Source organism: Lepidochelys kempii, chromosome 3 (genome assembly GCF_965140285.1).
Source record: "Lepidochelys kempii isolate rLepKem1 chromosome 3, rLepKem1.hap1, whole genome shotgun sequence".
NCBI lineage: Eukaryota > Metazoa > Chordata > Testudines > Cheloniidae > Lepidochelys > Lepidochelys kempii.
Window position 1 is genome coordinate 132,047,563 of NC_136382.1, and position 72,089 is coordinate 132,119,651.

Below are 72,089 nucleotides of genomic sequence, written 5' to 3' on the forward strand. Positions count from 1 at the left end.
CATTTAAGACCTCACATGACATCAATTATGGCTATATACCATGAAAGCAATGTAGTGAGATTGTCAGGCTTTTTAGGAGTTGTTATTACAACAGTGAACCCTTGGCCAGTTGGCACCAGTGGGTGTCTGTCACAGTCTTCACAAACTAGGCTGATCAGACAGCACATGTGGGTGGGAAAAAAAATAAATCAGGCCAGTTTAGACCTCCCATCGACCTCAGTTGCAGATGAGTGCCAAGCTCTTCTGCACATCAGCTCTCAGTATCTCAAGCTGGGTACCCAGAACATTAGGGACACAACTACTGGCTACCAGAAGTTTGGTGTGAATTGTTTAACACTACACAGGAACTCAGTCAGAAACAGAATCCAATGCCCTAGGATGGCATTTAACTGCTTTATCATGAGACCTTTCTCACTGCAATTCGGTCTTGTTCCTTACGCTTAACTTATCTTTATTCAGATTAATTTTTACATTAGAAAATGGTGAATGATGCATTTATTTTTAAAAAGTGTTTTTAACTTAAATGAATTTAAAATTTTTATTTTAAATCAGATTTATCCACTTTGGCTCTAGCAAAAGTGAGTTGCCCTCGAGAGTTTGTTTAACAATTGCTGTCAAAACTTGCTTAACAATGAGTTAAACCAGCTCTGCACTATAACAGAGGTACAAGACATAAGACTACTCACTACAGACCACCTATACTCTTCAGAAAACGTTCTTTATTCAAGATTAGATACAAGCATCAAATATAATGGCATAGTGCAGCACCAAACTCAAAAGGTAGGACAGAGGGTTTTATAAAATACTTAAACCTTTACAAACTTTAACCATCTAAAACCTCCATGAACAATGAATTATAGACTTCAGATACCTGACATTGTGGTAGGAAAGCTTTGCTAAGCCACTTTGCTTTGGTAAGTCAATTAGGTCTGGTCTACACTATGAGTTTATGTCTGATGTAGCAGCATTAAATCAAATTAACCCTGCACCCGTCCACACAACAAAGCCATTTTTTTCCGACATAAAGGGCTCTTAAACTAATTTCTGTACCCCCCCCCCCCAAACAAGGGGATTAGCGCTGAAATCGACATCACAGTTTCAAATTAGGGTTAGTGTGGACGGAATTCGAAGGTATTGGCCTCCGGGAGCTATCCTACAGTGCGCCATTGTGAGCGCTCTGGACAGCACTCACCTCAGATGCACTGGCCAGGTGTACAGGAAAAGCCCCAGGAACTTCTGAATCTCATTTCCTGTTTGGCCAGGCGAGCTCATCAGCACAGGTGACCATGCAGTCCCAGAATTGAAAAAGAGCTCCAGCATGGACCGAACGGGAGGTACTGGATCTGATCACTGTATGGGGAGAGGAATCCGTGCTATCAGAACTACGTTCCAAAAGACGAAATGCCAAAACATTTCAAAAAATCTCTGAGACCATGAGGGACAGAAGCTACAGCAGGGATGCAACACAGTGCCGCGTGAAACTTAAGGAGCTCAGACAAGCATACCAGAAAACCAAAGAATCAAACGGACTCTCCGGGACAGAGCCCCAGACATGCCGCTTCTATGCTGAGCTGCATGCAATTCTGTGGGGGGGCTGCCACTGCTACCCCACCCCTGTCCGTGGACTCTGATGATGGGGTACTCTCCGCCATGTGTGAGGATTTTGTGGATGGGGAAGATGAGGAGGACGAGCTTGAGGAGAGAGCACAGCACACCGTTCTCCCCACAAGCCAGGATCTTTTTATCACCCTGACTGAAATACTCTCCCAACCCAACAAAGTCAGAGAAGGGACCTCTGGTGAGTATACATTTTTAAATATAATACATGTTATAAAAGCAAGCGTTTTTTAATGATTAAGTAGCCCTGAGGACTTAGGATGCATTCGTGGCCAGTACAGCTACTGGAAAAGTCTGTTAACATGTCTGGGGATGGAGCGGAAATCCTCCAGGGACATCTCCATGAAGCTCTCCTGGAGGTACTTTAAAAGCCTTTGCAGAAGGTTTCTGGGGAGAGCAGCCTTATTCCATCCTCCATGTTAGGACACTTTACCACGCCATGCTAGTAGCAAGTAAACTGGTATCATTGCATGACAAAGCCTGGCAGCGTACGGTCCCGGTGTTTGCTGGCATTCAAGTAACATCTGTTCTTTATCTCTCTGTGTTATCCTCAGGAGAGTGGTATCATTCATGGTAACCTGGTTGAAATAGGGGAATTTAATTAAAGGGACATTCAGAGGTGCCCGTTCCTACTTGGCTGTTTGCCTGTGGCTGAAAAGAAATTCTCCCCGCAGTTAGCGTGAATGCCCCCTCTCCCCCACCGCGTGGCTGAGCTGTTCGCGTTTGGCTAGCAGGGATCTCCCCTAATATCAGCCATGTGGTGGGGGGAGTGGTAAAGCAATCATCCTAAAGAATTGGATGGGGGGGGTTAGTTTGGTTTCTGCTGCTGCATGTTAACAGGAAAACCGCAGCACTAAATGACCAACTCAACGTGCTTTGCTTGGTATGGGAGAGGAGGGCGCTGCTGTTTTGAAGGTTGCAGAAGCCAAAAGACTATGGCTTACGATGGCCGCCTGCAAGCAGAATTGTGTTGCCCAGCCCTGCGTGTGTGATCTCTAACACCAAAGCTGCAGGCACTCAATATAAGATGCAAAATGCGACCTTGTACCAAAATCATATGTGCTAGGTAATATGAATAGTGTTGTTCACTGTGAAAGAGTACAGCCATTGTTCTGTAAAATGTATCTTTTAAAATACTTCACTCCCTTTTTTAATTCCAGCAGCTGCAAATGTTTCAAGCCTCCCTCCTCCATCCCTATCTCAGATAAGGCAGCAAAAAACCGCACACACGATGAAATGTTCTCTGAGCTCATGCAGTCGTCCAGCACTGACAGAGCTCAGCAGAATGTGTGGAGGGACACAATAGCAAAGGAAAGTGGCCAAAGAATGTGAGGAGAGGTGACGGCCGGAAGATCAGAGGAGGCATGAGGCAATGCTGGGGCTACTGCAGGATCAAAGGGACATGCTCCAGCATCTGGTGGAGGTTCATGAATGGCACCAGGATCACAGACTGCCGCTGCAGCCCCTGTTTAACTACCCTCCCTCCTCCCCAAGTTCCATAGGCTCCGCACCCAGATGCCCAAGAACATTGGGGGGAAGGGAGGGAGGCTCCGGGCACCCAAACACTCCACCCCAATAGACAGCCCAAGCAACAAACAGCAGGCTGTCATTCAAGAAGTTTTAACGTGGCCTTTTCCTTCCCTCCTCCCCTACCCCACCGGGGCTACCTTGTGAGTTATCTCCCTCTTTTTATAATCAATTAATAAAGAATACATGTTTTTTAAAATGATAGTGACTTTATTTCCTTTGCAAGCAAGCTGTGATCGAAGGGGGGAAGGAGGGGGTGGCTTATAGGGAATTTGGAGGAAACCAAGGGGGCAGGTTTTCATCAAGGAGAAAAACAGAAATGTCACACACTACCCTGGCCAATCATGAAACTCGTTTTCAAAGCTTCTCTGATGCACAGCCCTTCCTGCTGTGCTCTTCTAACCGTCCTGGTGTCTGGCTGTGTGTGTTCAGTGGCCAAGCGATTTGCATCAACCTCCCACCCCGCCATAAATGTCTCCCCCTTACTCTCAGAGAGATTGCGGAGCACACAGCAAGCAGCAATAACAATGGGAATATTGGTTTCGCTGAGGTCTAAGTGAGTTAGTAAACTGCGCCAGCGACCCTTTAAGCATCCAAATGCACACTGTACCACCGTTCTGCACTTGCTCAGCCTATAGGTGAACAGCTCCCTACTACGGTCCAGGGTGCCTGTGTACAGCTTCATGAGCCATGGTATTAAGGGGTAGGCTGGGTCCCCAGCCATCCCACGTTGATGTTGGTGAAACGTCCCTTGTGATCCACCAGTGCTTGCAGCACCATTGAAAAGTACCCCTTGCGGTTTATGTACTGGCTGCCCTGGTGCTCTGGTCCCAAGATAGGGATATGTATTCCTTCTATAGCCCCACCACAGTTAGGGAATCCCATTGCAGCAAAGCCATCTAGTATGACCTGCACATTTCCCAGAGTCACTACCTTTGACAGCAGCAGGTCAATGATTATACTGGCTACTTGCATCACAGCAATACCCACAGTAGATTTGCCCACTTCAAATTGATTACCGACTGACCAGTAACTGTCTGGCGTTGCAAGCTTCCACAGGGCTATTGCCACTCGCTTGTGAACTGTGAGGGCTGCTCTCATCTTGGTATTCTTGTGCTTCAGGACAGGGGAAAGCGAGTCACAAAGTTCCATAAAAGTGCCCTTACGCATGCGAAAGTTTTGGAGCCACTGGGAATCATCCCAAACCTGCAACACCATGTGGTTCCACCACTCGGTGCTTGTTTCCCAGGCCCAGAATTGGCTTTCCATGGCATGAGCCTGCCCCAGTAACACTATGATCTCCAAATTGCTGGGGACCATGCTTTTAGAGAAATCTGTGTTCATATCCTCATCACTGTGCTGCCGTCCCCTCCTCTCCTGGTTTTTCAGGTGCTGGTTCTGCATAAACTGCATGATAACATGCGAGGTGTTTACAATGGTCATAACTGCTGCGGTGAGCTGAATGGGCTCCATGCTTGCTGTGCTATGGTGTCTGCTTAGGCAATCCAGGGAAAAGGGCGTGAAACGATTGTCTGCCGTTGCTCTGACAGAGGGAGAGGTGACTGACAACATGGCTTACAGGGAATTAAAATCAACAAAGGGGGTGGCTTTGCATCAAGTAGAAACAGAATGGCCCCTGCAAGGATAGAACTCAAAACGCTGGGTTTAGCAGGCCATTGATTTCACGGAGGGAGGGAGGAGAAAATGAATAGAAAACAAATCTGGTCTATTTCTTGTTTTGATCCACTTAATCTATCTTTATACATCTTGCTGGCAGCAGACGGTGCAGTACGACTGCTGGCCATCATCAGCTTCTGGGTGCTCAGCCAAAGACGGTGAAGTATTACTGCTGACAGTTGTCGTCTGCTGGCTGCTCATTAGAAGACGGTGCAGTAGGACTGCTGGCAGGACTGAACTGTCATGAGATGAAACTTAAAAGGGAAATGACCTGGCTAAGTCACTCAGCCAGGAAGGGAAGGGGGGGACCTGAGGATATGTATCCAGAACCACCCCTGACAATGTTTTTGCCCCATCAGGCACTGGGATTTCTACCCAGAATTCAAATGGGCGGCAGAGACTGTGGGACAGCTACCCACAGTGCAAAGCTCTGGAAGTTGACAGTTGCCTCAGTACTGTGGATGCACACTGCCGCCTAAATGCACTTAGAGCATTTGTGTGGGGACACACAATCAACTGTATAAAAACGCTTTCTAGAAAACCAACTTCTATAAATTCAACCTAATTTCATAGTGTAGACATGGCCTTAGAGTAAGAACTTTACACATGGAATGAATGCGCTATGTTTAGGGAAGGTAAGGGGACTATTTAGGTAAACACTACGTTTGTCAATCTGCTTTGTTACATGTATGATTAAAATTTTAGAGCCAAACTTGAACTACTAGTTTCGGGATGTTCCTAGCACAACATTTGAGATCTTCAAGTCTATCACTGTGGAATAATAGATAATCTAACGTACACTCTGTGGAGAGCTACCCTCTGTAATGATTACATTTTTCCCAAAGCTTACTACATTAAGTTTTAAAACACCTTATTACTTTACCTCTAGTACCAATTGGTCATTAAAATGAAATATGCATTACAGTACAAATCTTAACATACAAGTCATGCACTTTAACCTTGTTAATGTGCACTGTCTGAATGCACTATTTTTAGAAACACTAAGATGTTAAGATCAAGTATATACACTAAGGCTTACTGTAATAAAGCTACTTATTCTACAATGAAGGGAATCTGGAAGCTTACAGAAAAAAATTGTGCTTAGCTTATTTTTAGTTCCAGAAAATTGACCAAACTATTCAAAAAGTACTCTCATATAAACAAAAGGCTTCTTTATCAGCTTTGTATGTGAACGGCAGGAGGGAGGAAGAGATACTGTTTTTAATCACTCCAAATCTAAAGCTGCACCAGTTATTTCTCAGACTGTTTGGAAAAAACAAAAAGATCACATTTGTAACACTGAAGAAAACTACATTGTAACAGAGAAAAGTAAAGAGCTGCAGAGAAGGAAAATGAATGAGGTTTATCACTCAAGGAGGAGAAAGTCACCTGAGACCACACTGCAAGTAGCACTGGGGTTAGAGAATCTTGGAATTAAGCAAACCTTCCTCTTATCAGCACCCTTAACTTGGTGAGTAATAGTAAAACTGGATGATTAAAGGCCCTACCCACTTTGATCACAGCAATAGTGGCAGGAGAGAGACCACGGCTTGTGCTACATCTCAGAACTAGGAAGGTCAGGCGGCCTTCCCCTTTCTTCACCATCTACCAAAAAGTTGAACAGGAGGTGTAAAGGTGAAAACCAGACACTCATTTCCCAGCATTCATTCCTGTTTTGGGAATGTGGAAAACAGGACACAAATTCTCCCAACTTAAAGAAGCTGGTATGAAGGCAACATATCCCATTGGACTACCTCCAGCGGAGTCTGGGATCAAAGGACAGGCAACTGCAGGATCTAAAACTAAAAGCTATCAGCAGCATCTTTCAAGTCTGATGTGCAAACTCCCTCTATTTTGAATCACCAGTTATATTCTCTCTCTTGTCTGGGAGGAGAAACAGAGGGGCTGTGGTAGAAAGCACTTCCAGATGATACGTGCTAGAAGACAACCCAGAAATTGGGATCAAGGCAGATATTTACATATTATGGTTCTTTGGAGTTATTTTAGGCTTTGAAATGCAGTATTAGGCAGTTTCCAAAAAATATATGCAAATATACCAGGAGAGGAACATTCCTTGGGAGCATTTCTGGTCAGCTAGGTAGACCAGAAATGGATGGTCAGACATCTATGCTATACAATACTCCTGGGGGAATTCTGCATCACTGTGCGCGTGTATGTTTTCATGTACCATGCACATTTTAAACATTTTTTGGTAGAAAATAGCTTCTGCTGAAAAGTTGCTGCAGTTTTGCCCACCAGAGGGCGCTGTGGCACTAGAGCACAGCAGCTGCTCCTGGCAAGCTCCAGCCAGGATAGGGAAGAGAAAGAGCCTGCCTTCTTCACAGTGCCTGTTGGACCAGGTCAGGAAATATGGGGAGATAGACAGCGTGGGGCTGCTGCGGGTCAGATCGGGGCTCCTAAGGGCTAGTGGGGGAGGACAGACTGGGGCAGGGGCTGAATGGGAGTGGAGGCACAGGGATATGGGGGAGGGAGATGCAGAGCTACAGGGGGGAAGTGGATGGAGCGTGGGGGCACAGAAACACATGGGGACAGGGCAGATGTGCCTGAAAGAATGGTAGAGGCTAGGGGTCACTCAAGGTCTGCATGGGGACACTCCCTAACAATCCCTCCCCGCCCCACCCAACCTGTTCCATACTTTCCCCACCCATACCCAACAACCCTTTAAGTTCACATCCAGGTTCCTCTCCAGCCATTTACTTCCCTCTCCCTCAGCTCTTCCATTACCCCTGATTCCCCCAAGCGTTTGCACTGCTTTTGAGGGGTATGGGAAATAGTTCTGTATTGTTGTTTAATTACTGAGTTCTGTATTAATATGCCCAGTAAGGCATCTATTTGTCAAAAAACATTTCCTGAATCTTTTTTGTAGTATGCATTGTTACAGACATACTTGCTGACAGGTATTTTGAAATAAATTACCAAAATAAAATATGTAGAATTTTGCAGAATTAAAAAATATTTTTTGGGTGCAGAATTCCCCCCAGGAATAATACAATAAGCGTCTTTTCTACATGCCATTTAAGTCTAATGCTGCATGCTGACCATTTTTATTGAGAAAGGAACATCATACAAAGCTACTTGGACTAATGGCCTGCAAGACTTCAAAGTTAGATTTTCCCTGTACAAAGCATGGTAAGATGATTCAATTTAATCCTTTTGCTTTTACATTCAGTTTAGATACAGACCCACACCCTTTTGGAAAAACATTTAAACTGCACCAAGCCCCAAGATGCACTATCTTTAAATGTAGGATTAGAATTCCATTGAGGGGCTCTAGTATCTACCTCAAGCACTCTAGCTGTGCTCATGTGCTGCCAATACCCTCTGGCACTATAATTCAGTTTCATTTTAATATTGAAACATTTATATTCTACCTGTGTTCTTTAACAAGTGAGGATTCAGGTATCCCTCAGTAATGCAGTTTTTGGCCCATGGAATTGTAATAGATGTCTGACAAATAATTTTTTGTGTTGCTAGGTTTCTTGGGCCAAATCCTGTTCAGTTACACCTGTATAACCTTAAGCTCAATGGAGTTATTCTGGACTTACATTCTTGAGAAACCCTTTGACCCCCCTCCTTATTACATTCCTTTCAGAAATGCCCCCACTCCATAGGTCCTTAAGTGGCAATACATAAGCTATATAGATTTCCCACCACTCCTGGAGAGTGATGTGGATATCTAGGCTTCCTGCTGTCATTGGACTCTCTCCCACCGCCTTAGTATAGCTCTAATGGAGCCACGACAACAGGATTTCCTGTGCTGGCTGTTTTGCCCCACAATAAAGAGCTCAGGAGGGAGGTTCCAACATCCTAAACAACTCTGCACTAAAGTTAATATGACAGGCTGAATACCTGATGGTTTCCAGGGGCAGAGAGAAAAATGCATGTAGCCCACCTATATTCCATTTCCTCATGTATATAAATCACCAACACTATGAAATACCCTCAGTGGGATCTGACAACAGGGAGGATGGTACCCTATTGCAGGCCAGAGGGGAGACTTGTATGAAGAGACCCTCCAATTAGAACCATCAAGCCCTATGTTTAAAATCCCATAATACCATATATAGTTTTTAGAATATTTAAAATAAATTTTAATGAAAATTCCACATTCAGCATAGTTGGTTGCACTTCCTAGATACCGTACATTTGAAACACTTGGCCGCACTGAACAGGTATGCATTCAGCAGCACCCATTACTTTTTATGGCCGATTGCTTTATTAGTAGCTAAAGCATTTTTAAGAAGTGCAGTCTAATGAGATTAAGCAATACCTTATAGAAACTGCTCTCATTACAGACACATGAAAGATCACCACAATGATTTCTCATGGACTCCTCACGCAGCATTAGAATCATTAAATAGAAGATGCACAGTTTTTCCAAACAAAAACAAACCCACTAACCTCATTGGCCCCCGCTTCTATACAACAGAAGTAGAAAAGGAAAAGAAAAGAACCAGAGAACACAGAAAAAAATTCCAAGATCCAAGGTCAGACAGCAGTCATTTCAGAGACTTAGCAGCAGCATTTTTAACCTACAAAGTAGGAAAAAATATAGTTGAGAGAAATTTATTTAAGAATGGTCAGAAAACAGGACAGATGCACTTCATTAAAACGTCCATTCCAAATCTGACAGATTAGTAAACGTAGGTAATGTCCTCACCGTACTTCAAGAATGATCATGTAAACACCCTGTAGAGTGTGGCAAACGTAGTGAAGAAGGAAAAATCAGTGACAGTGCCAGTGGCTTTGTATTTCAGGTCATAAACATAACCTAGTGTGCAATTAACACAAACACGACAAAGCCTAACTCAGTTAACAAGTTTTAGTTAATATGATTAAAAAAATAAAATATAATTGCTTTTAGTGCAACATTTATTATATCAAACATAAGTAGATCATGCTTTGGAAATTTACTGTTACATTATATACAGTATACAGCAATACTTTAAAGGTGAGTGACAAAAATATGTAACGGAAAATGGTTTACATACAGGTGAGTCTTAGTATTGTCCACTGAATTGTCAGGTTTGTTTTGCAGTCTGCTGTGTCATATGCACATTCTTGCCTACCACCATACAGAACTGTTTTTCCAGCAGTGGCTTTTCTGTTCACATACGTTAGTAAAGATGTTTTTAAAAAACTGCATAGCCTTCAAGCTTTGTCAGTTGTTGCTACAAACACCAATTGCATGGACATCTGAAAAATACAAAAGAACATATCATTGCTGTGAACATTTTATGAAAATTTAAGCTTTCTAAGTTTAGGGGGGAAAAAAAGGTTCAAATCCTGCAATTGGATCCATGCACATGCACCCTTGCGAAGCCCCATTGAAGTTCCTGGGACTTCAGATGGATGCATTCTTCAAGTCATTTGCAAACTCAGGATCCCTCAAGCTGCATCCTCCTTCTAGTTTTCCTTCATTTAAAGAGCACAAAGCCCTTTAAAGCCCTTTGATTGAGGGATTGCCAACTCACAGATTACACTAGGAATAGAAAGTTTCATTTTAGGATTTAAGGATGACAGTTGATTTAAGAAATCAATATTTGCAAATTTTTAAAACTTTGCTCTCTTTCTTAAGTTTCAACCTCCTCTGTTCAGATTTCTGCTAGCAACTTGAATGAAGAGGATGTGTACTACTCATACTATATCACACGCAGGCCAAAATGAATGCAGAGAAAATAATTCAGTTATTGCGTTTCAAAGACCAGTTTTATTTTTAATACATCTGCAGCTCAGAGCAACTGGGTGGCTCTCCTCAAAAACCATCTGTTTATTGCACCAAATGCAGCATGTATTGATTACCTGCCCTATGAGCAGGTGACATATGTGTGCATTCGGTGCAAGGAGCTCCTGGCTCTCCAAGATTGTGTACGGGCTTTGGAGATCAGGGTGGCTGAGCTGGAGGAGCTAAGGGAGACAGAGAGGTAACATAGATGAGACTTTCCAGGACACAGTAGAACGGTCCCACCCCCCGTCTGACAGCCTCTGTGTTATTGAGGAGGATGAAAGTCTCCAGGAAGGAGGACATCCAACTGAAGCAGAGGGAAATGATCCTGTAGTTGGGACCCTCCTTCCAGATGAGGATACCTCTCCAAGGGAGGGAACTCCAGTTATTAGGAAGAGACAGGTATTAGTAATGGCCGATTCTAATTGTTAGAAACAGATAGCTGGGTTTGCGATGACCAAGAGAACCACTTGGTGACTTGCCTGCCTGGTGCAAAGGTTGCGGATCTCTCATGACATCTAGATAGACTTATGTGTAGTGCTGGGGAGGAGCTGGTGGTCGTGGTACATGTAGGTACCAGTGACATGCGAAGGATGGGAGGGAGGTCCTGGAGGCCAAATTTAGGCTGCTAGGTAAGAAATTGAAGTCCAGGAGCTCCATGGTAGCAGTCTCTGAAATGCTTCCAGTTCCACACGCAGGGCCAGTTAGACAGGAAGAACTGCAGGGTCTCAATGTGTGGATGAGACAATGGTGTAGGTAGGAGGGGGAGGGGGGGTTAGATTTATTAGGAACTGGGTAAACTTTTGGGAAAGGGGGAGCCTATACAGGATGGATAGGTTCCACCTAAACCAAAATGGAACCAGATTACTGGCATTTAGTTTAAAATTAAAAAGGTCATTGAGCAGTTTTTAAAGGGATGGGGGAAAGCTGACAGGTGCGGAAGAGCACATGGTTCGGACACAGACATCCCTTAGCGGGAGGATATATAAATGAAGATTCTCTATGTCCTAGTAAGGAGGAGAGGATGGAAGATGATAAAATACAGGTAGGATCTGATGAGAAACAGTCAAATGAAAAAAGTCTCATTCAATTACATCACATAAGTGGCAGACACCTAAAAAGTGACAAGTTTTTAAAGTGCTTATATGCCAATGCTAGAAGTCTAAATAATAAGATGGATGAACTAGAGCGCCTCGTATTAAATGAAAATATTGATATAATAGGCATCACAAACACTTGGCAGAATGAGAGTAATCAATGGGACACAGTAATACCAGGGTACAAAATATACTGGAAGGACAGAACAGGTTCTGCTTGTGGGGGAGTGGCACCACATGTGAAAGAAAGCATAGAATCAAATGAAGTCAAAATCTTAAATGAACCAATGTACCACAGAATCTAAGGATAGTAATTTCATGATTGAATAAGAATAATATAGCAGTAGGGATATATTACTGACCACCTGACCAGGATGGTGATAGGGACTGTGAAATGCTCAGGGAGATTAGAGAGGCTATTAAAATAAAAAAAACTCAATAATAATAGGGGATTTCAACTAGCCACATATTGACTGGGTGCATAATCACCTCAGGATGGGATGCAGAGATAAAGTTTCTTGACACCTTAAATGCATCTTGGACCAGCTAGTCCTGGAACCCACAAGAGAAGAGGCCATTCTTGATTTAGGACCAAGTGGAGCACAGGATCTGGTCCAAGAGGTGAATATAGCTGGACTGCCTGATAATAATGACCATAATATAATTAAATTTAACATCCCTGTGGCGGGGAAAACACTACAGCAGCCCAACACTGTAGCATTTAATTTCAGAAAGGGTAACTACACAAAAATGAGGAGGTTAGCTAAACAGAAATTAAAAAGGTACAGTGCCTTAAGTGAAAGCCCTGCAAGCTGCATGGAAACCTTTTAAAGGCACCATAATAGAGGCTCAACTTAAATGTATACCCAAATTAAAAAAACAAATTAAGAGAATTAAAAAAGTGCCACCATGGCTAAACAACAGGTAAAAGAAGCAGTGAGAGGCAAAAAGGCATCCTTTAAAAAGTGGAAGTTAAATCCTAGTGAGGAAACTAGAAAAGAGCATAAACTCTAGCAAATGAAGTGTAAAACTATAATTAGGAAGGCCAAAAAAGAATTTGAAGAACAGCTAGCCAAAGACTCAAAAAAGGAATACAATTTTTTTTTTTTTTTTTTTTTAAAAGGACATCAGAAGCAGGAACCCTGCTAAACCACCAGTGGGGCCACTGGACGATCAAGATGCTAAAGGAGCACTCAAGGACGATAAGGTCATTGCGGAGAAACTAAATGAATTCTTTGCATCAGTCTTCACGGTTGAGGATGTGAGGGAGATTCCCAAACCTGAGCCATTCTTTTTAGGTGACAAATCTGAGGAACTGTTCCAGATTGAGGTGTCATTAGCGGAGGTTTTGCAACCAACTGATAAATTTAACAGCAAGAAGTCACCAGGACCAGATGATATTCACCAAAGAGTTCTGAGGAACTCAAATGTGAAATTGCAGAACTAACTAACTATAGTTTGTAACCTATCATTTAAATCCACTTCTGTACCAAATGACTCAAAAATGGGCCAAATGGGCCAAAAGGAATCTGATGAGGTTCAATAAGGATAAGTGCAGGGTCCTGCACTTAGGACGGAAGAACCCAATGCACAGCTACAGACTAGGGACCGAATGGCTAGGCAGCAGTTCTGCGGAAAAGGACCTAGGGGTGACAGTGGACGAGAAGCTGGATATGAGTCAGCAGTGTGCCCTTGTTGCCAAGAAGGCCAATGGCATTTTGGGATGTATAAGTAGGGGCATAGCGAGCAGATCGAGGGACGTGATCGTTCCCCTCTATTCGACATTGGTGAGGCCTCATCTGGAGTACTGTGTCCAGTTTTGGGCCCCACACTTCAAGAAGGATGTGGATAAATTGGAGAGAGTCCAGCGAAGGGCAACAAAAATGATTAGGGGACTGGAACACATGAGTTATGAGGAGAGGCTGAGGGAGCTGGGATTGTTTAGCCTGCAGAAGAGAAGAATGAGGGGGGATTTGATAGCTGCTTTCAACTACCTGAAAGGGGGTTCCAAAGAGGATGGCTCTAGACTGTTCTCAATGGTAGCAGATGACAGAACGAGGAGTAATGGTCTCAAGTTGCAGTGGGGGAGGTTTAGATTGGATATTAGGAAAAACTTTTTCACTAAGAGGGTGGTGAAACACTGGAATGCGTTACCTAGGGAGGTGGTAGAATCTCCTTCCTTAGAGGTTTTTAAGGTCAGGCTTGACAAAGCCCTGGCTGGGATGATTTAACTGGGAATTGGTCCTGCTTTGAGCAGGGGGTTGGACTAGATGACCTTCTGGGGTCCCTTCCAACCCTGATATTCTATGATTCTATGACTGGAGGATAGCTAACGTGATGCCAATTTTTAAAAAGGGCTCCAGAAGCAATCCCAGCAATTGCAGGCCAGTAAGCCTGATTTCAGTACCGGGCAAACTAGTTGAAACAATAGTAAAAACAAAATTGTCAGACACATAGAAGAACATAATTTGTTGGGGAAGAGTCAACATGGTTTTTGTAAAGGGAAATCATGCCTCAATCTACTAGAATTCTTTGAGGGGGGTCAACAAGCATGTGGAAAAGGGTGATCCAGTGGATATAGTGTGCTTAGATTTTCAGAAAGCCATTCACAAAGTCCCTCACCAAAGACTCTTAAGCAAAGTAAGCAGTCATGAGAAGGTCTTCTCATGGATTGGTAAACTGGTTAAAAGATAGGAAACAAAGGGTAGGAATTAATGGTCAGTTTTCAGAATGGAGAGGGGTAAACAGTGGTGTTCCCCTGTGGTCTGTACTGGGATCAGTCCTATTCAACATATTCACAAATCATCAGGAAAAAGGGGTAAACAGTGAGGTGACAAAATTTGCAGAGGATACAAAACTACTCAAGATAGTTAAGTCCCAGGCAGAATGAGAAGAGCTACAAAAGGATCTCTCAAAACTGGGTGAATGGGCAACAAAATGGCAGATGAAATTCAATGTTGATAAAGGCAAAGTAATGCACATTGGAAAACATAATCCCAACTATACATATAAAATGATGGGGTCTAAATTAGCTGTTACTACTCAAGAAAGATCTTGGAGTCATTGTGGATAGTTCTCTGAAAACATCCACTCAATGTGCAGCAGCAATCAAAAAAGCAAACAGAATGTTGGGAATCATTAAGAAAGGGCTAGATAATAAGACAGAAAATATATTGCCTCTATAAATCCATGGTATGCCCACATATTGAATACTGTGTGCAGATGTGGTCACCACATCTCAAAAAAGATATATTGGAATTGGAAAAGGTTCAGAAAAGGGCAACTAAAATGATTCGGAGTATGGAACGGCTTCCTTATGAGGAGAGATTAGTAAGACAGGGACTTTCAGGTTGGAAAAGAGATAATTAAGGGGAGATATGATTGAGGTCTATAAAATCATGACTGGTGTAGAGAAAGTAAATAAGGAAGTGTTATTTACTCCTTCATGTAACACAAGAACTGGGGGTCACCAAATGAAATTAATAGGGAGCAGGTTTAAAACAAAAGGAAGTATTTCTTCACACAGCGCACAACCTGTGGAACTCTTTGCCAGAGGATGTTGTGAAGGCCAAGACTATAACATGGTTAAAAAAATAATTAGATAAATTCATGGAGGATAGGTCCATCACTGGCTATTAGCCAGGATGGGCAGGAATGGTGTCCCTAGCCTCTGTTTGCCAGAAGCTGGGAATGGGTGACAGGATGGAGCACTTGAAGATTATTTGTTCTGTTTATTCCCTCTGGGGCACCAGGCATTGGCCACTGTCAGAAGACGGGATACTGTGCTATATGGACCCTTGGTCTGACCCAGTATGGCCATTCTTAGGTTGGATGGACAGCTAGATGAAAAAAGCCCTCAAGAAAACCCTAGATAGTTGAAGGAAACTGGAGAGTGGGAGAAGTGCTCCTGAGGAAGTTAAGCAAACAAACCAGCTTGCTGAGCTCCCTAAAGTAGAGCATCTGACTTCCACCCATCTGTAAGCCCCTGTGTGCTACTGGAAGGAGGAGAGGAAACAGGCTTGTCTATCAATAGCTCTCCCTCTCCAGCCTGGCACACCTCCAGAGTTGGGAAGCATCAACTCTGATTCTGAGAAGGGCTGGCCAAACACAGCTCATTGCCTCCCTTTTTGTTTCAAGAGCCATGCGGGAAACAGTCAGGCATTCTTGCAAGGAGAAATCAGCTGCTGATCTTCATTGGAACATGCCCGTCATTTCCACAGTCTGCTTGAGAACTCCTGAAAAGAGAGTGAGGGATGTTACATTCTAGCCTCCCTTTCTGTCTCCCAGAGACATCTGTCAGACTGGTGCTCCCCCATATGCTGCAAATTACTTTAGACAACAGCCTGAAGTGGTAACTCTGTCTTACACCAGCAAAAGGGAAGAAGCATTTGCTGCATTTCCGCTCAAGTCATAAGAAGGGATGCAAGACACCTAAGGCTATTCTTCCTAGAAGGAAGAGGAGAATGTTTGGAACAACATATTATATTTTAATTCATTTTAAAGACCAAGTTTGATTTTTAACATTTACTTTAAAAAAAACTGATTATGAAAAAAGCCTTTGATAGATATGGACGTGTACCCTATGTTTTTTTGAATTCTGATTTCTAGAAATATTTCCATATGACACCGTGGAAATGGTTTGCACTTCTGTACAGTACAGATGTCTATTGAAAAGTTAGAACATATTTCATGGCAGCAGAACAGTGCAAAGAGCAGGGCCTTTGATTATTTTTATTCTATAGAATTTCTCAATCATTTCATATTTCAACAGTTGACGCATGGAACCTACCTCTACTTGAAGAGGAAAATGGCAGCACAAATGAACCTTTGCATATTACTTTATTGTTCAACGGTTTTGTAACCCAAGAACCCCACAACACTAACTGGCAAGGAGGTTACAAGAATATCCTGATCATGATACACAGGTTCTGGTTCACCAAAGAATGTTATGTGAAGTCTTAAATGAAATCTAGGCTCATACTGGTCATTGTTATTGTTGTGAAATGTATGTACAGACACCATGAAGAGCTGTGTATGGGTACTGAAAATAAGTTCTTAGATTCTGTGTCATAGCAGAGGTGGAAAAACAGGTTTCCTGTCAGACAGAACATGTTTATTCATGTGCCTCTGTTGCCATGTAAATTAAGCATTTTAAGTTAACACAATGGATGCACATTTACATATGAAGTCAACAGAGAGATATGCAAGTCAACAGAGAAGAGAGGAAAAACAAGTGATGCGGATATACTGTTTCTAAGTACAGACAATGAACTTTGGGGACATAAGTAAAAGGAAAGGAAGACACCCCCTAATCCTGCACCTAGGAAGTAAAGTGCATTTACATTCAGGAAAACAGGATCACAACCAGCCTTGGTTAAAGAAGCTGCAAATGGCTCTGGATTAGATAAAACTTCGTTAGACAAAAGTTGAACATAATAGTTAAGTTTAGTACCTAGAAAACATGTAATTTTGTTTTTTATGTAGCCCTTCTTTATCCATTATCATTACTCCCCAACTCTTGAATCTTTAATAAACCTATTGCTGTTTTCACTATAACAGTATCTCAGTACTGAGGTATTAAGCAAGGTGTTGATCCTGAGCTGCATCATGTAAGCTGGTGTGTACACTGTTCCCTTGGGGACCACAGACCTGGTATTTCTGTGAGTGTTCACTAGACAAGGAGCTGGACACTACAGGAACACATCAAAAGAACTCAGGGACGGGAGTACACCTATTCTTAACTTGCAAGGTAAAGGAACATAGGAATGGCCATATGGCTCAGACCAATGGTGCACCTAGTCCAGAATGCTGTCTTTAGATAGTGGCTGGTGCCATATGCTTCAGAGGGAATGAAACAGAACATCAAGGGATATCTGCCATCATCCAGTCCCAGCTTCTGGCAGTCAGAGGTTTAGGGACACCCAAAGCATGGGGTTCCTTGCCCAACCATCTTGGCTAATAGCCATAGATGGACCCATCCTCCATGAACTTAGCTAATTATTTTTTGAACCCAGTTATATTTCTAGCCTTCACAACATCCCCTGGCAATGAGTTCAACAGCCTGACTGTGTAAAGAAACACTTTCTTACGTTGTTTTAACCCTGCTGCCTTTCAATTTCATTGGGTGACGTCTGGTTCTTGTGTTACATGAAGGGGTAAATAATACTTCCTTATTCATTTTCACCACACCATTCATGATTTTATAGATCTCTACCATATTCCGCCCTTGGTCATCTCTTGTCTAAGGTGAACAGTTCCAGTCTTTTTAATTTCTTCTCATATGGAAGCTGTTGCTTACCTCTAATAAGTTTTGTTGCACTCATCTGTACTTTTTCCAATTCTAAAATATCTTTTTGAGATGGGGTAACCAGAACAGCAGACAGTATTCAAGGTGTGGGCACACCACGCATTTATATAGTGGCATTACGGTATTTATTGTCTTATCTATCCCATTCCTAACATTTATCTTTGTGACTGCCACTGCACATTGAGCAGATTTTTCAGAGAACTATGTGGAAAGGGCTGGCATTGCCCAGAGAAGTGTGCATGGGTGACGAACAGGTTGGAGGTGTCAGGGAGCTGACATCCAGCTAAGAGCAAGCAACTCTACCTCATACTGGAGGCAAGGGGGGAGGGGTGACAACTCACCTTGGTACCCCCAAAACCAAACAAGTTAGCTGTGAAAAAGTCCAACACCACAAAATATGAAGGCTCTGTATGGCGGCATCAATATAATAAACTAATGAGGTAGAGCAACCTACCAAAGATGCTCATTCTCAATTTCTATGGCTTACCTTTTGTTTCTAGAACAAGTGTTCAATTTTTTTTGTTGTGTTTTCTTTAACAGCCACATTCTTGAGCACTTTGAGCCTGTGCTCTACGTGGGGATCTCAGCTGTCTCAAGGCAGCATCTCCATACTGAATTCCTGAGCCCATCCTTTCTGGATCCAGTTCACCTGACGAGAAACAAAATGGCCTTATAAGTTATCCTCATTTGTAGATAACAGATTACAAGTAAAAATAGCTAACACTAGATAAAGTTATTAGCATTTATGTTTTCCTATCCCAGTTATAAAGAACAGGATCACAGTTTTATCATTCAGATAATTCCATCTCATTTCCCACAGTAGTTTCAAATTGTCCAGTCCTTGAACAGAACTGAAGCAGTGCATCTTACAAGTGACTTAGGGCTTGTCTACATGGGGAAAAAGCCCACAGCGGTTAGTGTGTACTAGTTCGCTGTGGGAACACTTACACTGCGCACTAAAAGTGCCTTGTGCATAGTAGCTTTCTCTGCCTGCCCAAAGTGCAGTGTTTCTCTACACTGCAGGATTTTTTTTGGCAGTGGGCACACACGCACAGCCCTCCTAGTATGGGTATAAATAGCAGTGCAGATGGCAAGGCATGGATTAAGCCAGCAGAGTAGACACCTGAAGTGTGTGGATATGTACCCCAAGTACATTCCCTACATGTTCTCTACTGGCCCAAGCTGTGCCACCCATCTACACTGCTAAATGTAGCAGTGTAGTGTCTTGCTGCAGGAACCTTTCCCTCTGCAGTAAAAGGCTGTGGCAGTGGGCAGGTGGCAGGGAAAGGCTGCCAGCTCCTGCCATTGGAGCCTTTCTCTTCAGGGAAAGATTCCAGCAGCAGGAAAAGGCTCGGGGGGGAGGGTGGAGAGAGGCAGCAAGGAAAGGCTCTGGCAGCAGGGAGCAGCTGAAGCCTTTTCCCATGGCCTCCCCGCTCCCAGAGGCTTTCACTAACTTGGGTAGCTATGCACTGCAGTGTTGACACAGTGTGCCTTCCCTGGTGGCATTTAGCTACATGTACACTACATGCCACTGAAAAGTGGTGTGTAATGTAGATGTGGCCTTAGTATGCAGTAGAGTGTGTCCACATGGGGAAATTTGTGCAAAATAGCTAATGCACTTTAAATTCACACTCTAGCTTACTGTGCACTAACTTCCCTGTGCAGACAAGCCCTCTGACTGCAGCAAGAGGTCTATTCCGTTATAGAGGTAGTTAAAGTCCAAAATAACTAACGTTTGCTTTATAGTTCCAATTTCATTCTGAGAAGAAAAAGAAAAAAAAAAAGGTTACACAATTTTAGAGACTAGTTTTCAAACAAACAAGGATCAAAAGTACCACAGTAAACCAGGGATAGATAGATCAGTTTGATACACTAGGTGTGAGCTTTCTGTTTTGGTCCATTTTAATTTAAAATACAAATAACAAATGGAGTTTTGGCCTTGATTGAGTTAAAAAGGAACAGAGGAATTTACACTAAAGAGTTCCTGAACATTCAAAATATGTCCTTGGAATTCAAAACATGGAAACTGGCTCCCTACTAGACTGAGCTTCCTGATTTTGCCAATTTTAAGAAGTTATTTTATGGAGGCACCAAGTAGACTAGAAAGTGGATTTGCTGCCATGACTATTACCATAATCAAGTCTCACTTGTACTATGAGGCACCTTGTGTATTCTGGAGCCTGCAAAAATAAAAATGAATAAGCTGACCTCAGCCAGAAGCCATTCAGGTCAATCAGAGCACTTCTATAGCAAGGCAAGGTCTCATATGTAAGTATATGATCTATTTAATCACCTTGATATTATTATTCCCTACCTATATAAAAGCAGGCGCAAAAGTGATCTGAAGAGTCATATCTGCTCTGATAGTGATGCAGCATAGAAAGCTGCTAAAACTTAAGTCTTCCTAATTCAGAGGCTCTGTTCTTGTGAAGACAAACAAGGCCACAGAGCATGCAGCCTGCAACCAAAAAGCTGAATATTAAGTCTAACATTAAGAAACTCTATGGAGGTACAGTCTCCTTTTGATGAACGCAATTAAATTTAATGTTCATTCCTGTTAACATATATGGGGAGGTAAGAGGTGGATAAACAGAAAGGGACATTTTTCTACAACAAAAGAATGTACACATTTAATCTATTCATACGTGTAATCTGTTACATAGATTTACTGATGCACTGTGACTAAACTTTTACTATAAGGAAATTCCAAAGCTGTGAGATTCTGTAGTTTTCACTGTGGGACAAGAAGTGAAAATACATTCTAACAACCAATCTTTATTTCAATTTACCTGATTCAATTTTATTAAGTATTTTTCTTGCACACTGTACAAAGGCCTCTTCAACATTCTCCCCGGTTAGTGCACTTGTTTCCAAAAACATCAGCTCTGCATTTAATGCCAGAAAAATAAAATCTCAGGTCATTAAAACTTTGAAATACTCTTTACTGTACTTGAAACAAGAAAAAGTTTGTCAGAACAGTAAGAATGTCTTTTAAACAGAAGCTATTTTTAAGTGAGACTCTGAAGCAGTTTAGCCTCCCTCCCATACAAAAAAAAAAATTAGGTTCTGAAGGTAGAAGTCCTAGAACATACTGAATATTGACATATTCATGATTATATGCAATTGAAAAATTGTTTTGGTTTGAGATTTAAACATTCTCCCTCAAGTGCTGCAAACTCAAATGGAACAGCATTCTGCTTGTGCATGGGAACCGGAAAATGAAACCAACTGCACAGGCCCATCTAGTTTTACTGTTCAAAGCAAGTGGAGGATAAAAATCAGCCAGCATTTATGGTAACACATTAGATTTATCAAGAGGTTTTAGTAATACAGATATGGATTCTTTAATTGATTGTGTTCTATGTTCCTTTAACTCACCATGCTGTTATTCAGCACAAGTGTTTTCCAGTGAATATTTTAAAAAATGCTCTAAAAGCTGCAAGCATGGTGCCAGAGAGGAAACGGTGATGTGAGCACCAAACTATGAAGCTGCTCCAAGCCAAACCTAAAATACACTTATTTTGAGCAATTTTTAAAATCTCTAATGGAAGGGAGATTAAATCGGTGGCTAATATTTCCCAAATAGGTCACAAACAACATTACATTCACCAAATAGATACTTGATCATACACAAATTAAAAATGCTGTTCTAGACTACAAAAGGCTGCATATTGTCTCTATGGCACCATGAGCTAGTTCTTGGATGAAAATTCAGCTTACCACTTTATCTCAAATATGATAGCAATACAGTTATTTGGAAGTTTACTGCATCTTTATCCAGTCCTCTGAAGTGAACTTTACCTGGGAATACCCTCTCCTCACCTTTCAGTTATAAAATTCAAATTTTAAGATTGAGAGAGAAAGCTATTCAGAAAATCCATCCCTCAATAAAAGGTCTACTTAGGAAAGATTTGTTTTAAAGGTGGAAGGGGAATAGCAGGGAAACCCCACCATTCTTCTCAGCCATAGCCCAAGATACCTTCACCCACTATCCAAACCAAGGGCATATTTGCATTTTGGCTAGACAATACCAACTTGATTTGTTCCAGCGGCTAAAGGACTGTCACTTTATAGGATTTGCTGGGTTGCCTTGTCCGTCCTGATTTTCTTAGGAGATGTTGCCTGCCTGCCTGCCTACCATTCATGTTACATTTCAAAGCTTAACTTCCCTTTACAAGGTTAATCAATGCTGCTCCACAGTGGCTTAAAGCAAGTACTGTACTATATGTTATCACCAGTTAACAGAGCAAGTTACACAACTGTTTTCCTCTTTGTGAGAAACAACGTTTGAAGTCACTCCCCACACTCAGATCCTCACATAATGTTGCATTGCCTGCAATTTTTGGATCATAGCAAAATCATGTAGGAGACTGAAAAACAATTAAGATTGGATTTTTGAGACCAGGTCTTGGTGTGTTTTTTGTTTTTTTTAAAAGAACACTGTTCCGTCTTCCTTCCCTTTCTCTCCTTAAATTGCAGAAAAGAATCAGCTGGCCTATAACTTTCATATTTTTGCCCAGGTAATGCTCTTTCAGATCCATGCAGGGAGGGGAACCTCCATGCCTGGATCTCACCCCTCCCACATGGAAGCTGCCTTTGTGCACCATCCTACCCCAAGAACCTGCAAAAGGATCTCCATAGGAGAGGGATCCTCACAGGGGGAAAAGAGTGGGAGCTAGAAGATCCCATTCATCATTCTCTCCCCAGCCCTATGAAGATATAGCCTGGAGCTGCGTTGCCTGTATTTCTGCCATATTATTTTCTCAGTGGATCTTCTCTATAGTTAGAAACCCTCCTTTAAGAGGGCCTGGAGAGTAGTTATGTGTAGGTGGAATCCTTGATAGTGTGGCTTCAATGCAGCTGTGCTATTAGGGAACAGGAAGTAGGGGATGAAGCACCTGAGGCACACAGCCCTTACATGGATGGTTCTAGCCTCCCATGGATTCCTGGGAACAAGGGGGCTTTGTGGGCCATCTTTTTGGCCTTTTCTGTTGTCAGGGAAGAGAGTTCTGTTCACTGACTCTCTCAGGAAACTACATGATGGGATCCTCAGGGAATGAAATTTCCTCCCTCCTTCCCCTTTACTTCAGCGAAGCCCTCTGTATTTAATATTAGATTAAAGGGAAGGGGCATTACACTGACAATAGTATTAGGATTTTAACAAGGTTTGTAAGTGGGCAAACGTTAGTTCCTTAGACACAAAAGCTGAATAATTTCAAGTAAAAAAAATACATCTTCAATACCAGATTAGACAGACTACCTACCATTTTCTTGTGCAAACCTGGATGCTTCTAAAAAAGTAACTTCACGATCTGCATCGAGATCCTTTTTGTTCCCACACAGTATGATCACAATATTTTGACTTGCTAACATCCTTGCATCTGTCAACCAATTAGTAAGTGCGTTGTAGGTTTCTCGGCTGCATAACACAAAAACAGTTCAATAATATACAATTACAAATATTTCTATAAACTTCTGGACCAGGGTGGCCTAAAGGATAGAACTCAAGAGATCAGGGTTCTATTCCTGTCTCTGTCACTGGCATGTTGGGTGACCTTGGACAAAATCACTTCACCTCAGTTTCCCCATTTTGAAAACGGGGATAAAATTGATCTCCTTTGTAAAGCATGTTGAGATCTACATATGAAGAGCATAACAAGAGGTTATTTACTGTCACCAGAGTTTTGCGATAGACTGAATATTCACACTCATGAGATATGTCAATGGTGCAGCTCTGATAAGTGAATTCTTTTGATAGAACTTGTTGGAGCACTCACATCCTCCTACTCTTCTTTTCACTGTTCCTCAACATTGAGTCAGAGATTATAAAAGGGGGCATGATGTTCTGGCCACCTCACTTCCTTCTACTGCCCTCTGAAGAATTCAGTTAGAACTCCAAGGAAGAGGGGAAGTTTATAGCTGAAGACAAATTTTTAAAAATGTGTCCTTTGGCAGAAAGGCTGTTCCTACCAGAGTCTCCAGAATCACTCCTATGAAGAGGATCCTTTGAGTGGAAAGCAAAAGTGACAGTCTCTTTTATCATGAGTCTTAGTCTGCCAAGAAGGCAGGCCGGTTGTGTGGAAATAGCCCTGGAAAGGCTTAATTTTGAGGATGCTTTGATTAGCCAATTGTTTAAGGACAGGTATGCATGAATCTCCACTCTAAATGCACTGCCAACTGCAGACAGGCACTTGGGGACAGTAAACACACCACATGAGAGAATGTGGTACTGGAAATGGTTCTTCCTCCTCACTACAAAATGAAGATATTTTCTGTGCATTTGAAACATGCATCCTTGAGATGGAGCGCTCCAAACCAATCTTGAAGGGCAAGGGAAGGTATAATAGATGCTAGGGTTAACATCCAGAATATAAACTTTCCTGAGGTTCAATATAGATCATAGATCTCTCTCTGGGATCAGTAAATATCTTGAGTAAAAACCTCTTCCTCTGAACTCCTTTGGCACTTCTTCTATGGCCCTCATCTCCAAAAGAAAGAGAGAGCACCTCTGTTCATAGCAGGCTTTCATAAATAAGAGGGACTCCTGAATAATCTATTGTATATAGATTCTTATACTACGCTCATCACCATAGTATCGGAGTGCTTTCTGGTAGTGCATTAAACAATGTGACTACATACCTGTCACATGTTTATTCTCTCATCCTGTCCCTGGGGGGAAAGCATGTGAAGTGGAATGCCTTGTTTTGGTAGGGTGGTTTTAAAAAAAATAAATCTACCTCTCGCTATGTGAATAGGGAAGGAGGGGGTGAAGGATTTGAATTGGCTCACACATCCACTTTGTATCATTTCCAAATGCCCACTTTGGACTGGGATAACCAGACACAACATTTTGAAAATTATATAGGTGGTATCCAAATGAGGCTATGGGGGGAGAGGAGGGAGATATGGTTCCATATTGGTTCATCGTTCTTGATCCTCAGATCAAGTCTGTGGCCTCAGGTCTGACCCAGAAAAAGTCATTGAGTCTTCCTGATCTTTTACTGGTAGCTTATCAAGGAGTACCCATTGATGTTGGTATTGTAACCTTTGATTAAAACAGGAGGAACTAGATGAAAATGGATATTTTTTGTCTGTTACCTAAAGACTTACTTCAGGTTTCCATTGGGAGGTTGGTATACTCCCAAGGACATGGCAGTAGGCCTAGTATCCTTCGTTTTAGTGGAGAATAAGCTATCACACTTCAAACAGGAGGTTCTTTACTTTTACTTTTGTCTCTGAAGACAGACTGAGCAAAGTGTGATGTTTAAGAAACTGCTGAGGCTACTGCTCTTCCAAATGCATCAGAGGAATCGAATGCTGCAATCAGTGTTTTGCCATTAACTGTTCCTCTGATATCAGTGTATTAACCAGCTTTCTCTGATCTTCTGGAAGAGATCTTTAAATATCACCATCTTTTCCTAAAGATGCAACTAGTACCTTGCCATTGTATTCTTGGTAATTGGATACTCCGATGCCAAGTATTGCCAACAAGATGATTTTTCTGCCAGTTAAATTTATCATCTTTCCTTCTGTCTGCTGGTGTAAAGTCAACTTGATGGGCCTTTGAGCTTTGAACTGCAGCCCCAACTAGAGTGAATGTGAAAATAAAGTTTTCTTAAGGAACCTGATAATAGTTTATCTCCCTACTTGGACACAGCCTGTATTGATGCAGGCTTGGACCGTATGTTTTTGGCTGGCTCTAAAAGCTCATTCAATAGCAGCAATGTAGTCACCTTCTTAGAACCAAGGATATCAAATTTAGGCTGTAGAATTTTTCCACTGCCACAGGAGGAATTTTAAGAGTTGTTGCAATTCTTCCTATTAATTTTTAAAACAAGACTGTATCCTCTGAAAGGCAATGCTAATGCCATGTCCTCCAGCTCTGGAGAGATCTCTTGATAACCTTTCAGCACTACCAGAGTATATCTGGAATAATAACTGGAGACTGGTCCTTCTCTCTAGAAACTGACATATCCCGGATCTTTGGAGCCAATAAGAGATCTCCCTTAGTTTCTTCATATAGTGAGACTGCTGAGTGTCAGGGTTATGCCCAGAAGGATAACACGAGGGCCATCTAGCCCAGGGAGGTATACAATAATCTTGCCAATAGTTCATTCTAGGCTCTATTTCATATCACCTGTCAGGGTATGGTGCTTGCTTAAATGATGGGTGTTTAGCAGTATACCCTTGCTTGTGGGTATTGCTGGTGAAATAAAAGTGGTGTAGCTTGTTCCATTCTAATTCGTTCATGTCTTGCACACAACAAAGTTACTGCTTTGAGTAACCTAGTGGTCTTGTACACTACAATCATATCGGTATTTATTTTTGTGGAAGTTTTCAGTGGGGTTTAGAAATTAGCAATAAGAGCTCACTTTGGAATGAAGTTTAGCACAAGAGCTTTAGACTAGTAGTTTTTTTGATGAACTCATGTGTACACCAGTAAACTGCTAGTGAAGTATAATGACATAACTATGAAACGTTCTGTATATATTCTCATGTTTGTGGTAATACAAAATTCCTCTAGCTAAACATTGAGTAGCTATCTAGCTTCGGATTTATTGTTTGTTTGTTTTTGTTTTTTTAACAGCACCTATTGCCATATTAAGCAAGAACACCACCTCTAAAGAATTTTTAAGGATTTATATAAGTCAGTTACACTCTGATCAGACTGGTGTTCCACAAGAATTTGGTTATAAAATGTCAGTGGGGAGAAGACAGTTGATCCTAAAAAATCAGTGCATATAGAAGTTAACACAGCTATCTGATTAACCATTGTTGAGAACTGGGTTTCACTACCAGCTAAGGAAGCTCAGTGACCCCTACAATAAAAAATTAAGACAGAAGCATGAACAGAAGTAATTCTAGTACTACATCTAGAGCTGTACCTCCCAAATCTGGGGGGATCCAGCTAACCACCTCACTTTCTCCAGAGAGCAAGAGGGGAACCGCCATACCAGCACACAGATAAGTCAGGTTTCCAGAAAAGAATTTGCTTCCTCAGTAAAGAGGCTAAATTCTGCTCTTCACTTGTGACACCCTGGGCTTGGTAAACTAGTGTCAGATTGTTATTCTGTTTCTACCTTATATTAATGCTGTTTTAGATCAGAGTGGAACTTCACTGTTTAGACCCTGATCATCCTACTAGATCTTCTCTACACCAATTCCAGCTGAATTCATTTTATTCATTCCAGCTGAATTCATTCACCAGAATTGTACACAGTATTCCTATTAGCAATGCCTTGTACAATGGCATTAATACTTCTCTCTCTACTGGAAATGCCTTGCCTGATATACCTTAGGAACACATTTGCCTTTTTTCACAACCACACCACATTAAAGCATCCTGTAACTGAACAAACCAACCACGTCTCTCTCCTCCTCTGTCACGTCCAACTGATAAGCCCCTAAGTACTGATTTTAAAGAAAAACATTTTGAATTAAGTCTATAATTCATTTGACACTAGATACTATTAAGTAAAAAAGAAAAAGCCAGAAATGGTTAATTTTTATTACCTGGTAATGTCATAGACAAGCAAAGCACCCGCTGCACCTCTGTAGTAACTTCTTGTTACAGACCTGAAAGGGAATTTTAAGTTGCAAAATTATGCTCCCATAATGTCTTTGTCATCTCAAGTCTGGGTTACCATTATGTGTTCCATATGGGGCTACGCTTTCAAACAATTCAGAAACTGAAGCAACTAATTAAGCAGTATTTCCTGGAGGAAGCACCTTCCACCAATGTTTTGCAATCTGCACTGGTTACCAAGTGACTTCCAGGCAGAGTTTGAACTGTGCGTTTGACCTAGGAGTTCCAAACTCTCTGGGTCCTGGCTACATGAGAGATTGTATCCACTCATTCCAGGGCAATTGTGATCATCCGAGGTGCATGAACAGTCCTCTGGTTTGCCCAACAGCAGGACATTCTCAGGAGTCTTCAGCTTTGAAATTCATTTCTCCTATTATTTGGTCTGTCTTTTATGACCTCCAGTGGAGGTTTTCCTAAGAGGCTCTTACTGGGTATATCTACCCTGTCTGCAATATTAGCCCAGGTTCGGAACTCTGGCTCAAGCCTAGCCCCCTCGGCCATTTACAAACAAATAGCACTAACCCGGGGCTTGGACCCAGGACCCTACAGTCAAGCCAGAACCCAAGGTTCAAACCCTATTACTTTGTCTTCTGTCAAATTTCGTGAACAGTGAAGTTCTCCCACGCTGCACCACAACAGACTAGAATGGCAACATTTTGGGAGGTGCTAAAAAATCTGGGATATGGGTGTTTGGACTTGGGCCCTCATAATTCATAGACACTGGTACCCCAGGTTGGGACTTAGGGTTCAACAATTCCTAAAGATGCTCAAATCCTAGGTTAACTAACCCAGGGTCTGCTAACTTGAGTTCCACTAACCCTGGGTATGTCTACACTGCAATGAAAGTACATCGTGTTTCAGACATGATATTTTTTTAAAAATTTGCAACTTCACCAGATAAACCCAGATAAAGAGAGTCACCCAGTGTAGGTCAGTTGTAGTTTAGCTTTAAGCAACTAAAGATAATTTCTAATTGGAGTTTTGATCAACTGTTCAGTTAAAGAATATTGAACTAGACATAACGTATCGTTGAGTACTTTTAGATAGAGGTCAATTCAAATATTTGTATCAAAACCTTCAGTATCTGCATTTTAACTGGGATCCTGGAATATACCAGATAATAAATAGCCGTCTGAATCATTTAAGGGAGTGGAGAGAGGCAATGACCTTCACTTATCAAAACCAAAACACCAATGTACCTTTAACAATATATTGTACCTATACCAACATGTCTGGGACATAGACCAGTTTCTCTAGAAGTGTATTTGGCAGACTATGAATGTATTTGACAAATGTACTAGGACTATTTTTGTAAAAGACTACATTGATATTGTGATTTATTTTCTTGTATATTTTGATTGGCATATAGTTTCCTGGCACTTCCTTGTTCCAGCCAGAAGTTTCCCACACAAATCTGAGTACTCAAAATGTGATAACATGATATTTGAATTTGGTAAGCAAACTTAAGGCATGTATTACTCTATTTACATACCTTAACCATTATATAAACTTACACTACACAACCAACCGCATGAGTGGTGTTTCAATATATGAAAAACAGAAGGCTTGAACAGTAGAATGATGCCGACTTGCATCAACTGAGGAAGTCAATGGAGCTACACCAGTTTACACAAGCTGAGAATCTGACTCAGTGGAACAGAGCACTGACATAACATAGCCATGACATAAGCAGATACAACTCCAATGACTCAGACATTAACTGCACCCATTTACACCAGGGCTGAATTTGGTCCATAATATCTACACCTCCAATTTAGTATTAAATATTCTTTAATAAAGTAAATGAAAAAGATACCTGAATCTCTCTTGTCCTGCTGTGTCCCATATCTGTAATTTTACATATTTACCCCCTACATTTATTATCTTGGAACCAAATTCCACTCCTATAGTATGATTTGAGTCATCTTTGACTAAAATAGAAAGAAAAACAGATTTAGTGCTTATTTTGAAAACATTTCAGGTTTATGATTAGACGTTTTTACATAACTTAGAAACATTTCAATATATATTCATTGTGAAGGTGAGAGTATAAACAGTGAAAGTGCCATTAAAAATAGATCTCTACCACTTACTGTAAATGCTAGATAAATCAACTTCTGTGAAGCATATGCTCCCATTTTAGGCAGGAGCAAAACTCTTCAACTGTAACCATAAAGTTACAACTTGCTTGTCAAAAGACCAGATGAATTGTACATAATCCAACGTATCTCCAGTGCCATCAATACATTTTCCCCCTCAATTTTTGAATATCCTGACCAATTCAAAATATCACTGCAGGAAAGATTCTCTTAAAATACAGCCACTTCATAATACTGAACCCACTAGCAATTTTAGGGTAATTTTAATATAATCTCTGTATGACCATGTTTCAGGCTCTACATTTTTTAAAAACAGATCAATTCAATACAACAGCAGAACACAACGGACTCAGTCTTGTCCACAAATATAGAGGCTCTATTTCTCCTGTAAAGTAAACGAATAAGCTTGTTCTTGTGCATACATACGGAGCTCATATTTCAAAATGTGCAGCAATTCACACCTGCTTAAGTACAGGAACATGCCCCAGTGCATAACTACGGGGCCATGTGAGTGTTGCATGGGTCAACCAGGAGGTTAAATAGTTTATTAACTAGCTAACAAACCGTACATAATGCACACTGTGTATCAGAATCCCAGTTCATTTTTGTTTAAATATCATGACAATGAATGCATGACCCAAAGTGATAATGTTTTTATTGGTTTATCTTACATTTAAGCACCACTACCAGAGTCAACGAAGTATCTGCTAACATGAAAGGCAGGGTTGCCTATTAGTAGGGCCCTACCAAATTCACAGTCCATTTTGGTCAATTTCACAGTCATAGGATTTAAAAAATAATAAATTTTATGATTTCAGCTATTTAATTCTGAAATTTCAGTGTTGTAATTGTAGGGGTCCTGACCCAAAAGGATTTGTGTGGGGTGATCACAAGGTTATTGTAAGAGTGGTTGCAGTACAGCTACCCTTACTTCTGTTCTGTTGCTGGCAGTGGTGCTGCCTTCAGAGCCAGGCAGCTGGAGAGCAGTGGCTGCTGGCCAGGAGCCCAGCTCTGAAGGCAGAGTCACTGCCAGCAGCAGCACAGAAGTAAGGATGGCATGGTATAGTATTGCCACCCTTACTTCTGCGCTGCTGCCTGCGGAGCTGGGCCCTCAGTCAGCAGCCCCCGCTCTCCGGCTGTCTAGCTCTGAAGGCAGCGCAGAAGTAGGGGTGGCCATAGTGCAACCCCCTTAAAATAACCTTCAAACCCCCTGTAACTCCCTTTTGTGTCAGGACCCCCAATTTGAGAAACTCTGGTCTCCTCCGTGAAATCTGCATAGTATAGGGTAAAAAAACAAACAAAAACAAACGACCAGATTTCATAATCCACCACGTGTTTTTCATGGCAATGAATTTGGTAAGGTCCTATCTATCAGTCATAGCAAGAGACTAGGCATTGGGAGACAGTTGAGTTTCCTCAGGACACTCTGGTAAACTTCTGTCTGTCTCAGCTGCCCATCTAGATAAATAGCAATAAAATCTTCCCATCTTTGTGAAATGCTTCGAGAGCATTATGCACTGCCATGCCTTATAGTGGCATAGGAGTGCCTTTATAGTTAAAGGGTGAATCATGACATCTGTTTAAAGGTGGACCTTTCTAAGTTTTCTAAAATCAGCAGTCTTAGTCTGATTTCTCTTTCATCAGCAGGTAGGATTAATGACACAAATTTGGAGTCATTTCAGCCCAGAGTTCCAGAAATAGAAGCCTCCACCCCCAAAAGAGCCATTTCTTAAACATTGTTTTAGGTGGGTGGTGTTAGGTTTTTTTGTGCCCAGAGCTACAGATCAAACTGCTGATGTGATGCGAGTCAAAGGTAGTGCATTTAGTGACAACAGTATTTAAGAAAAAACATTTTTTATAGTGCGCATGTGCCAATACAGTAAAACAGCTAGAGTTTCCATTGCTGTCATCCATATGTTTTAAACTAGTCTCTTATAAGTACTCTAAAAATAAAACAGATTACTCTGAAATTTGGTGTGCCTAGTGGGGGCACAATACTGTTAGTGATCCAAATTTGCGGTCATTTGACCAAGGGGTTCCCAAGTTACAGCACTCCACAAAATGGTTTATTCTGCTGCCTTGCTCTGTTAAACTGAGAGGTACTACGAAGGGATGAATCACAGACAAGGGATGAATCACAGCCTCTTGGTGGCTGTGAACTCACCATTCAATTAACAATCATAACACCCCACTTCAGACAAAAGGAGTTTTGAACTTAGTGGCAGAAGGTTGCTGCAATTTGAGGCTTGGGTCTGGGTCTACACTACAGAGTTAGGTTGACATAAGCCGCCTTGCACTGATCTAACTATGTAAGTGTCTACATTAAAATTTCGCTCCCACCAACATATCTGCCCCCCACTGTGTCGACTTAATAACTCAACCTCCATGAGAGGCACAGAGTCAGTGTTGATGTAGTTAGGTTGACACAGTGCCAAGGTAGACACTGAATTGCTTACATGGACTGTTACTGGCTTTGAGAAGCCATCCCACAATACCCCACACCGACAGTACGAAGTATCAGAGTAGCCATGTTAGTCTGTATCCACAAAAACAACAAGGAGTCCGATGGCACCTTAAAGACTGGCAGATTTATTTGGGCATAAGCTTTCATGGGTAAAATACCCACTTCAGATGCATGGAGTGAAAATTACAGATACAGGCATAAATATATAGTGGCATATGAAGAGAAGGGCAAATATATATTTATGCCTATAATCTGTAATTTTCACTCCATGCATCTGAAGAAGTGGGTTTTTTACCCACGAGAGTTTTTTACCCACAGTCTTTAAGGTGCCACTGGACTCCTTGTTGTTTTACTGACAGTACAAGCGCTCCTGGTGAGGACGTGCCTGCTGACACAAGGAGCAAAGTGTAGACACCCAAACGATGCAATTACTGCAGTGGCTGTATGCTGACATAAATTAAGTTGACTTAATTTTGTAGTGTAGACATGCCCTTGGTCTACAGTAGCAACTTATGTCCATAAGTTTGTGCTCTGGTTGTGTAAAAGGAAAAACAGGTATATAAAATCCACACCCCTGAATGATGCAAGTTTATACTGGCCTACTCCAAATGTAGAAAGCACTGTCGACAGAAGCATTTCTCCTGTTGACTTAGCTACTGCCTCTCAGGGAGGTGGATTACCTACGCCATTGGTGTAGGAAGCGCCTTCACTGAAGTGCTGCAGCTGTGCTGCTGCAGCATTTTAAGCATAGACAAGACCTGACAGTCGGGGGTGGCACTTTCATTTTGGAGGGGAACAAAAAGTTAGATGTGTGAAGGCTTCCCAGGAAGGGAGGAGGGTTTGTGGCTGCAATGAAGGGAGGGGGAAAAATGGAGATGGTTGGCAGGGGAGGTGAGAGAGGTTAGAGGCTTAAGTGAAGAAGGCATAGCACCCCCCAGTTCTGCCAGTGCACCCCAAGCTCCTGCAACATGTATGCTCTTTTTTCTGAGGAGTTGGCTAAGTGTGAGAGTATATGCCAGGAGCTGGAACTCCCTGAATCTTATAATGCCAATAGCCAATGTGAATAATGAGTCATTGCTTGAAGAGGGTATAGACAACCTGTTCTTTTTTGTTCTCTAATACTGTTAGATGAAATCCTGTGAGTGAGAGAGAATGGGCTGTAAAAGGAAGTGAAGAGCTCTGCAACTGTGGAGTTTGCAGAATAAAGGTATGTGTGTTAAGGGGGTGTATTGGGAGCACTGCTGAAAGAGAAAAGAAGAGTTAAAGTTGCATGGGCAACCTTAACTCTGCATTTGCTGGTTTTCTGAAGTCTCAGTTTTGATCAACTCAATGTTCTGCAAAGGAACGACATGCCGCCAAGCAATGTCAACTCTGTATTAAAATAGTTTTTTGCCAAATATAAACAAGTACAGAATAGATAAAGGTGTACTCTCACAAGTGTTGGCCCAGCCCACTCTGGCATCAGAAACATGCTAGTTTACTTTGCTTAAACACTCACTACTAGCATGCCCTAGTATGGTTTACCTAGACAATGTGAACAAGAATTATTACTGAGCATCATAGTATTGATCATCTCCCTCTAAAACAGCACAGTTTTAGAACATGGTTTTGAACACAGTTCCCAGACGAAATTTCTGTCTACACCGGTTAAAGAAATGCTGTTAGTACAAAATACTTTTAAACAATGTTGTGGCTAGCAAAAAATGGATGTCAGTGTGGACAGAGCTTTAAAAACTAGTGTACGGTGAAACATCAGACACGTCATTATGCAGACATAAATACTTACATTTCTTCTCAATAAACTGATGAAGCAAACAGGACTTGCCAGTTCCAGCATTTCCAATAACCAAGAATTTAAACAGGAAATCTGAAGAATGAAAACAAAAGAAGTGCAAATATGAAAGTGAAGAGAGCCAACTATGAGACATTTACTGCTGTTTTAATATCTGCTTTTTGCCTTGTCAACAGACCAAGTAAATAAGGGTAAGGAGAAAACAAGTCTTCAGTCAGCCAGCTGCCACTAGCTGTTATTCTAAAGAGGAGGAATAGATAGGAAACTTAGGAAAATGGCCATAAAGATAAGGTAGCAATAAAGGGGTTAAAAGAGTTACAGCACTACGTTTATGGAGCTATAGGGATAGATAACTAAAAAGCAGAGAAGTTGGATTAAAAGGGCAATTTAAAGAAAAAAAACAAAGGCATAGTAAGATAGGTGGTCTTTAAAGATGTTTTTCGTAGTATCCCCACTTTTCACAATGAGAGCCCTAAACACTATTTGAAAGTCATTTCAAGTTGCTCAGACATTACAACACAGTTCTTGTACATGAAGATGTTTCTGTAAAGTCAAAATGAAAGTCATACTGAAAGTCCTAGGAATTGATTCCGATCATAAAATGTAGAAGAAGTGATATTACTTAGAAGTAATACCATTTCCATGCCTCTTGGCCGTTAAGAGCATAAGAGGTGATTTATTTTAAACACATGAAAACTGATCTGCTTCATGTAACAGTTCTTACATCAAGAGAACACAGAAAAAGTCAACCTTAAGACAGTCAAGAGAAAATGAAGCATTGCTATTTGTAGTATCAAGAACTAAAAAAATTCACCATGACGCTGAACAAAATCAAAACACCATTCAAGATATACTGATACACAAAGTGGTTGTTAGAGTTCAGGGAAAAAAAAAAAAACTGTGGCATAACCATATTACAAATCAATAAACTGTTGGACTCAAGATACATAAGCCATTTGTAAGGAATAAATAAGTTTAGTATTATAACACCTACTACAAAGAAATTAAGAAACTCAGTTTTTAAACGGACATACTTCACTTTTAAAAAAAAACAAAAAACCCCAAAACAAAAAAACCCAACACACAATACTGAGCACTACCACCTCCAGAAATTCGTCACCCTTTAGCTTGATGTTCTGTAGATAGTTAGTGTGGTCATGCATTTGTATCATCAATCCATGTGCAAAACCCTTGAGTTGTGCTGTTATGCTTGGATTAATGAAAACAAATTAAAAGCGTATGTGTATTAATTACACAACTCCATATTCTACTGTAATATATAGAAAAACTTGTTTCAGATACAGAAAATATGTACAGGCTTAAAAAAAAAAAAGTTATATTCCAGGATCACTGCCTTCACATCTCCCTTAAAAATTAAGCCACTTCTGTGCCATGAAAAGTGATTCAGAAATAGAAGTTAACTGAATAATTCTTTATATTTGGCTCATTTACATGTTCAGTATTTGTGCTCTGCCCACACCTGCTTCACCCTTCCCTTATGGAACTACTTTCACTGTTTGCTTATGTCAAGGAAAGGAAAGATTTTTTCCCCCAACATTTAAGTCTGATATTAATAAATTTTCTCATATCAATTTCCCAATACATGGCAATAAAGATTAAATTTGGCATGTTAATTCAGGGTGGATTGAATTAATATTTTTTTAAAAAAATTGAACTTAAGTTTATTTTTAAAAGTAAGCCTAATTATGACCTGTGTTGAGACCTAAATTTACTATAATCTATTAAAATCATTTATGTTAATAAAAGATATTAATCAGTACATGTTTGTTACCAAGTTTTTTTAAAAAAGTCAAACCACTGGTCTGGTGGAAGGCACCAGCTAAATACCAGGACAGAGTCTGCTAAAGTGCCGTCAGCTTTTGACAACTAGCCTTTTCTGCAAGTACCAAGACAGTATTTTTGTCATTTCCGTTTATTCAACTGTTCAGTTCCATGACTAGTTATTTCAAAGGTAAAAAACAGATTTGAAGTTGAAAAAGCAGAAAGCTTGGTTCTCTCTTCCAATCTATTATTAAAAACTAGGTGCAAAAAGATATCTACTAGTTTGAAAATCTTGAAGGACAAAGTAACAAGAAACAACTAGTCCAACTCACTAAACTACAGGTAATAGTCACTTTGGTTAATCAATCAGTTAGCTTTAGGGAATGATTCTTTGTTACGGTATCATTAAGCATTTTATAGGAATAGCAAAACCACCACAAATAAATTTCTCAGTGTTTATAAAATCCTGCTGTTGAAGAGTAAATGGGAAGACAGAACAGAAGACTGATGCTTGGATGTTTCCATCCCTCTTATGTCTGTAAAACTTTCCTCCAGAATGTATTCATCTCTACAATGACAGCGTACACTGTCACTGTATTATGGTTGTGTTTTGCCTTTTTGGTGCCACACATGACGTTAGAATTATATCAAAGCATTATATTTTCTGCTAATTTGAGATGTTTGACTTACTCACAAGTATAGGATCACTCTTCCTCACTACATTCTGTTCCCAAATTCTTCTCCCAGTTAAACTTCACTCCTCCATCCAGCTATTCTTGCTTCGTTTACAGTTACACAGGAGGGTTTTTTGTTCTAGTTGATGGGCATTCTGGATAGCATCTTCCCCAGTGGACTGAAAGGTAGGGCTTCACACAGTGTATATCACTGGTTCCTAGGCGCCTTTATTTGGCCTACAGTTCTTCTCCCAACTTCTGTATTACCAAAATGCATGCTTTTCAGAAGATTTCATTCTCTGGGCCATCTGGAAAGCCTCCAAGACTACTGCCTGCGTCAAACTGTGACATTTATCATAAAATCCCACAGTGTCCCAAGATGGCATCAGTTGACAGCTTTGTAGATATCTGACAAAGTTTTTAAATTCAGATTTTTCCCCCACTTAAGAATTAACACAAGCTTTTCAAAAGAACGTTGTATCTTCATTGTGATCAGTTTGGTTCAATACAGTCTCCCAGATTTAAAGTATATCAGTGACTTTAAACCCATATTTAAAATCAAGTAGTCTTAGGTAATACACTTAGCTAAGGCTCCTTGTCAGATTTTGTAGTTAAAAGAAAAGGGTGGGGGGGAGCGTTAAATCCCCACCACCACATTGTGTGAAAGAGCCACATCAGACACAGTAAACCTGACTATACAAAAACAAATACAAATAAATCTGTTAGTCTCTAAGGGGCCACAAGGACTCCTCGTTGTTTTTACTGATACAGACTAACATGGCTACCCCTCTGAAACCTGACTATACCCTGTGCATTTGATAGCACTTAGTGTATAAACTAAAAAAAAATAAATATGAAAGATATTTTCCTCTTTAACCTTTTTCCAGTTACAAATAACCTCTACAATTACTCTAACAGTTGTATTTAAAAAATGTGTCTGAAAGTTTGAAGATGATGGTATCCCTTCAAATTCTACTCTGAAAAGTGAAAATGGCATTTTGGTATTCCAGGGTTGTCTCTTATTATTTGTATCATACTAGCACAGAGGGCCAAATCAGGATTAGGGTCCCATTGTGCAGTATAATTACAATAGGAGACAGTCCATGCCTCAAACTTTTTGTCATCTAAACAGTCGACTCCAGATCAAATTTAGTTTACAATTTAATTTTTTACATTTTTTTTGAACTGCCTGTTTAGGCAACACTGATTCAAATGAGCTGCAACAGTGAGGTTAAGGTGTAAATTGAAGTATATATACACACACACCTCTTTATTGAAGATTTTGCTACTAGAATGTATGTTGAGAACACCAGCATAGAATCCATCTTATTTCCACATAGCTCTTTTCATCTTACAGTAAGTATGAACAAAAACAAACTTTTTGTCAGTGACAAACATAGATATGTTTCAGAGTATACACTAGGAGCATATCTGTGGAGCAAAAATGCTACAATAACGTCTTTTGGATGAGTTGCACAAGTTGAACACGCATTATTAAATGGAAATATTTTTTACACAAAGTGCACAGACTTAATTTCACCACATGCCCTTTGTCCATACATTATGCAACAGGTAAAAAGAGAAGAGAGTACTTTTCACTCTGCTGTTTTGGCAAACTCCTCTCACAAAGATCCATGCTACACTCCAGGTACAATTGTGTCAGAAGACCGTTACGACTCCATTCCATTCTGTAATTTAGACAGGATTTAACTGTTTTGAACTGTCCTTGACATGTGCTGACACAGCCAAAGCTTTAACATGATTCAGAAACATGGTTTTAGTCCTGTCTACCCTACGAAAATGGGTTTTAACGCATCCCCTTGGTCCAGCTATAATTTCAGCATACACCAGTCTTTATTCAAACTCAGTGAGGAACAAAATTGATTTCTATATGCTCACTCCATGTAGTATTAGAGCACTGAAAGCAATTTATATTTAGTGCTTCTACTGCTGCTGAATTGCCTGAATGTCTTTTCAGTCATCTCTTCCCAGAGCAGAATTGGAAGCAAAAACACTTTGCAAGTCACTTCATTTTGTGGTTTGTTTTCTCTTTCTTCACAACTGACAAAGAAACCTTAGTTCCAACATTCCATTCAGCTGTCATCCTAGAGGAGCTTCTGTCTTAAATTCTGTCATTCTTTCTGGACAGTGCAACTGAAAGAAGAAGGTCACTCAGACATTACACAAAAATTTGCTGCTATGGCTAAAAGAAGAGTTTAGAAATGTTAATCTTTGGTTGTAGTTAAGATCCTCATAACACAGAGAAGCTGGTTTAAAAACAAATCTTCAGAAAAAAAGTAACTATATGGCATGCACCAGAGAGTTTCAGATGACAAGAAATACCATCATTAGTCACAAAACTGGTCAGCATGGTAGTGGCGGCTGGGAGCCCGCAGCCCTTTAAATCACCCCCAAGCTACCAGCTGCACAGGCAGCTGGGAGCCCTGGGGCTTGGAGGTGATTTAAAGGGCCCAGGGCTCCAACTGCCGCTACTGCAGCGGAGCCCCAGGCCCTTTAAATCACTGAGAAGCCCTGGAAGCTCCCAGCTGCCACCACTACCCCGGGGCTCTGGCAGAACTTTAAAGGGCCTGGGGCTCCGCTGTGGTAACAGCTACCAGAGCCCAAAGCCCTTTAAATCCCTGCCTAAGCCCTGCTGCCCGAGCCTTGGGGTAGCGGTGGCCGGGCTTCATCGGGGATTTAAAGGGCCCTGGGGCTCCAGCCGCTGCTACCGTCCCGGCCCTTTAAATGCCCGCTGGAGCCCCGCCACTGCCGCTACCCCAGGGCTTGGGCAGCAGGGCTCAGGCAGGGATTTAAAGGGCCCCAGGGCAGTAGCAGCTGCTGGAGCCCTTTAAATCCTTGCCAGAGCCCGGCCGCTGCTACCCCAGGGCTCAGGCAGCAGGGCCCCGGCAGGGATTTAAAGGGCCCCGGGGCACTAGCAGTGGCTGGAGCTCTGTGGCCCTTTAAATCCCCGCTAAAGCCCCACCACTGCTACCCCAGGGCTCGGGCAGCAGGGCTCAAGCAGGGATTTAAAGGGCCCCGGCGGGGTAGCAGCAGCGGAGCTCTGGGGCCCTTTAAATCCCTGCCGCAGCCCCACCGCCGCTAGCCCAGGGCTTTAAATTGCCCTCTGGGAAAGCCGGTCCTGGTACGGCACACTGGCTCTTATCTGTACACCATACCGGGGCGTACCGGCTTACTTTCACCTCTGATCAAGCTATGCCATGAGCCAGGACCTGTTTGAGACTCCACTGCAGTCAAACACAGGCAAGTCCAATGCAGAAGAAGGAACCTCAAGTAAATGTTTCAGAGTAACAGCCGTGTTAGTCTGTATTGTAAAAAGAAAAGGAGTACTTAGAGACTAACCAATTTATTAGGTGCTACAAGGTGCCACAAGTACTCCTTTTCTTCAAGTAAATGTGTTATTGTACTTACCCTTACAATGATGTCCTGTTAAATTGAGGATGCGCTCAATACGACTATGAACTGCCCTTTCCCCTCTCTAGGGCAGGAGGAGAGCACTACAACCCTCAGCTACAGTGGTAAGCCAGACCAAGCGGCAAGAAGATGGCCATGCTGGGCACAGGCCCTTTGATTGCCTTAACTTTGTCCTTTAGCGTGCTTACATAGACAAGATATCACTGTTCTCTTGTCCTCTTTCCCCATTCCCTCCTATGGTTTTCTATACTTACATATTTTATCTTTGATTTTAAGCATTTTGGACATAGGCTCCGTACAAACTTATAGAAAGACATGATCTAGCACAAGACTCTAATCCTAATTAAAATCTCTGAGCACTGCCACAAAAGTAACAATCACCTCCTGCTAAAACAATGGATCTCTGATGTTCCTTCTGAATCCCTTTAAAATACAACAGTATTAAGTGTCTACTTAAGATTCAAGGCCTGAATTTCACCAACAAGTCAAATAAATCACCAGTTCTCAACACTGAAAAAACGTATTAAACTAGGCATTCTAATTGTAGGCTTCTTGTACTGAGCACCAAAGAGAAGGACGACGGTGAAATCCAGGAAGCTGACAACACAGGGAATGTATTTTAGTGTTTGCTTGTTTCACAAACGTAAAGAAAAAGTCTGGCTGAAGGATAGGAGCTAAAAGCCCGCTGCCAAACTGGGTCAGGCCATGAGTCCATCAAATTTCCTGTTCTGTCTCCAGCTGTGGCCAACTCTTCCTAATTCAGAAGGATGCAAATCTCCCCCCGCGGGATGATAAAGCACCGAGGCACCCGCGCAGCGCTGCGCCCAGAGAGGAAACTGCTCCTGCTGCATCCCACACGCTGGGGCCGGGGAGTCGATGGCCCCGGAGCCACCCGAGCTCCCAGACCCGTCCCGCAGTACCGGCAGCCGCTGACATCCCCTGCCCCTGCCCCCCGGGAGCTCAGCGTGCCCTGCCCCCTACCGGGCCGAACCGCCGCACAGGGCGCGGGCATCGCCTGCGGGCCGGCCGCAAGGGGGCCCGGCACCTCGCACGGGAGAGCAGGGAGCGAACCCTCCGGGGCCCCGCAAGCGCAGAGCCGCCCGGGCAGCGCCGCGCCGCGCCCCGCTAGCCCCGGCCCGGCTCCTACCATAGGTCTCGGACATTGCTGTCTGCGACATTTTGGAAGCGTCGCGCCTTCGGCTGGTGCTGAGCGAGGGCCTGGGGGGCGCCTCAGGACGCCAGGTACAAATGGCCGGGGTGGGGGGGGGGGCGAGTCCCAACAGCGGCCGCCGCTACAAACCCCCCAACCCCAGAAGCTTCCTCAGCAGCAGCAACTGGTTCGGAACGGGCACGCACTGCCCCATCTGCGCATGCGTGCGCACGCAGCTCTTCACCCACCCCACCTCTCGGGGCGTGGTCTCCCCTTCACACATGCGCATTGTCTGCCCTTCTCCGCCCTCCTCCCCACCTTCAACGGCTCTCACCAAAACAGAGCGCACGTGCGTGGCTTAAGAACGAGCCGCGGAGGCCGTTGGGAGTTGAGCAGGGGACGTGGGCGTGGCTGCCTGCGCAAGGGACAGGTGACGGAGGGCGAGAGGGAGGGGCTGGGCGCGGCTGGGGGAGGGCCAGTAACTGCGTGGGAGGCACGTGAGTGGTGTCGCTTCGTCAGCCCGGGTGCGCGATAGAGGGGACCCTTCCGCCCGCAGCGCCGCTTCTCCTATGCTGGCCTGGGCAGCTCCTGGGCCCTGAGGTGCCTCTTAACACGGCCTGAGGCCAGGCTGGCTACCAGGAACCTGAGGGCTGCCAGCAATTTGATTCTAGTGGACAGCACCCCCCTCACCCCCCTTGGGTGCTTGTGGCTGCCGGTGACACACGCACTTAAAATGGTTTCAGAGTAGCCACCGTGTTAGTCTATATCTGCAAAAAGAAAAGGAGGACTTGTGGTAAAAGAATAAATGGACTCAAATCAGACCTCAAGAATTATAACATTCAAAAACCAGTCGGAGAACACTTCAGTCTCTCTGGTCACTCGATTACAGAAACCTAAATGTCACAATATTACAACAAAAAAATTCAAAAACATACTCCCAAGAGAGACTGCTGATTTGGAATTAATTTGCAAACTGGACACCATTAAATTAGGTTTGAATAAAGACTGGGCATGGATGGGTCATGACACAAAGTAAAACTGTTTCCCCATCTTTATTCCCCCCCTACTGTTCCTCACACATTTTTGTCAACTGCTGGAAACAGCCCACCTTGATTATCACTACAAAAGGTTTTTTTTCCTCTCCTGCTTGTAATAGCTCGCCTTACCTGATCACTCTCTTTACAGTGTGCATGGTAACACCCATTGTTTCATGTTCTCTGTGTATATTAAATCTCCCCACAGTATCTTCCACTGCATGCATCCGATGAAGTGGGTTTTAGCTCACGAAAACTTATGCTCAAATAAGTTTGTTAGTCTCTAAGGTGCCACAAGTCCTCCTTTTCTCTTTTTCACTTAAAATGAGTTTCTCAAGATTGTCTGATTAATAGAGCTGCTGACCTCAAAGGACATTCATGTCTCCACATCAAAGGCCTTATATTAAACATGGCCCCCACGCCTAGGGGATTGTGATGATTTTTGTAAATGGTTAGATTTGTGAGTTCTTGATAATCAGTCTCCACCCAACCTCCCCAGAAATCAGACACAAGTGTGCAGGAGCAAATTTCAAGTTTGTACCTCAAACCACTATTTGGATGAATGGCTAAAATCCCATAAGAAAGGTTGGTGACCTCTGATGGAAAGGTCAAATTATGGAATAATCTAATTCAGGACATTTAAATGGTAAAAATCTTACTACATGTTTACAAACTGATTTAATGTACAACAAAAATGTTGGAAGGGATATTAAATCTTGTGCTTCAGGGATTAAGCCATTCCCAAACTATTAAAGATCAGGGGAGACCTCTGTGGGAGGCAGATTATTCCATACTGCCTATTATGGGGTTCTTACACTTTGCTCTGAAGCATCTGGTACAGGCCGTTGTCAGAGACAAGATGAACCTGTAGTCTTATCCAGTATGGCAATTCCTGTGTTCCTAAACTACAGCATTTTATTTTTTAATGTATTTATAGGTCACTTTTATATTATATTGCAGCTTCCAAAGTCTACAAAAATTTATATCATAGTTAACATAAATGCAGGAGACAGGATGGCTCAGAGGTTGGTTACAGGTGTTCTTGCCTTTCACTTCTAGGTGGCTGGCTCAAATTCAGCACTACTCAGAAATGAATAAAAGTTATTACTATCTGTTGGCTGTCCAGTAGCTTCTTGGAAATGAGGGAAGAGGTATCAACGTAAAGCCAAGTAATCCAGCCCTGGAGCACCCATGGAAAAAAAATTAGCAGGTGCTTAGCACCCACCTGCAGCCAAGCTTCCCCCACCCTGCCAGTGCCTTGTGTCTGCCGATGGCCCCACTGATCAGCTGCTCCCCCTCCCTCCCAGAGCCTCCCGCCCACCATGGATCAGCTGTTCCATGGGATGCAGGAGGTGCTGGGGGAGGAGCAGGGATAGGACATGCTTGGGGGAGGGGGCAGAGGAGGGGTGTGAATGGGAGGGAGATTGGGGGAAGGGGTGGGGTGAGGGCAGGGCCTGGAGTAGAGCAGGGGCAGGAAGAGGCAGGGCTAGGGTGACCATACATCCCGTTTTGGCCAGGACAGTCCCTTTTTTAAGTCCTGTTCCGGCTGTCCTGACTTTTTTGGCACAAGTGGGCATTTGTCCCATTTCCTCTTGTCAACTTGATCAGTTGGCAAGAGCAAATGGGACAAATGCCCACTTTTGTCAAAAAAGTGGGGTGCTGTGCAGAGGCATGTGAGGTGGGGAGGTGAGTGGAAATGCCAGTCCCACTCGGTGGGGGAGGCAGGGCTGGGGGATTGGCAGCGTTCCAGCATGCGGGGGGCTGTCAGGGTTCCAGCGACTGGCAACAGCCTTGTGGGGAGGGGGGTCGGTGGCTTGGGTGAGTGACTAGGGATGTCCCATTTTCCCTTTGGGAAATATGGTCACCCTTGGCAGGGCATGGGTGGGGGTTTGGGGAAAGGGGTCTGGAGCTGAGCAGGGGTTGAACACCTCCAGGGAAAGATGGAAGCTGACACCACCTGTCTATGGTCTAGGGCCCTAGTCCTGCAACAAGCTCCAGACTGGTGAACATCTGCATCTACCAGCCCCATTGACTTCAGTGGTATTCAGAAATGATGTTTTGTCAAAGTTGCAAACTGAAACTTTATTAATAAATTTAAATAGGTCTGGAACTTGTCTGGTTTATTTACATGGCTTTTTGCCATCCTCTGATATATTATGTCATTTTTATGAATCAACTAATAAGGTCTAGATTCTGTAAGTCAGTACCTTTTGTTTTTAAAACATTGTTTCAGTGGGCTGTGTTGGCTTTAACATAATATTATGCTGAGTTATATATGTTGCATTCATAAATATTGATAATAAGGGTTTTAAAGAGGCACCATCTGCTTGAAATTTGGTAAATTTCAGTACCTTAGTAAAAAGAAAAGGAGTACTTGTGGCACCTTAGAGACTAACCAATTTATTTGAGTCTCTAAGGTGCCACAAGTACTCCTTTTCTTTTTGCAAATACAGACTAACACGGCTGTTACTCTGAATCCAGTATCTTAGTAGTTTCAGGTAGGAAACCTATTTTTGTCATTTTAAAACACCTCTTTAAAACACATAAGCAATAGAAGAAACTGACTGAATAGCTACTTATTATATAGGGTAAAACAGTGAAACCTGATTGCACATACTTAAAATGCACAAAGTAAACAAACGGGGGTGGGGGGGAGTCAAATAAATTTTTCCTCCATTTCCATTCAGGTATTGTAATCTTAAATGTTACTTGTAACAATAGTAAGTTAAATATCTATATCTACGTCTATATACATGTACACACGCAGGAGTTTGTTTTACATTGCTTTTCCCTTTAATGAGTCAACATTAGTATCCTCTTTCCATTGTCAATAGTGTCCCCTGGTGGTTGATAAATTGTGTGATCCCTTTGTCTAACCATCTGAAGAATTGTTTCAGAGTAACAGCCGTGTTAGTCTGTATTCGCAAAAAGAAAAGGAGTACTTTTGGCACCTTAGAGACTAACCAATTTATTTGAGCATAAGCTTTCGTGAGCTACCGATGAGCATCCGATGAAGTGAGCTGTAGCTCACAAAAGCTTATGCTCAAATAAATTGGTTAGTCTCTAAGGTGCCAAAAGTACTCCTTTTCTTTCATCTGAAGAATGTGCTTCAGGGCTAGATGGAGAAGGAGGTTGCCATGAATAGGCAACAGTGGAGAGGGACATGAATAATAACTCAAATGTTCAAATTAGAAAAGTGTGCTTTAGAAAGGAGTTTTCAATAATGGCTGAAAGATAGTAGTAATGTATGAGGTAATCCTTCTGAAAAAGACCCATAGAACTTAATCTTATAATAATCCTATATAGTTTAATAGGAAGTGATAACTTTTCTAAAGATTTTTTAAAAAAAGTATATACAGTGCAATAGACAATTGTATTCTTGGTTTGTATAAGATAATTTAAAAACCACCTATGGAAAGGATCCATATTTTTAGAGCAACTTCTATAGAAATCTATTACATTTCCATAGAATCTTACTGTTTTCATATTTTTAAAATTTTGTAGGGCTTTTCCAAAGGAGAGAAAAGGTAGAATTTTAAAATTGTGCTTAGAAATAGATAGTTATTCAATACTGATTCAAATAATTTTTGTGGGTGTACATGATACCAGTCAGTACATTTTGCTTTGTTGGGCAGTTAGTAATAAAGGCCTGATCTTGGAATCTGTGGAAGTTTTGAATATGTGAAGAGTGGGGTAGTTACCCCTAAGGTAATTTGGTCAAGAAAATCCTCTCTAATTCGCCATTTGTAGAGGCCAGTGGTATTTTAATCAGGGCATTTAATGAGCTTTAGAAAAATTTTAATGTTTTTGTGCTGAGATTTAAACAATTTACATATATAAAGAAATGAAGCCGATTCTTAATAGGGTGCAACTCTGATTAGCCAAATATTAATTATCTGATAATCTCTGTTACCCAAAATAGGGTCATATCCCATGACAACATTTAATTAAATTGAAAACTCCCTTGATTACCTAAAATACCTCAATTATTCAAACTTATTGAATATCCCCAATGTTACTAGAAGTTGTACTGTATTTATAAGGATACATAAGAAGCTTTGCACACCTCTCCCCACCACCTCCCCATGCAGCGGTGCTTTCCTGGGGGCTCCCCAGAGGCGGTGACATCCCCCTCACTCAGCTCCTAGGTGGAGGCACGGCCAGGCAGCTCTCTGCACTGCCTCCACCTGCAGGCACCAACCTCACAGCTTCCATTGGCCGCTGTTCCCGGCCAATAGGAGCTGTGAAGCCAGTGGTCTAGGCGGACGTAGCGTGTAGAGCTGCCTGGCCATGTCTTCGCCTAGGAGCTGAGCAAGGGGATGTGTCACCGCTTCCGGAGAGCCCCCGAGGTAAGCACCGCCGAGAGCCTGCTTCACCCCATCCCATGTCCCAATCCCCTGCCCCCACCCACACCCAAACTCTGCGGGGGGGGGGGGGGAAGGTGCAGAGCCAAATAAAGAGCCTGCCAGCCCTGCGAACCTTCTCCTCCCCCCCCAGCACCAGCAGGGGTCCCGGGCCATGTGCCACTGCCCGCCTTCCCCAGCACCCAAGCTGCCCTCTCCCAGCACCCACGGAGCCCTCGGGAAGCCCCTCCTTCTCCCGCCCCCCCCCCCCCCCCCAAGTTTTAGTTGAGGGTATTTTTAGTAAAAGTCATGGGCAGGTCTCAGGCCATAAATTTTTGTTAACTGACTGCAACCTGTCTGTGACATTTACTAAAAATACCCGTGACTAAAACGTAGCCTTAGCCATGATAACACCATTTAAGAGGGTCTAAAATGCAACGTTTAAGAAGTCCCCTGGTATGGTTCTGCTGTGCAGGGGCTGGGGCAGGAGGCAAGAAACTCTCACAGAGGTCTACTTGTCTGTGTGCCATGGGCCAGATCTTCACATGAGCCAACTGTACTCCAGCATGAGGGCAGTGTTGGGTGAAGGGGCCAGGGTCAGTGAATCCCTCAGTATAGATGCTATTGATTTCTTTTTTTCCCCCAAAAAGAAAAAGGTTACAATGTCCATCAAACAAGAAAAACAAATTCACTTGGTCAGAGATACGTGGTTTTACACCAGGATCAGAGCACAGAGATACAGCAGTGGCATTTTCATTAAAATAGCAATTAGTCACATTTGACCTTTCTTGTCTTTGATTCTTTAATTATGGATAGCTTGCTAGGAGAGTGTGACAACGCAGAGATTAATGATTGGTAGAGAAATAGTAGCAACTAATGGCCCCAAAAGATTACTTAATGTGTTTATGGTAATAAAGTGATTAAAAATGTAAAACTCTCTATAAAGTGCTGAATATTATTATTTTATTATTGAACAGAAAGAGGATAGGTGGAGGTGGTTTTGATGAAGGCAAAGAGACGGGAGGGCTCTGAGTTACTACAGAGAATTCTTTCCCAGGTATCTGCCTGATGGGTCCTGCCCACATGTGCAGGGTCTGATCGCCATATTTGAGATTGGGAAGGAATTTTCTCCTGGCTCAGATTGGTGGAGACCCTAGGGGTTTTTCGCCTTCCTGTGCAGCGTGGGGCATAGGTCACTTGCAGGTTTAAACTAGTGTAAATGGTGAGTTCTGTGTATCTTCAAATCTTTAAATCATGATTTGAGGACTTCAGTGACTCAGCCAGAGATTGTGTGTCTAATACAGGAGTGGGTGGATGAGGTTCTGTGGCCTGCAATGTGCAGGAAGTCAGACTAGATCATGATGGTCCCTTCTGAACTTCAAGTCTATGAGTCTAAGAATGAAGAAAAAGGTGAGTTGGGTTGGGATTGGGGTATTTGAGTAGTTTTGCTTTTAAGATGAAATAAGAACAGGAAGTAAAACTTACAAATCAAGAAAAAAGATCCACATAAACTGGGAAGTACATAGTTGACAGCTCTACTGTTTGAAAATGTAGACTACTGTATCTTAATACAAGCCACTATTTTTTAGTAACCATCAAATAAAGTTGCATAGAACTAACCTCACCAGCATCTAACTTGAGTGGGATAATAAGAAATTATAGGCCCACTAAAAATGAGCCCATTAAAAAAATGCCCTCTGATTTTGTGCTTGCAGCCAGTGGCACCTGCTAGTAAATGCAGGCTCAAATGAGATAGCAGGTAAACATGGAAATATCAGTTTGTGCCAGTACATTAGATCAACAGACATTTGAATCCTATCATTTATACCCACAGTTAACCTCACCATAATTTTATGCCTGCAGTTGATTATGGGTGCAAAATTGCAGACACAAAATGAGAGGTTAGACATGAGGTCCATTTAGAAATTTTACCCATAGTCATTTACAATTACAACAAATTTCAACTAACCAGTATACCAGAAATGTGAGTGTATGAATGGAGATGGGCCTGAATCAAAACCTCAGAATCAAACCCTGGATCTGGATTCAGATGTGAGATTGCAGCTGGAACCTCTCTCTATAATATTCCAAAGCTAAATATCTTGAATACTGGGAAAGTACCAATTTGGATATGGATTTAAAATCCCACAAGTTTGGGGTTGGTCAGATCTGGATGTTTTGCTTCTGCCCATTACAAGGATACAAAGTTGAAATTGAATCTGAAGTTCAGATCTGATTTTGTTTGGACCTGCATCTACTTCAGACTCCATGGCTTCCTGCTAGTCTTGGAATGCAATGGGACTAAGGGAAGGACTGGTGCTCAGAAGAAAGCACACAGAGCAAATCTCGGGTTAACCTGAAGGTGGCACTAAAAGGCCACATGTGAAAGGCACTGAAATCAGTCTAAGTGTCAGGTTTCAGAGTGGTAGACGTGTTAGTCTGTATCAGCAGAAAGAACGAGGACTACTTGTGCTTGTAGCTCTCAAGTGCTCAGGGAATGGGGAGAAAGATACAAGGAGTCTCCCTCCCTCATGATACTTTCCTGGTCCATGGGCACTTGACATGGAAGGACAGAGGGAATCTGTGGCAGATGGAGGCCATTGCCTTCAACTGGCATTGAACCAGTGATGAAAAGAGTCCAAATTAAATATACATGTATAGTTATGGCTGAAATGTTCAAAGGAACCTAAAGGAGTTAGGCACCCAACCGTACTAGCACTGAATGTCATTAGGAGTTGGGTTTCCCTCAGCCAGCCCTCGCTGAAGACCACATGCTGCCACTGATCCACACACAGTTCGCACTGATGGCTAACAGCAGTTGTGTCTGAAGATTGAAGGTAGTATATGGCACTTAAATACTATGAACCAAATCCATGGCTGTTCCAAGGAGTGTTTGATGCAGCTGAGGAAGAGGAATGGCTTTAATCTACCTTTGAGCGCCTTCGGTCATGCAGTAGATCTGCACTGGGATCTTCTCCTGGAATAAGTGACAACAGCCCATGAGCCATTGTAGCTCACGAAAGCTTATGTTCAAATAAATTTGTTAGTCTCTAAGGTGCCACAAGTACTCCTTTTCTGTTCTACAGAGGTTCTTATATGGTGCTCATTACCAGCCATGGAACCATTATGGTAGATAGTGCTTGACAAGGTAAAGGGACACCCTGGTTACACTCCCTTTCCTCTAGCCATGCCTTCTGCACCAACTGCAGAGAGGAGAGAGAGCACAGGAGCCCCTGCAGTGGCTCTGTGTCATCTGAGGAAACTGCCTATGTAGGGAGAATCCCCCCCAGTGATTGGATAAGTTAGCTTCAGGGTAGTTTTGTGCCAGTAGAATGGTGCAAAGTTGCCCTAATGCAGCCCATGATCTGGCCCCATCTTTTTATGTGCAGTAGAACATTATATAACATTTTACATTATTTGTTGTGTTGAAACTATTTGTCATGGGGTTTTATAGGACACAAATGTTCAGAGAATCCCTGTGTCAAAAACAGAAATGTACAGTATAAGAGGTTCACAAGGAAAATAGAGCATAGGTCCAGCTTTCAAAAGTGACTGGTGATTTTGGGTGGCTTACATTTTTGGGCACCCACTCTGAGATATATTAAAGGGCCTGAATATTAGAAAAGTGCCAAGCACCCTCTTCCTGAAAATCCTTTAAGGTATCTCAGGCTGGGCACCCAAAAATGGAGGCACCCATGACCACTAGTCACTTTTGAAAATTTGTGTCATATTATGAAGAACACTTAAATATATGCAGTGACTATGGTAAGTACAGCTTTGTGGGAGCATCGGCATGTATTTGTCAACTTAGCCTGATGGTGTCGCTTAACTAATGCTTATGCTGGTGACATGTAGGAATATTGGGACATAACAAGCTGCATTTATTCATTTTAAACAATAGAAAATGGCTGAAATGCTTGCTATTTTTTATCATGACATCCTTGAAACACAAGGCTTCATAATAGATTACTAGGGAAAACTCAGAGTCTCTAGTTCAGCCTCTGGAACATGAAGCTCTTTCGTCTGTTCTAAGGAACTCAGAGCCAGGTCATGTGACAGAAGTCTGATCAACTGGATCATGTTTTTGGAACAAATATCCTCAAAGATGTGATGTAATGGTCTTGATTCCGTTCCACAACTGTCTGAGCATTTATTGATTTGAATGTATGAAGTGTGGTTGTAGCTTCTTTTGGTTCCAGGATATTAGAAAGACAAGGTGGGCGAGGAAGTATCTCTTATTGGACCAACTTCTGTTAATGAGACACAAGCTTTCAAACCACACTGACTACAGATGATGCTAGTTAATCTCACTGTTATTTTCTTTCTGCTTAGAAAGCAATGATTATCGCTGAATGTGATTATGTTTTTCATATTCAGTTGAAGGCAAATTGTTTTGGCGTTTCAAGGCCTGCTGCTGGCAGTTCATCATCCCAGATAAAATCAAAATCTTAATGTGCAATTTTTCGCACAAGTTCAGGGTTTAGGGCCATGGTTTTAAAGGTATTTAGGTGCCTAAAGAGGTGCATAGGTAGAGATAGTCAGTGTCTGTCTGAACCTCTAGATGCCCAAATACCTTTTAAAAATCTGGCCCTTAATGTCACGCTTGACTTTGGAATTTGCTTTCTCAAGTGAATCTATACAGACCCAGGAGTTTCTGATTTGTCTATTTTTCTGTACAAATAAATCTGATTAAAGAGAAACCTTGTGCAGTTTACATCTGTAGTTCTCAAGTGCCTTTAACTTCTGTGGGAATTGGGCAAGTGTATCTAAAGGCAGAATTTGGTCCTAACTACATAAATATCTATATAAAAAGTACATTGCTTATGGTTACCACAAGAGGTTTCTGTTCCTGGCCATAACCACCACTTTTCCTACCATTGCTGAATCTCTGGATGATTAATCCTGCTGTTTTCCTTTTTTGGAGTATATCTGTAGTTTCAGTACCTTGAAAATACTTGTGTTATGTGAAGATACTTCTTTTTTATTTCTAAGGAAGCTAGCTATATGTGATCAAATTGAAATGGATGAGCATTTTTTTCAAATCCAGCCCAGGTTGGTAGTGACTGAACATTGTTACTGATGGCTAGGGCCCTACCAAATTCGCATCCATTGCAGTTAATTTCATGGCCATAAGATTTGAAAATTAGTCAATCTCACGTTTTTACATGCTTACATCTGAAGTTTCACGGTATTGTAACCGTGGGGGTCCCAACCCAAAAGAGGGTCATGAGGGGGTTGTGGGATTGCTACCCTCACTTCTGCGCTGCCTTCAGAGCTGGGCTCTGCAGGCAGCAGCCCCAGAGCTTCCTGCAGCTGCAGAAGGTTCCTGGAGCTGGAGGTGGGTCTGATCTTCCCCATGCTGCTGGGAGTGCCCCAGCCAGGAGCTCCTAGCTGGTAGTCCGGGCTGGGGTGAGGAGGGACGGGACTTGCTCTTCCCCTGCATGGCTGTTCTCAGGAGGAGTGGGGGAGATCAGACTAGCCTCCACCGCAGAAGTTTGCCAGAGGCTGCAGGAAGCTCTCGGGTTGCTGCCTAGCCCTGGAGCTTCCTGCAGCTGGGGGAGGTACCTGGAGGTGGATCTGCTCTCCCCGCAGCAACAGCTGGGCAGCGGAAGAGAAAGTCCTGTCCTTCCTCAGCCTGAATGGGACTAGCAGCTGGAGCCCCAGGCATGGTAGGACCCCTTGGCTCAGACACTGCCACTCCTCCCCCTTCCCTTCCTCTCTTCTCCAATAGCTAGATTTCATGGGGGAGGGCTGATTTCATGGTCCATGACACGTTTTTCACAGCTGTTAATTTGGTAGGGCCCTACTGATGGCCTATGTAAAATGTGTTTGATCTTAATCGAGCTTCTCAGCTGTTCACATCACAAAACCACACAGCACAGTTAACACTCATTGACTCTTTTGTTGGGGTGCTCAGCAGAAAGACCAAGATTTAATGCGACAAGGTGGGTGAGGTAATATCTTTTATTGGACTAACTTCTGTTGGTGAGAGGGACAAGCTTTCAAGCTTACACAGAGCTGTTCTTCAGGTCTGCTGAAGAGATCAGAGTAAGCTCTAAAGTTTGCCTCTCTTACCAACAGAACTTGGTCCAATAAAAGATATTACCTCACCCACCTTGTCTCGCTAATATCCTGGGATCAACACCACTGGAGCAACACTGCATACAAGATTTATTGTGGCAGATACTGAATAGCACTCTCCCTTCCTGTCATACATTGGCAAAGCAGTGTAGAGAAGCTTGCACTGCTGGTACCTGTGCAGCATTGTATCTGTTCTGTGGATACCTAGAGAATGTGGTTTCTAGAACTGCCAGTGCTGGAACTTTCACAGCAAGTAACTTTATAAAATTGTTTTTTAAGTTTAAAAAGCATCAAAACGAATGGTAATGAAGTAGACATGCTTTTCAGTGAAATTCTGTCAGAGACCATATAAGTCAAAACTGCCGTTTATGGCTCCTATCTTTAAAACTTCTCCATGGTGGTGTGGGAGTCTTCTCATGTGGATCCATTTTGGGGGACTGGGGTTCATATTAGATCAGCAACACAGTACAATACAATGAATCCTATATTGCTGCTATATTGGCAATGTATAATATCAAATTATTCTTTTGTTTCTTTCAAGAGTATTTTTCAAGAATGATTTTTTGAGTGCGTAAGTCACACCAAAAAGTGTGTAAACTAAGTTTTATACCACTTTCAATTCTTAGCAATCCTTAGTAGTTATGTAGCTAGTATAGATTTCTTCACTCTGCTACCCTTATAAAGTCAGCTGAGCCAAGGAAGTCTTTTAGATCCATTTTGCCTAAACGGATGCCTATCAAATGGGTTAAATTAGGGTGTAGACGTTTAACTATGCTTTTTCCACCATGTACTGCAAAGTCCCTCAAGAAGGGGAAAATTGCTCCAACCAACCATAAGGGGAATCTCTACTTTACACTCCACAGCAACACATTTTGCTAACACAACAACTCAACCCTCCTCCTGATTCAAAGTGGTCACGGTCTCACTTTCCACAGTCAGTGGATCTGATTCTTTTTTATGCTAAGGGCCTTTTGCAGCACTCTGGTAGTGTAAAGGGGGCTTAGTACAAATGTCAAGTCTGTTGCATATTTAAGATTGTGTTCTGAGTAGACTTATCAGTAGCACTTTCCTTTAACCATGAGTGTAGAAGTTCACATTGGACAGTTGTTTAGGTGTTCCCGGAAGGGCCTCTTATCCTCATCAGCTACACTTGGTGCACATAATTGGGCACTTGCATACATGCCCATCTTGTCCTTGTGCCTGCACACAAGCTAATCAGATCCTTGCCATGGACATAGGTGCCAAGCAACCATCTGTTTAGATATCTGGCCTGCATAACCCAGGAAGTACCATCTTAAGTATAGGAAGGTCTCTGCATACAGCCAGGACATAAGTATTGGCACCATACGCCTCTTGACTCTTGATTGCACCTGTGGACACTCATGTTATAAACTGAATATGTAAGCAATAGAGAAAAGAGGGCTCATGAACAATTGCAGTTGCCAAATAGGTTGATTCCCACACAGGAGATTCCAACACCTGTGAACATGCATGGTGATCCAGTGGATATTGTGTACTTGGATTTTCAGAAAGTCTTTGACAAGGTCCCTCTTAAGCAAACTAAGCAGTCATGGGACACTAGGAAAGGTCCTCTCATGGATCAGTAAGTGGTTACAAGATCAGAAACAAAGGGTAGGAATAAATGGTCAGCTTTCAAAATGGAGAGAGGTAAATAGCAGTCTCCCCAAGGATCTGTATTGGGAAAAGTGCTGTTCAACATTTTCAGAAATGATCTGGGAAAAGGGGTGAACAGTGAGGTGGCAAAATTTGCAGATGATACAAAATTACTCAACATGATACAAAATTACTGATTCTGAAGAGTTGCAAAGGAATTTCACTAAACTTGGTGACTGGATGACAATGGCAAATGAAATTCAATGTTGATAAATGCAAAGTAATGCACATTGGAAAACATAATCCCAATTATGCAAAATGATGGGGTCTAAATGAGCTTTTACAACTCAAGAAAGAAATCTTGGAGTCGTGGATAGTTCTCTGAAAATATCTACTTAATGTGCAGTGGCAGTCAAAAAAGCTAACACAGCGGTTCTCAAACTTTTGTATTGATGACTCCTTTCACACAGCAAGCCTCTGAGTGTCACCCCCACCCCCATATAAAATAAAAACACTTTTTTATATTTAACACTATTATAAATGATGGAGGTGAAGCAGGGTTTGGGAGTGGAGGCTGTCATAAATATAAAGGGAAGGGTAAACCCCTTTGAAATCCCTCCTGGCCAGGGGAAAGCTCCTCTCACCTGTAAAGGGTTAAGAAGCTAAAGATAACCTCGCTGGCACCTGACCAAAATGATCAATGAGGAGACAAGATACTTTCAAAAGCTGGGAGAGGGAGAGAAACAAAGGGTCTCTGTCTGTCTATATGCTGTTTCTGCCGGGGATAGACCAGGAATGGAGTCTTAGAACTTTTAGTAAGTAATCTAGCTAGGTATGTGTTAGATTATGATTTCTTTAAATGGCTGAGAAAAGAATTGTGCTGAATAGAATAACTATTTCTGTCTGTGTATCTTTTTTGTAACTTAAGGTTTTGCCTAGAGGGGTTCTCTATGTCTTTGAATCTAATTACCCTGTAAGGTATCTACCATCCTGATTTTACAGAGGTGATTTCTTTACTTCTATTTATTTCTATTTTTACTAAAAGTCTTCTTGTAAGAAAACTGAATGCTTTTTCATTGTTCTCAGATCCAAGGGTTTGGGTCTGTGGTCACCTATGCAAATTGGTGAGGCTTTTTATCCAACATTTCCCAGGAAAGGGGGGGTGCAAGTGTTGGGAGGATTGTTCATTGTTCTTAAGATCCAAGGGCCTGGGTCTGTAGTCACCTAGGCAAATTGGTGAGGGTTTTTACCAAACCTTGCCCAGGAAGTGGGGTGCAAGGGTTTGGGAAGTATTTTTTGGGGGAAAGACGTTTCCAAACAGCTCTTCCCCAGTAACCAGTATTTGTTTGGTGGTGGTAGCGGCCAATCCAAAGACAAAGGGTGGAATATTTTGTACCTTGGGGAAGTTTTGACCTAAGCTGGTAAAGAGAAGCTTAGGAGGTTTTTCATGCAGGTCCCCACATCTGTACCCTAGCGTTCAGAGTGGGGAAGGAACCTTGACAGAGGCTGACAGTTTGCAACCCCCCGTAATAACCTCGTGACCCCCGAGGGGTCATGACCCTCAGTTTGAGAACCCCTGAGCTAACAGAATGTTAGGAACCATTAGAAATGAGAGAGATAAAAAACAGATAATATCATAATGCTTCTATATAAAGCTATGGTACGTAAGGAGGGATATGCTAGAGGTCTATAAAATCATGAATGGGGTGGAGAAAGTGAATAAGGAAGTTATCTTGACTTATTTACCTGTTCACGTAACACAATAGGTAAGGGTCACCCAATGAAATTAATAGGCAGAAGGTTTAAAACAAACAAAAGGAAGTATTTCATCACACAACACACAGTCAACCTGTGGAACTTGTTGCCAGGGGATATTGTGAAGGCCAAAATTATAACTGGGTTCTGAAAATAATTAGATAAGTTCATAGAGGATAGGTCCATCAATGGCCATAGATGCCAACTTCATGGGTGCTCAGGGGCTCAAGCACCCATGGAGAAAAAATAGTGGGTGCTCAGCACCCACAGGCCTGGCTGGGGCTGCTGCCATGGTGGCTCTGGGGTTAGCTCCCAGTTAGCTGCTCAGCGGCTGGCCCTACCTCCAAGCAGCAGTTCACTGGCTCGTCCACTGATCAGCTGTTGAGCAAGGCTGCCCCACCACTCACTCCTCTCTGCTCCCTCTCCCCGTCACTGCCCTTAAGGCAGGAGGGGGCAGAAAGGAGCCAGCAGCTGGCAGGAGGCACTCGGGGGAGGGGGTCTCAGGGTAGGAGGCGGAGTGGGGTGGGAAAATCTGGAGTGGGGGCAGGGCCCTGGGGCGGAGTGTGGGTGGGGCCTCAAGAAGGGGGCAGAGCCAGTGTGGGGTACCCATCAGCAAAATGAAAAGTCAGCGCCTATGTCAATGGCTATTAGCCAAGATGGTCAGGATGAAACCCAATCTCTGGGTGTCCCTAAACCTAAAACTGCCAGAAGCATCTGGCACTGGCCATTTTCAGAGAGAAGATACCAGGCTAGATGGTCTATTGGTCTGATTCAGTATGGCTGTTCTTGTTTTCTTATGTCTTGCAGTAGGCAGTTGGAAACCTTTAATCTTTCTTCTCCTTTTAATAAGGCATGTATATGCCAGCAAAGAAGCCCAGGCTATTCTGTGTAAGGTCATGTCAATGTCAGTCAATGGCGCTAGGAAGAAGCTGAATAATAAAGGAGAAAATCCTGCTGATCCCAATACATAAACTGAAAAGGAGTACTTGTGGCACCTTAGAGACTAACCAATTTATTAGAGTATAAGCTTTCGTGAGCTACAGCTCACTTCCTCAGATGCATATCATGGAAACTGCAGCAGGCTTTATATATACACAGAGAATATGAAACAATACCTACTCCCACCCCACTGTCCTGCTGGTAAAAGGCCTGTTTCTGTGCGGGGAGTGGTCCAGCGGCCTGGACTCTCCACTAGCTGCAGCAGGAGTACGGCGTAGCCTGTTTCCTCTTGTTTTTTCCTACCCCCCCCCCAGATGTTCTGGTTTAACTTGGATTTAAACTTGAAGAGTGGTCAGTTTGGATGAGCTGTTACCAGCAGGAGAGTGAATTTGTGTGTGTACGGGGGTGGGGGGGATGTGAGAAAACCTGGATTTGTGCAGGAAATAGCCCAACTTGATTGTCATGCACATTGTGTAAAGAGTTGTCACTTTGGATGGGCTATCACCAGCAGGAGAGTGAATTTGTGTGTGGGGGGGTGGAGGGTGAGAAAACCTGGATTTGTGCTGGAAATGGCCCACCTGATGATCACTTTAGATAAGCTATTACCAGCAGGACAGTGGGGTGGGAGCAGGTATTGTTTCATATTCTCTGTGTATATATAAAGCCTGCTGCAGTTTCCACGATATGCATCTGAGGAAGTGAGCTGTAGCTCACGAAAGCTTATACTCTAATAAATTGGTTAGTCTCTAAGGTGCCACAAGTACTCCTTTTCTTTTTGCGAATACAGACTAACACGGCTGTTACTCTGAAACAATGCATAAACTGTGTATATTCTCTGAGGAGTGGGTACCAGAATGAGGAACAGGAAAAAAAGTATATGATGCCCTTTTATATGGGATAAAGGAACACAAGGGATTTTTAGCTCTGTTGATGGATCATGGGAAACAGCCTTAGTGGAGTGGGACCAGAATACAGAATGCAAGTCCCTCTCCACACGTTAACATAAATGATTCTGATCATCATGACTCAAAGCTATGCAAATATCCGATTCACAGGATTTTTGTCAATTTAGCTCTGAGAGCCCTGCTTGTATGTTGGTGTTAACCTTCTTTCTATAAACATGATCAATTAAAGCACCACAATGTAAATAGTCAGTGTATGTCACCTTCCATATTTGGGAAAGTTGACTTCTTGATATACATTAATTGATGGGTCATTGCCTAAGATTTGCAGTACACTGACTGCACAATAAATTTTGGCTCTTGGATCAGGATTAAGTTCTACAGCAGCTGAGCCATTTAATCCCTGTTTTGTTGAGCCATGCAATCACTGCAACAAAAATTATTAGGGGACTGGAACACATGAGGAGAGGCTGAGGGAACTGGGATTGTTTAGTCTGCAGAAGAGAAGAATGAGGGGGGATTTGATAGCTGCTTTCAACTACCTGGAAGGGGGTTCCAGAGAGGATGGATCTAGACTGTTCTCAGCGGTAGCAGATGACAGAACAAGGAGTAATGGTCTCAAGTTGCAGTGGGGGAGATTTAGGTTGGATATTAGGAAAAACTTCTTCACTAGGAGGGTGGTGAAGCACTGGAATGCGTTACCTAGGGAGGTGGTGGAATCTCCTTCCTTAGAAGTTTTTAAGATCAGGCTTGACAAAGCCCTGACTGGGATGATTTAGTTGGGGATTGGCCCTGCTTTGAGCAGGGGATTGGACTAGATGACCTCCTGAGGTCCCTTCCAACTCTGATATTCTATGAAACTCCAGAAATCAGATTTAGATCTGTATAAAGTCTTTACATATAAAGCTAATGTCAACTGCATAAGTCTTAATGGAAAATCCTATAATGTCATAAATCCAATGGGTTTCCTTCCCAAAGTGGTTTCAGGAGTTATTTCTGTGAAATCTGAGATTAATATAATACGCCTATCTATGCATTTATAATGCAGCTGTTATGGCAGAATCTGAATACCATGCACATAAATGAGATTCACGTTGATTCAGCTAAAAGGGACTATAATTTTCAACCCTGATTCTGTGTATTCCATGCAGGGTCATTCAGGTGGTTTTCTCTTAGGAGGACGTTGCTGGGGCTATTCTGTGGCTCTGTTACTGGAGACAGGGTTGTGCAAAGGGTGTTACAAAACACAGGCTCAGTCGTATTTCCGATGGTAGACAGCTCCACAGACTAAGGCCTTTAACAGAACATTCATGGCACTTCCAAATACAAGCATACGAGTAAGGGCTTCATTTGGATCTTACATACTCCATTCTGTCTTGATAGGCTGTTTATGAAACCAGCTGCTGAGGCACTTGTCAAGATTAGAATTCAGCTCCAAATGTAAAGACCTACAGCACAAAGCTACTCAGGGGATGTGGGGAATCTCAAAAAGTTTCTACTAACCCAATCAGTGGATGTAGACAGCTTCTCCCTACTGGACTGGAAACAAGTAAAGAAAACCAGTAAAGCACTTTGTGCGGGGGCACTATGTAGGGGCTGTTGGGGTTCAGGATGTACTCCAAGCCGGCAGGCAAGCTGAGGGGCAGCAGCATATCCATCCTTGGTTTTGCAACAGGAGTGTACACTTCTAGCCTGGGGTAGTATCGATATTTTTTGGCACAGCTCCAGCTCAATGTTTCAGTGACTATTTTAGTCATTCTAAGCATCAGTTTTTGCAAAATACAAAACATTTCAATTTATCAGTCTAATGTGCTCATATGATCCCCATTACTGTAGTCGCTGAGCACTTCACAGTCTTTAATGCATATAGAACTCTCCAGTGAGGTATGGAAGTGCTATTATTCCCATTTTACAAATGGGGAACTGAGGCACAGAGCGACAAAGATATGTCATCACTGCAGAGTTAATCGGGGCTTTTACCCAACCCTCCTCCCACCATCTACACACAAAACCCCTTTCGCTGGATTTATATGTGCTTTGAACCTGGGCTTGCTTATCCAGTTGCGAGTAAAGGTTAGAGCCCAGATTTCACTTTAACTCAGGCTCTAACACACCTACTTCACAGTGTGACTGCAGGCTGAAATATGGGTTACAAGACTTAGGTTCTGATAGTCCTCCACTGCCTTCCCACAATTCCCTGGGGCTGTATTCTCCTGGCCGTCTACCTACTCTGTTCCCCTGCACTAAAAATCACTTACCAGTTCATATGCATCTGGTTAGAATTTATACCTCTCATTCTACATGGCCTGCTCCATTTCTACATAGCACTTGAAGGGCGTCTGACTGAACAGAGATGCCATCCCAGCATGCTGCTAGCTGACTGGAGGCTGACACCAAGGTTTTTGGGGACATCTGGTTCTTGGAGACATTATTCAAATAAATATGAAATATTTACCATTGTCTTGCTGGGCTGGGGCTGTTTCTGAGCAGGAAAATGTAGGGAGTTGGAATAATGGCATACCAAGGAGATCAAAGGTTCAAGTTTTGGCCTTGCTGTTATGCAAAACATTAAAGGGGAGAAACCTTTTTCCCCCCTTGGAAAAAATAATCTTTCATTGCCTTTGCAGGACCTTCTACCTCAGTTGGAGCAAGGCTCCCACCCAAGCCTGTTTGGGCAAGAAGGACCCTGAACCAGTGGGGCCAAAAAGAAAAGGCCCAGGGACAACCTCCTGCAGGACATACATAGGGATTTTCCACAAAGGTTGGAGCAGTTCCTGGACATGTGGAGGGCGGGCAAGGAGTGGGTGGTGGCGAAGTACATCAAGCATGACAGAGCGATGAGGGAGTAGGAGCTCCAGCAGCAGAGGGAACTGTTTGAGCAGCTGCTTATCATGATGGCCAAGGATGACTATGATGGCCAAACACAGGAAGCCTGTGGTGGAACAGGGAATTGAACCCATTTCTCCCTAGTCTCAGGCAGATTTAAATATCAGAAGCACTAAAGAGACACAAAATAGCCTCTTCCATTTAACATGCTCTGTTTTTCAGTTATTTTTTATGTATAAAATAAATCATGCAGTTTATTTTAGTTCAAAATATTTTAAAACTGTTTACCCATTATTATTAACATCTAGCAGCATTCAAGTCAAACTGAGGCAGTACTTACATTTTTACATGATTAGATTATTGTTTTACCAAATGCTGCAAAGAATTCCTTCCTGGGCTGAACACCTCACATTTCAACCTGGAAGGGTTTTGCTTTACCAAGCTATAATACCCCGGAAATCAGGCGTTTTTCAAGGAAATCCCAGCACACTTAGCTATGTCATTGCTAACGCACAATTAAAGTAATATTAAGGTCTGGAAAATTGAGAGTTAGGGTTGAAATGTCCTTAATAGAGTTGGATGAATAACTCCTACAATGAATTTCCTCTTTTTCTTGCATCAAGATTTGAACCATAGAATCTCACACAGGCAGAAGGCAGGGGAAGTGAATACAACATACAAAAAAGTGATTAGGAGAATGACAGGGACATCGTTATAACTTCTCCCCACAATTCAATCTACTCCTCTTCCCTCACAGTAGTTCCCTAACTTAGTTCCAGTGATATTGTATCCTTCCCTTCACATATATGTGCAATTCTTTCATGCATAGATACATGAAATTAACTAATAGGTGTCTTAGCTAGTTTCTTATAGGCATCATGGAAGAAGTAGGCCTTCAGGAGGGATTTATGGGCTACTCCATTTAAGTCAATGACAGAATTTCCATTGACTATAGTTGGAGTAGGATGGAGTCCTTAATGAGTGGGGTAGTGGTTTTGCAGACCAGCTCAGAGAAGGTGCTCTGTGTGTAGGGGAGAATATGTGAAGATGGGTGTAGAAGAAGTTATCAAATGGGGTTCTAAACCTTGATCTACCACACTGTGCCTAGCTACTGTAGCTACAGTATATATAGGTAGATTAATCTATCACTCATCCTATCTGTATATGAGCCAATCACTGAGATATCGATAGGTCAAAGGTGGATCTTACTTTCTGAGTCTTGGTCCAAAATCTCAGAGGAGATTTCAGTCACAATACCAGTGAACCAAGAAAACAGAGCCCTTCTGTTTTGAATACTGCTCTGAACCAAGACCATACGTATGGGATGTCACAACGGGATTTGAATCTCAACTGTCACAAATCCATAGAACTTTGGATTCAAGTTTCTGATTTTGTCCCATCTGTAATAAGAACCACAATTATTTTGTGTATAGTTTTTGTTTAATTGTACTAGACTTCCCTATAATCGCATATGCAACAGCAGGGTTTCCTAATGCTCCCGGTCCCTGGCTCCCAAGGATGAGTGGAGGTTAGACTCCGTCTGAAAAGCATTATTGTCTAAAATGTCATGATAACACATTGCAATAGATTCAGCCCTGGATTATCCCATCTTCTAGTGATGTAATCCTGGGCACAGAGCCATCTGAGGCAAAAAATCCACTGGGGGAAGTTACAAAGACACAATTTTTCCACCGAGGGCTCTGGAAGTAGGAGGTGGTGATTAAAGAGGAAGTGTGGCCAGAAGATGCACTCGTAAGTGCATCCCCTGGTATCATCCTCTGCCAGTAGAGTTCCACAGATGTCCAGACCACAGGTTAAAATCTTATCTCAGGTAGAATCCCTGAGATAGAGTTCCAGTGAACATACCATTTACCCTCTGCCTTGTGAGTGAATGCCCCCCAGGGCAAGGTGGGCCCTGCCTGTGGAAAGAGGTTCAATGTACTTTATCTAGCACAGCATGGCTCCTCTCTCAGTCAGGACCTCGCAGCACTGTCATGATATAAATAAGGGATAATAATAATGATTTGTACCCTCCATTCAGGGTTGTGATTCATCAACAAGACATTACTCTAAAATCAGGAAGAAAAATGCCCAGTGTCCAAGGAGAGTGATTGGTATCTCTCAGAAGGAGTGGATTGGTGTGGTGTCCTGGCTTTCACGCTCAGCTCAGCAATGTTCATACAGTCTCATATAGATCCAATGGACTACAATCTGCTGTCAGTCACACCAATCTATATCAGTAACCATAATTTCATTGACTCCAGTGGAGTTACTCTGAACTCAGACTCATGTAGTTGAGACCAGGATTTGACCCATTTTCCTAACTGGGGAAGTTCTCCAAAGGAATCCTAGCTCTCCTTTCTGGTGTTTGCTCATCTTATTGTGAAGTAATATCTGCACCCTGAGACACTATTGTGTAATTTAGGGTTAGGACAAATATGCCATTGACCTTTACTCTGTCATCAGTTTATTTATCCATATTTGGTAAACAGAGTGCAAGTCATTGGCTATATCTCAACCTTGGCAGACAGCAGCCTTTGTTAGTGTTGTAAATATCGTTCATTGCTTTTTATTTTATGGGGAGGGAGGGAGATTATGTTATCTTGTTATTATGGCTTTCAGGGATGCCCAGTTGGAAGGTCTATTTTCTCCTCCCAGGGCACATGCAGCTCCTGTCCTCTGGGCCAAATTTTGCCCTTGGGTCTGCACAAGTTCTGGAGTATGTTGTACATCTGACAGGACTGACAGCAGCTGGCTCTGTGCTTAAAGCACGAACCACCAGATCCTTATCTGAACTTGTATGAACTGGAAAAAAAAAAATCTAAAATCTGGTCTCGGTGATAGATGAAGGTTCAAACAAGTTCCAACACAGGTATCTACGGGGGATTCAGAACATCATTGATGATGCTCCTAGTAGAAGTAGAGGTAGACTCTTAGAACAGGGTCTCCCCCATAATACCCTTTTTAACATCTGAAATATAAGGTAACGGAGCCTTTATTTTTTAGCTATACTGTACATAAAGTAAACTGGTACTTATAATAAAAAGAAAGCAGCAATGACTTTTAATAATACAGCTTGATTTCATTAGCACCAAGCGGGTATTAGGAGGGTGTTTCCTTTTTATTTTCTTGGCTCAGCTCATCTAAATTATTTTTAACTCTGAAGGGCTAGATTCCAGTCCCAATGGGGGAGATTTGCAGTTACAAGCAGAGCCACTGAGGTTGGGATCCGGTCCAGATTTGTGATCTACTTTTTCTTATGTGCAGGATAAGGGAACAGTGTCTAGATTATGGGAAGGAACCTGTGTCTTGCCAGCCGTCGTATTTGCAGGAAAGATAGGCCTGAGTCAAAATTCCGAACTCATTTACCACTGAACTTGGAGGAAGTTTGGACCTGAATTCAAACTTTGTAGATATCTTTTCCTGGGTAATGGAGCAAATAGAATCTCTGGATCCAAACACCCCTGATTTTGGGGGAAGTTTAGGTCCAGATCAGACCCATCTCTAATTTTGACCTGTAAGCCTATTCCCCAGACATTCTTTTTGCATTGTTGGCCTTCTGTTTAGTGTAGAGGCATTTCCCCAATCAACCTTTGCTGTGCATTTTGAATTGGGCATCTTTTAATTGACTTTAATTGGAGTTGGACTGGGCCCTTAGAAAACACGTTTCCCATTTGCTTCCTTGTGCCTTCGATCTTGTTTTTGGCAAAGTTAAAAAGAGAATTGGTTGTGTCTTACTGAAAATCCTAAATCTTGGATTTGGTTGGAAAACTGGAATCTTCTCTTTGTTTTCTTTGTGCAGCACTGAAATGTTCAGTAACGTATGCAAAGCTTCCCCTAGCAATGCTAACATTTAATCTTGAAACCTTGCCAGACCTGTGGTTGATATGCAGCCACAGGCTAGAAAATCCTTTCGTGGAGCAAGTCCAAGCGCTTTGATCTTCAAGCGGAAGAATTAGCAAATATTGTGTAATAAGTAAAGGAAAAATATTTTCCAGCCTGGTGTGGAGATATTATCAGAAATGAACTGTGACACATGGAGTTGCAGATGACACATGAAATAGTCAATAGACAAGGAGGCTGAATTATTCATGGAGAAGGAAATTGGCTGCTCACCTTTGGGAATGGAATCTAAATGAAACCTAAGGTATTAAAGTGAAATAAGTGGGGTGGTTTCAGCCCTCTCTTAAGCGGGCAATAATGTCAACATCATGTCCTTATCTCATTTGGAAATGTCCTTTCACTCTCTCTGATAGTATACTGCTGCTGTGCCATTACTGCCATTGGCCACTGTGCAGCTGCTATTTTCTATCTGGGAGCCTAAAGGTGTGCAGAATTGCCAGGGGGCAGGTCCATGGGACATTCCTCTTTGGTATTCTGTGGTGAGGACAGATGGCTACCAGGAGCTGGCAGCCACAGATTTTCAGTGTCAGTGCACTCTGCAGAGCTTTATTTCATTGTCTTTTCCATAATCTTTGGGTCTCTTGAGATTTTAAATGCAATTCTGAACAGACGCCCTTGGCTCCTTGTGTGTGTTTTGAGCTTGTGAGGATTCCAGGACTGATCTAGAGTTGGAGACTGAATTGCAGGACTTCCTTCACCTCCAAAGGATGAGTTCCAAAACAATCTGAGATTTTCTCTCTTCTCCCTTTTCTGTGGCTCCTATCTTTCCCTCTTCCTCCCAACCCAAGCAGATTCTTCTTTATCCCCTCCACAGATCCCTTGAACTGATCTCTAACACTGCTTCCTTCCCTTCCTCTTCTTTTCCCCCTTCCTCCAGGTCAGTTTCTGACTGATCTGCTCCATCCTCTAACTTGAATGCTCCCTCAGTGCAAATGGATATTTGGGCATCTAGCTATCGGCTTACATGTGCTTTATCCTATTTGCTCATGCAAATGCTGTAGCAACATGTGGCTATGCATTTTCATAAACATTTTTGTTCACAGGCCTCCACACTCCAAACCAGATCCCGGTCTCTGTTCTGCTCCCTTTGTGGCACTCCAATGGCAAAAAGAAGCTGAAACTGGCCTCCTCACCCCAGCTGCTTATTTCTCTGGCATGGGGGAATCCCCAGTGGCTGTAGAGTTGACATAACCAGCACTGGCATGGTGGGATGGGAAGGGGTGTGTCAGGCACATATTATGCCAGCTCTGTGCCACTTGGGGATTCCCCATGTATCTGGTGTGACAAAGTTCCTGCTCTACCTTGGTGGGTCTTGCACTTATTGGCGGATTTGCTCACCTTGGAGCTTCATGGCAGCCCTCAGCTTGGTCGTTTTTTTTGAACCCACAGTCCAGGTCGACTCCTCCTGTGTCTGACCAGGAGTTGGGAGGATTTGAGGGGAACCCAGGCCCACCCTCTACTCCGGGTTCCAGCCCAGGGCCCTGTGGAATGCAGCTGTCTAGAGTGCCTCCTGGAACAGCTGTGTGACAGCTACAACTCCCTGGGCTACTTCCCCATGGCCTCCTCCCAACACCTTCTTTATCCTCACCATGGGACCTTCCTCCTGGTGTCTGATAATGCTTGTACTCCTCAGTCCTCCAACAGTCCGCATGCACATACTCACTCTCAGCTCCTAGTGCCTCTTGCTCCCAGCTCCTCACACACACACCACAAACTGAAGTGAGCTCCTTTTTAAAACCCAGGTGCCCTGATTAGCCTGCCTTAATTGATTCTAGCAGCTTCTTGATTGGCTGCAGGTGTTCTAATCAGCCTGTCTGTCTTAATTGTCTCCAGAAGGTTCCTGATTGTTCTGTTACCTTACCCAGGGAAAAGGGACCTACTTAGCCTGCTCTCCTGCTGCTGCCGCCCTCTGGCCTGGGCTTTCCTTGCTTTTTGCCTCTGCTTTCGGCTTCTCCCCCGACTGGGCCAGATGCTCTCCCCTCTTTCTTTTCTTTTTGTTGTTTTTTTTTTTCTTTCTCTGCTGTTGCTAGAGTTCTGGCCAGCTGCCGGCTGGCTGTTAGCCCCCCGCCCCTGCCCTTGGATGCTGCTGCCGCTCCAGCTAACTCCCCCCCCGAGAGGGGGGGGCCTGCTGGCCCGCTCCCCGGAAGCGGGGAGTGGAAGGACCCAGCCCCCAGACCCAGCCGCTTGCCGTTTGTTTGTGGACCCATATTTGGCCGAGAGGACTTTTATCATCTGCTCCGACATCCCTGGAATGTTGCAGCTGCAAAAAAGAAAGCCCTGAACAGAGGAGGAAAAAGCCATCTACCGGAGGAACACCACCCGGGGAATCTACAAATTGCTGTGGAGGGGACCTAAGACTGAGTAACTTTCGAACTGTGCTCTTGTGGTGGGGGAGGCCTTGACTGTGTCTTAACTGTGTTTGTAGGGACACAGGGGGTGTGGCACGGAGCTGCCCCCCGATCCATCTGTGTCCTCCCAAGCCCCACACACTGTTCTTCACCCCCCCCACTCGACCATCTTTGCTGGCTGTCTAACATCTGCCTCTGGACTCAGCTGCTCGCCCTGATTCCACCGCGTGGGCCAGAAGCACCAGCCAACCAAACAGGACTCTCTGGACAAGTGTACGGTGGTTCATGTGCCCCCCCCCCGAATTGTCCACCCCACAGCTTGTCCCTTTCTACCTGACCCCAACTCCTGTTAACCACCTGCCACCGCCCCCACTGGGGCATCAGCAATGGAGGGCACCAGGGTGACCTCCACCGCTGCCATGCCCATCACCTCCCCAGACTCTAGGGAAGCCCCCCACAGCCGGCGGGAAAGGCCAGGGCAATAAGAAGGGGAAGGGCCACGCTAAAATCACCAGGCCCTCCATGGCAGGGGCCACCCCCACTGTTGCGGCCCCGCCACCGACCACGGTGTCCTTCCCCACTACCCCCTTCACCAGCTCTGCGGGTGTCCCTTCCTCAGCCCCCAGAATGTATGCCTGGGCGGTGGCAGCCCCCCCGCCTGCCGCCTCATCATCTCTCCCGCCCACCGCCTCTGCCACCATCAATAGCGGCCGGGGCCCCTTTCCCACCATGACAAGGAAGCACGATGTCCGATGCCTCCTGGTGCCCGCCTTGCCCCACGTGGAGACCTATGTGCGGGCGTTGGCGAGGGTGGTGGGGCCCTCGGCCATTGTGGTGGCCTCCAAAATGTACGGGAAGGTTGTCTTCTCCTTAGCATTGGAGGCTGCCACCCAGGAAGTTGTGGAGAGGGGCCTGGCGGTGGTGGGGGGGTGTTTGTCCCCCTAGAGCTGCTGGAGGACCTGGGCGTTCGCCTGGTCCTGACCTCTGTCCCTCCTTTTCTCCCCAATGCTGCCCTGCTACCCACCCTTTCCACCCCGGGGAAACCTGTTTCTGTTATCAGCCCTCTCCCATTGGGCTGCAAGGACCCCACCCTCCGTCACATCTTTTCCTTCCACCGGCAAGTGCAACTTTTACTGCCGGCGGCGGCGCGTGACAGAGTGGCGCTCAAGGGTCCTTCCTAATCCCCCACCAGGGGGCCCGTTACCAGGTGTACTTCTCCATGGGGGAGGCCCGGTGCTACCTCTGCTGGGTGTCGGGGCATGTCCGGAGGGACTGCCCCCTAGCCCAGCAAGGAGGGGCACCTGGGATCCCTGAGACCTGGCAGGACATCGGCCCCGTCATTGCTGACACCCCTGGCCGCCAGGTACCCGAACCCTCCCCCCCATCCTCTTCGGACCACTGCTACTCCCGCTCAGGCCCAAAAGGCACCTCCCCTACAACGCCCAGACGAGCGGGAGAGCCCCGCCCTTGCTGCTGACAATCTGGCGGGGCCTATGGAGGAGGGTGTGGCAGAGATACCACCAGGCATGGGAGAGAGCCTGCCCCAGGGAGAATCCTCCCTCCCTTATGCTACCCCACCGTTCCCCCCCCCCAAGTCCCTGAGCCATCGCTTTTAGCCCCTGACATAACCCCTGCTAACCAGCTCCCAGATGATGTCATGGAGGGCTGGGCCCTAGTCCAGGGGAAGTGAGGCAAGCGGAAGGCTCGAGCTCCGCCTCATCTACCTGAGGCGGAGGCCCCCCGGAAGACCAGGAAGGGGGGCACCGATGCCGAGCCTTCCGCTTTGCCCACGAGTGCGTCTCACCCACTGGTGTCAGCCGGGAAAGACATGGCAGCACCGGAAGGTAGTGTCTCCCCTCCACGGGAGACCCTCCCCTCCGAGACCCTTGAGGAAGCCCCTTCTGTCCTGATGCTACCTGAAGCCCGCGTGAACCCCGAGGCAACCTCCATGTTTGAGGAGATCGAGTCCTTAGATCTGACCCCAGTCATCCGGGGGAGGACGACCTTTTGCCAGCAAATCTCGATCTGGGCGACCTCAGTCCACCCCTCTTTTCCCCATGTTCCCTCCCCTTAATTGCTGCTTCTGCTCCCACCTCTAAGGAACCCCTGGACTCCTCCATCGACCCGGCCGCTGATGGCACCCCACTGACAACCACTGAGCCTGCTCAGGTGACAGCCGGTGCCACACGGCCGGGACACAAGTCGCCAGGGGCACCCCCCGTTGGTGCGGAGCAATCGACTTCCTTCCCAGGCGGGGGCCCTACAGAAGATAATCCACCTCCTGATGCTGTGGCCGCTAAATCCACCACAGAGCGTGCGCCCAGTGTCACTGAGAGCTCTCTCCCCACCCCCTTAACCCTCGAGCCTGATCGGGAGGCGCCACCATCCATCTGCTTGCCTCCCGAAACCCAGAACCTCGCCTCTGCCCTTGCTCCTGCCCCTACCCCTATCCAATTTATCTCCTACAATGTCATTGCCCTTCCCCCCCCCCCCCTCGGGGCTGTTTCCTTCCCTTTCCCAACTGATGACCCCCAGGGAGCAGCCTTTGTGTTCTCCTGCCCCAAACCATTAGGAGCTGCTATTTTCCCTCCACCGTCCCCTATCGCCCCAGAGCTTGAGGCGGGCCTAGAAGCTCCAGCCCATCAGGCACCCCATCGGGGATCTGCAGCCTGCTTGTCCGTTTTAGTGGACCACAGGGCTGCACCAAGGGCCCCACCGGGGAACAACTGGGAAACCGTAACCCCACCCCCCCATGAGCTGCAAGGAGAGCTGCGGAAGTTTTTAGAGGATGTCCATGGCTCCCGCAACAAGGTACAACTTGCTCTCCAGCGATGAGGGGATTTTTCTCAAATCCTCCAGGCCACAAGGGCCCTCATGGGGGAAGGTAAAGGGATGGGAAAGTAGGATGCCGCGGCCTACTGGCGGGTCCGTGTCTTCCGTGACCAATTACTCACCTACGGGATGTGTCACAGGCTGTTGCGCGGCCCGATGGGAGATGTGAGCGTCCCTGCCAGTGAGGATCCCCCCCAGCCCTCCCCATGACACCTCTCACCATCGCAACGTTGAACACCCGGGGTTGTAGGATGGCTCTCCACAGGTCCCAGGTGCTCCCCTTCCTTCGGGAGGGAGGGTACTCTGTGGTTTTCCTGTAGGAAACACATACGTATCCGACCGCCAAAGACAGTTGGTGGCTGGAGGGGGGGGGACAGGGTCTACTTTAGCCATGCCACGGTTCGACAGGCTAGAGTGGCGACCCTGTTTTCCCCCGACCTATGGCCTGAGGTGCTAGGGGTCGCTGAGGCCGTGCCGGGTCACCTGCTGCATCTCTGGGTCCGTATGGAGGGGCTCGTGGTTAACCTCGTTAACGTCTATGCCCCGACATCGGGCCCAGAGTGGCTGCAATTCTACCAGCAGGCGTCTGTCTTCCTCAGCACCTTAGATTCTCACGAGTGCCTGGTCCTGGGAGGGGATTTTAATACCGTCCTCGAGGAGCAAGACTGCTCGGGGACCGAGCAGAGCCTGTCTGCCGCGGACACCCTCCGGGAGATAGTCGAACATCACTCCCTAGTGGACATCTGGCGCGACCACCACCCGGATGACACTTCCACGTTCACCTTTGTCCGGGTGGAGGCCCATCGGTCAAGCCACTCCCGGTTGGACCGCATTTATTTATCACGCTTCCATCTCTCATGAGCCCACTCCTCCAGCATTCGGCTGGCCCCATTTTCTGACCATCATCTAGCCACTGTGACAGCCTCCCTCTGTGCAGAGAGGCCGGGGCTGGCCTATTGGCATTTTAACAACAGCCTGTTGGAGGATGAGGGCTTTGTGACGTCCTTCCGGAAATTCTGGCTGGCCTGGTGAGGGCAGCGGCGTGTCTTTCCCTTGGCACGGCGACGGTGGGACCTGGGGAAGGTGCGCGCCTGGCTTTTCTGCCATGACTACGCTTGGGGCACCAGCCGACAGAGAAATGTGGCGATAGAGCAGTTGGAATGGGAAGTCTTAGAGCTGGAGAGGCGTCTGGCCGCCAGCAGTCTGCGGAGTGTGCCGGGAGAAGCGGAGGAGCTCCGGGCCCTCGAGGACCATCGGGCCCAGGGCACCTTTGTTCGATCCCGCACCCGCCTCCTTCGGGAGATGGATCGCGGCTCCCGCTTCTTCTATGCCCTGGAGAAAATTAGGGGGGCCAAGAAACACGTCACCTGTCTCCTGGCAGAAGATGGCACCCCCCTCACGGAACCAGTGGAGATGTGCTGGAGGGCCCGAGCCTTCTACGCAAGTCTTTTCTCCCCGGATCCGACCGACCCTGGCGCTTGCAGAGTGCTCTGGGAGGAGCTCCCTACGGTCAGCGCGAGCAACTGAGACCGGCTAGAGTTGCCTCTCACTCAGGTTGAGTTCTTGGAAGCCCTCCTTCGTATGCCCACTAATAAGTCTCCAGGCATGGATGGGCTGACCGTGGAGTTCTACCACGTGTTTTGGGACATCTGCGGCCCAGACCTAGTCACCGTCTGGGCTGAGTCTTTGCAGAGCGGGGTACTCCCTCTTTCGTGCAGGCGAGCCGTGCTCACCTTATTGCCAAAGAAGGGGGACCTCTGTGATTTACGAAATTGGCGTCCCGTCTCGCTCCTCAGCACGGACTACAAAATCGTAGCGAAAGCAATCTCGCTGCAGCTAGGGTCTGTGCTGGCGGACATGATCCACCCAGACCAGACCTACACCGTCTCGGACTGCAGTATCTTTGATGACCTATTTCTGGTTTGGGACCTTTTTGGAACTCGGGCGTAGAGACGGTCTGTCGTTCGCCCTCCTGTCCCTAGATCAGGAGAAGGCGTTCGATAGGGTGGACCATGGGTACCTCCTGAACACTCTGCAAGCGTTTGGCTTCAGACCCCAATTTGTGGGTTTTCTCCGGGTGCTATACGCCTCCGCAGAGTGTCTGGTTAAGGTCAACTGGACCCTGACCGAACTGGTCAGCTTTGGGAGAGGAGTACGGCAGGGGTGCCCCCTCTCGGGCCAGCTGTACGCTCTGGCGATCGAGCCCTTCCTCTGCCTCCTCTGCAGGAGATTGACAGGGTTGGTGCTGCGGGAGCCGGAGTTGCGGCTGGTCCTGTCGGCGTACGCTGATGACATGCTCCTCGTGGTCCAGGACTCGGGTGACTTGGCACGGGTGGAGGCTTGCCAGGCCATCTATTTGGCAGCCTCCTCTGCCCGGGTCAACTGGGTCAAGAGCTCTGGCTTGGCGGTAGGAGACTGGCGGCAGGCGAGCTCCCTCCCACCCGTGCTTCAGACCATCCGGTGGAGCGCGGGTCCGCTGCTCTACCTTGGCATTTACCTTTCTGCCACGCATCCCTTTCCGCCAGAGAACTGGGAAAATTTAGAGGGCAGGGTGATAGAGCG

General features: G+C 44.0%; 1 protein-coding gene across 2 annotated transcripts; it reads right to left on the minus strand.

Annotated features, from left to right (window-relative positions):
* Positions 1 to 8,909: 8,909 nt before the first annotated feature.
* Positions 8,910 to 41,186, minus strand: RAB4A (RAB4A, member RAS oncogene family). Of its 2 annotated transcripts, none has more exons than XM_073338058.1 (8): positions 40,948 to 41,185; positions 33,907 to 33,987; positions 29,374 to 29,488; positions 27,485 to 27,547; positions 23,236 to 23,390; positions 20,761 to 20,856; positions 18,459 to 18,620; positions 8,910 to 10,038 (listed from the first exon to the last, which is right to left on the minus strand). In XM_073338058.1, the coding sequence occupies exons 1-7, from the start codon at positions 40,976 to 40,978 to the stop codon at positions 18,505 to 18,507; spliced, it is 657 nt and encodes a 218-aa protein (XP_073194159.1). In that variant the 5' UTR covers positions 40,979 to 41,185; the 3' UTR covers positions 8,910 to 10,038; positions 18,459 to 18,504. The 2 variants fall into 2 exon arrangements, with proteins under 2 accessions (XP_073194159.1, XP_073194160.1); XM_073338059.1 differs by lacking the exon at positions 8,910 to 10,038 and adding an exon at positions 19,705 to 19,730 and having other exon boundaries at positions 18,536 to 18,620; positions 40,948 to 41,186.
* Positions 41,187 to 72,089: the final 30,903 nt, after the last annotated feature.

Excerpts from the sequence above, each read along its gene's own strand:
- RAB4A (XM_073338058.1), bottom strand. The coding sequence starts at position 40,978 with ATGTCGCAGACAGCAATGTCCGAGACCTATG. Across the intron at positions 27,548-29,373 it reads GCAGGACAAGAGAGATTCAG|GTCTGTAACAAGAAGTTACT; the intron begins GTATCTTTTTCA and ends ATTCCCTTTCAG. Across the intron at positions 23,391-27,484 it reads CTTGTCTATGACATTACCAG|CCGAGAAACCTACAACGCAC; the intron begins GTAATAAAAATT and ends TGTGTTATGCAG.